At 38.5% G+C, this 72,089-nt stretch overlaps 1 protein-coding gene across 2 annotated transcripts; it reads right to left on the bottom strand.

Annotated features, from left to right (window-relative positions):
• Nucleotides 1-34,196: 34,196 nt before the first annotated feature.
• On the bottom strand, nt 34,197-69,898 carry RASEF (RAS and EF-hand domain containing). 2 transcript variants are annotated; one of them, XM_087742494.1, is made up of 18 exons: nt 69,452-69,898; nt 58,119-58,265; nt 57,234-57,324; nt 54,352-54,447; nt 53,166-53,243; nt 52,601-52,716; nt 51,736-51,804; nt 50,738-50,822; nt 49,249-49,340; nt 46,191-46,425; nt 45,014-45,151; nt 44,780-44,927; nt 43,734-43,815; nt 42,338-42,452; nt 41,360-41,479; nt 40,276-40,352; nt 37,958-37,996; nt 34,197-37,461 (listed from the first exon to the last, which is right to left on the bottom strand). In XM_087742494.1, the coding sequence occupies exons 1-18, from the start codon at nt 69,808-69,810 to the stop codon at nt 37,377-37,379; spliced, it is 2,172 nt and encodes a 723-aa protein (XP_087598620.1). In that variant the 5' UTR covers nt 69,811-69,898; the 3' UTR covers nt 34,197-37,376. The 2 variants fall into 2 exon arrangements, with proteins under 2 accessions (XP_087598620.1, XP_087598619.1); XM_087742493.1 differs by having other exon boundaries at nt 34,197-37,996.
• Nucleotides 69,899-72,089: the final 2,191 nt, after the last annotated feature.

The raw sequence follows: 72,089 nt of genomic DNA, 5'->3' as shown, positions 1-72,089 counted from the left end.
TCAGCATTAGCAACAAGAAAGTCACTAAAGGCTTGAAGGCTCAGTTCAAATAAGCATTCTAAAGTTCAATTGTTTATCAAAATCATTTCCACTTCTAGAGCAGACTGGAAATCATATAAAAATAAACTGGTGAGCTTAGGCCATGACATGCAGAGGACCCTGAAAAGGAGATACAAATACATTAAGCAAATATTCTCAGTAGGCCTAGAAGGAACTTTGGCAATTTCTAATCAGTAGTCCCTGTCTTAAAAAGAAAGATGCTGATGTTTAGAGGCAAAACTGAGAACAGAAGGAGTAAGGGTGGACAGAACTCAAAGCCCAAACTGAAGCGTCGCTTAGGAGAACACTGAAAAGCAGTTTAGCAGGGATCAGTCTGCAGGGTCATTCTCACACAGCTCCTTCTCACCTGTCCTATTACAAGAGTACCTAAGTAAGAACGGACTAATATCAGCTCCCTGCAGCTCAACCCTGACTCCCTTACCAAGCTGCTATTCCAGTCAGCCAGTTCCCATTCCTTCTGGCCTAAGGAGTCTGCATTTTGAGAAGACATAACATAAGTTAATTTGAAAGATGGATGGACAAGAAAAAAAAGGGGTGCAAATTTGGCTAGACAGCGGGAGAGAGTTAACGTGCGGTCCTTCAGCATGCTCTCTCATAGACAGCCTGCTATGAAGCCAAGCATAAAAACAAGCAAACTCTACACATAAATCTGCAGGTTATTAAAAAGGAAAACACACACTGTCCTTGGGAATATCTCTACATGTTGGTAACTATGCAGTCAAAAAGTATGTTTTCCCACCTCCTGATGACTCCGACTGATTGAAGGGACTGGGTTTCAACTTCTTTCCCAAAAATGTATCTTTGGGGAAAGTCTATAGATGGAAAATTTCAGGTCAAATAAGAAATATTTGTGACAACAGTTGTAATGGAAACTTCTGAGCAACCTTCCCAGAATTTCAGTGTGAAAAAGTGTCAGAGGTGTTTGCTTAATTTTCTAATTATTACAATACTGATTAATGTACAAGGAGAAAGGCTTGGACAGGAAATCACTACATTGGACTAAAAGATGAAAATCAGAGGATAGTGAGGTGTGGAGAAGTGTTCCTGTATTTGATGAAGGTGGGTTGAAGATATTTAAGTGAAATGTGCAGGTTTTTATTCATGAATGCTAAAGGACTGACAATGCAAAAGTTGTTGGCTTTGATTTTGCACAACAGCACTAACACAATATTCATAATGCACAACCTCATTGCATTAGCCAGCTAGTGAGTGTCACCGCTGCTGCAAAGGAAAAGTCTGGTTGTGCGAAATCATTCTGAATCAGAGCAAGCAAAAGAGTGGCCTTTTCCTCCCCCTTCTTCAAGGAGCTGCCAAGCATGTCAGATCATTCATGTTAAATTATGCTGGATGGCATTGAGATGTGCACTACTGTCATCTAACGGCTGAGTTGCAACTGTCAAATCCTTTGCACTGTGAGCCTCCTGTAGCAATCCAACAGTGGTCCAAAACAGGGGAGCAGGCCTTTATCTGCTAATTTACGGCTGGTTTGAACCTGACAAAATAAACAATGCACATGACAATCAGAGAAGAAAAATCATCTAATCAACTCTAACACCTTCTGCTGACCTGCAGACAAACTAGTTCATTAAAATCCCATGGCAAAATTGAGTTCTGGCACAAAGTGCAATAATCTTGTTGATTTAGTCAGTAGCTTATTTGGCTATATATTTTAAACCCTCACAGCAGGCAGAAAGAGGGAAATTAACTGAAAATTAAAAAGAATATTCGTACAAGCAAAATCTTTGTCTGCATATCTGTATCTTGAATAGTGTTGTAGCTTTAACAATTTAACTCAAATTAAATTAGAATTACTGACTGAGTCTCCGTAATAATTAAGCTTGTACCTTTTACATATTTATTGCCCTTACTGACCCCACTGTTTACTTAGCAAACAATCTTTCTTCAGCTTTCCTGTGGTTCAGTCCATGCTAGGAAAACACTAATCTCTCCCAGGTTTTAGCTTTCTCAGTTCCCCTGCATGATGGTTTGACCTGCAGGCAAATGAAGCCATTCAAATATTTGCTTATCTTGTCATCTGTTCTCATCAGACCTTGCAATTCCTGTCATGCCCCACATGTCAGTTTAAAGCATAACGTCATTAATACCTCCAGTGCACTAATGGATGCTTCACACATGAACGCATTAATGAAATGTGTTATTGTTTTCCCTCACAGGACATTAACAATCTCGCTCATGCTGAGCCCCTGAAGCCCTGCAGTGCCGCTGAAAACCACTAGCTATCAAATGAACCCTCAGTTACGCCTCAGTAACTTTAAGTTCAAGTTTATCACTGAAGTGTCACTCATGTGAAGAGACGATACAAGCCTCTAAGGTCTTTTGGGCCCAGCTTCAATTACCATAAAGAGTAACAGGAGGCAATTGCTGCAAGGGAAAAATACACCATCGTATAAATGAAACCCTGTCAACATAAAATAGGAAAGATCTGGGTGTCAATGCAGTCATTTGTTTCTTGTTTCTCCCCTTTGTCTGTGGACTGATGGCTTGGATAATGAAGACAGGATTGGTTTTCTAGAGGGTAGAAACACAAATAGTCTAGTTTCCTGATAGAGACGTTAAATATAAGAGGTGATAAAGATTCCTTACGCAAACCATATTTAAAATTGCTTTTCTGGATCTTGAAGAATTATTTCCAGAGGAGTCATGAAATGGCCACAGCAAGTTATGCAGCTTTTACATACAGGTTAGCTAAATAAGACTGCTTGTCTTCTGTTAGGCTGGTCTGGCAAGAGCACTTTGGCAGCAGAAATAGGGTAGTAGTTTTTTCACATCACAAATAATGTCACTACCTTTTCTATAGGTCAAAGGAGAATATAAATCAAGCTTTTCCCTACATTGACATCCACTATGGGAATCAGCGTCTAAGCCTGCATTTTAAGTTTTTATTTCACAAAGCCAATGAGTGAAGTTGTTCACTGTATGGTTAGCCTTAAAAAGCAAAGTTCAGAGTAGCTGATAACTTTGAATTTTCCAGTGAGTGTAATATATATTACCAAAGCTCTGAACAGGAAAAATACAGCAAAATACTGGAATTTCACGTAGTGTTTCAGGTATGAAATCAGGAAATTCTCTTATACTACAGTCATCCTTTGGCTCTCACTTTGTTCTCAAGCAGTGACACTCCTGTACGATGGCCACAGGCACAGCTAGCAGTGACACCATGCTGGGAACAGGCAACAGAGATCCCTAGCTGTAGAGGAAACGAGTCAGCAAGTCCTGCAAAGGCCATTCATGGCTTATTCTCGGAGCTGTGACACTCCAGGGAACCGCTAGCACCCCCCTCCCGTGAACTATCCTGAAAGCCCTATTTTTCGTCGTCAGTCCAAGACATGGTATGAATCTCAGAGCTCTCAAGCACATGAAGGTTCTGATGAAACATACAAGGTCAGGAAGGTCAGCCACCCCTATTTCAGTTTATTGCCTATTAACCTCTGAAGACAAGTCCCTGAATGCCTTCGCAATGATATAGCGTAAGTCCCATATACATTCTGCGTATTGTGTCGGATAAGTCCCACAGAAATAAAACATAAACAGGGAGAATGTGTCTTGTAATCAAAATCAACAAACTAGCCCAGGAAATCAGGAACTTCCAGTGCCATCGACGCACAGCTGTCTTCTGTAGAATAAAGTGGATTGCCATGAAATGTTTCACTCTGCCCAGGGTACCAATGAATAGTTGTTGTTTCTTGTTTCTATTAGACAAGTGGAAACATTATTTCAGAATTTCTAATACATACAATGCAGAACCATTTCTGAGACTCCTCCCCTTGTTCACACAGCCAGTCTTCTTGTGCAAAACATTTTGTTTTCTCCAGCATATATTTTCATAGAGAGAGAGTGGTAAAATTGGTGTCAGCACATGAGAGCTTTTTCCTCCCTGTGGATTTATTAGTGTACCATGTCCTCCTTCTCGGGATCTCACAAATCAGCAATGGATCACAGTGTCTCTGGCTCAGATATCACAGACAGTCTGCAACATCCTGATCTTTTCCTTTTATTGCCATTAGCTAATCAATATGTCCCATAAACCTATGACCACCTAATGCTGTTACATGTGTTACTGAACTTCATTTCTGAACATTTCCAACCAAGCATTTTTCATTACCTACCCATTTCTTCCTCTTAATTTGCTAATGGGAAGGCTTACGCAGGAATGAAGAATTTTTATCCCATTTGCTGCTGAACAAGCTAAAATAAGGCATGCACCACAGCCAGCAAGGATTTCTTAATTACTTCCCCTTCCTTTTTTAAATGTGTATTCATATATACACAGAAGTGAGGTGTGTTCTAGCACCAGAAATGTCGATTGTTAACAAATGGAAAGAATGAATTGCCTGCTCTTTGGAGATGCCATACAGCATAGTGTTAAGTACATGGTCACACACTTCCCACATGGCTATGAGGACACTCAAGTTGAGCAACTCAACCGTTTCTTTGGCAACATGCACAGTAGTAAACTGAAGTGCCAGGGGATGTTCCTAGACATTGAAATCCAGTCACTTCTAGTACTAAGTTTTCATAATGGCCCCTATTGCTGTCCTAAACAACTTCCAGGTGCAGCTCAGGAGTTGGGAAAGGCCTCTTGTCTATGCTAATTGCCAGTTTAGGAGCAAACTTTGTGTTTCAGATGTCAGCAGTTTACAAGAATTTGGACACAGGCTGCTCTGTGCCAGGTGGTTGCAGCATCAGAAAGGTTCTAACCTCATTTAGCCTACTAGGGTAAATTACAGCCTTTAATACCACTCCAGATATATATATATGTGTGTATATATTTAATTATATATAGACACATATATATCTTTCCTCATTAAGTTGTTACTGATTTCCTATTTAATCTCTGCATATTTGTGTACAGGAGAATAAATACATGAAACATTGTGGTGTGTTCAGACACTAGCATGCTACTTGGCATACCAAATGGGGGAGAAAGTACCTACCTATGTCTACATTAACAAGTAATTCAATCCATTTAGAATGGATCTGTACATTTAAAGGATGGTTGCTGAGGCCCCTTCATCTATACCTCTCCACAGCATGCAACAGAAGGGGGTGCTACTTCAGTTTAGCGTGCAACCCAGGACTGAGCATTCACAACACATATGAAGCTTGAAACTATCCCATTCTCTAATGTGTACAGAAATGAACTTCTTGTAAAGCTGGGCACTGACAAGTTATTCTTCTTTCTCTGTTTTACTACTCTGGATTCTTTCTAGCTCCTCTTGCCCAGGAAAGAGTCCCAAGAGCAACAAGGCCTGCCCAACCAATAATGAGAAAGGTCTTGCAAAGGCAGACCCCTCAGTTTTTGGAGGTGCATTTCAAAAGCAATTTTTAAAAAATATATATTCAAGTGTCTTAATAAATTACAAATTAACTCCAGCTCTGGTAAAAAAGTGACTTGATCACAGTTGCTGCTGTATTATTCTTTCATCTGTTTCACTTTATACACATTTTCTTAGTGCCACTTTGATTGAAATGAAATCTAGTGCAAGGTATAAAATTTGGACAATCTATCATACGTATGTGGAACTAAACCTAAAACTAGTCTAATTAACAGCTATCTTTTCTCTTTGTTTATTATTTTCTTTCCACAATCTGGGGGCAGTTGCTGATTTTACTACTTCCTTCCCCATCAAAGCACGCACAAAGCATCTCCTCAGGCTGAGAAGAAGCTCTGACCAGTTAGTACTGCCTGCTTGAAGTTATTCATTCCCTGTATCTTTAGCCAGAGTAGCATCTAGCCAACATTTTCATTGGAACAATGCCCAGATATGCTACATTAATTCAGGAAACTACCTTTTGTCAGTGAGCATTAGGGATTATTACCCAAGAGCTATACATATATATATATCTGCAGAAAAGTAGCCAACTTTCTATTAAAAGTGCCCAAGGGCCAAATTTTCAGAGGTGTTCAGGTGTTTAAAGATTCAGTGCCAGCTGGGCCTGTAGGTTGTTTTGAAACCCTCCCCCTTGATATCTTAAGATCAATTTTTTAAATGTTTACAGATGCCTAAAGTTCTTCACAGCTATACATAATGGGAGAAGACAGGGGAAGGCAAACCTAGCCCATAGGGAGAAAAAAACTTTTTCCTACAGAGCAGAGCAATGCCAACTCTTACTGGTTATTCCTGCATTTCTTCTAGTGAGCAGTCCTCAGAGCAGCTGTGATCACAGCATGCCTCCTGTCCATGTGGCAGCCTGCTCTGAAGTGTCTCCCTGTACACTACACCACCAAACAGGCACACACAGCTTCATGCACTTTATAGGATGCCCTCTGGCTATACTCCAGGCTATGTTTGCAGGCTTATTTTCTGTATGGGCAGCAAGTTCAGTCTTAATGTCACAATGTACACCATCGCCAGCAACAGAGAGAAAGGCTACATGTGTGTAATAGTGGTGACCAGATGCGTCAGAGTTTGGCTTGTATTTATCTGAAATAATAAGATTTAGTGAGTTGTAAGACTTCATTTTCACTGAGTAATTTTTCTGGGAAAGATAGGTACAGAAATAGAAAGTAGTACAGCTAGCAAATGGTGACAGCAAGGGAGGACGGCAGATGAAGATCTCAGTGTACCCATGTGTAGCAAGTAAGGTTACTCTTCCTATGAACCTCTAAGCAAGACCCATGCTGTTATAGTATCCCATACTCTGCTGCTTCTCTCTCATCCCTAACCCAGGTTACGTTGCCGAAAATACGCCAGGGTGACAGGACTTCTGGAATGTAGCACAGAAGCCCAACAGGAAGCAAGTCACAGATGATATGATCTAGCTTATGGTTTTATTCCAACAAGGGAAGCCATTGAACTTTTTAACCATTGGAAGATGATGATTTTTCTTTTGAACCTGGACTATCCACATTATTTCAGAGTTTTTAATGCATTTTCATTACCTGTCCAATTTCAACTCTCCAAAATACATAGGGATACTAAAGAAATTTATTGCTAAGGACACAGGGTAAGTCTATCCTTTACAGTGTTAGTAAACTACGCTTTAAATCTCTAGTATCTCTACAAGCAGCATTTGTGGATGACATCAAATACTGCGTAGGCAAGGATGATACAGCTGATGCACATGAAAGCACAGCTTACTATTTTCAAGGACAACAATCAGATTTACACAAGACTTCTAACAAAGGAAGTTACTTAATCTTTCCAGGAATAAGTATCAATTGTAGGATATTATCTAGAGAGCTTCATGTTTTCTGAATGTTGATAGACATTTCATAGGAAGTCCTCTATCCAATCTAATATCATTAGCACAAGAAAACAGAATTAATAACTTAGTTGTAAAAATACTTTAAAAACTTTCATAGATGTCATTTCATTGACAAATTATACAAAAATTCTACACTGGTTCTCTGATAAAATTAGAAATTTAAAGTACTTTGCACTACTGAGTCTCACTTCAGAAAATCACTTTCAAGAGTGGTTTAATCTGTCCATGATATATCAATGAAATTTTTTTGTGAATAAAAGGCATTCATTTGATTCAGTTGTATTCATCTTTCACTTTTCTGTTTGTACTGAATTAGATTCTGATCCTAAGACAAGGGGTTAATAAAACAAAACAACTCTCTTTCTTGTACTAATAATTTCACTAGAATCATCTGCCTCAGAAGCCACAAAGTCATGCAGTCAGGATGAGGAGTCATACCACACTGCCTGGGAAAGCAAGCACTACAAGTATGCAGCGAACCATAACCAAGAATTTCATGCACTGTATTTCAAAATACTGTAATTGCCTAGCTTCAGATTTTGAAAAGCACTATCAAGAAGTTATGACTGAGCATCACAATGAATAAAACATTCCCTGGTTAAAACCAGTGTTTTTTGATTAGAGAAATTATTGCATTTAGATTTTGCATAGATTCTGGAGCAGCTGCAATTCACATTTTTAGGACTATGGCAATATGCTGCTGCATAGAGGTCTGAGAACACAACCATTATTCAGATAGGTATAATCTGAGTCAATATAAATCACCATCTTTGCTCATGGTAGTGGAAAAGAATGAACAAATAACATCACCTGAACCTTAACAAAAAGCATCCTGTATTTGCTCCTCCACAGATTGTGCATCATTAATGGATGTTGAATCAGAGACCAGCTGACCTTATTATTATTGCCATCATAATGGTAATATTTAATCATATCACCAAAGCTAAAATTCAGTTAGAAAGACTGGAACATTGAATGTTTATCATCTAAGAAATCAGCAGTAACATTTTCAAGGACAATGGAAAACAAGGAAATATGTAACATCCACATGTCTATCCTTGTTTGGAAGTGAATTTGTTTGAATAGTCATAGAGATCTTCAGAAAAAAAAGCAACAGCACAAGAGAAATATTTAAGATTACATTCATTGGTTCCTCATGTGCACTTAAGCTGTAAAAGGTTCATCGTTATAGAATATGTATGCAATAGTGAAGGGAAGATTAAATTGCAAGAACATGGTAGCACATGGAAAGACTTAAATTAGATTTCTTAACATCAACTGCCTTTACATGTATAAAAATAAATGCCTTAGTCTCAATGATGCTACCTAGGCTTCTGGAAAAATCTCAATTTTGTTAGCCTGTCTACTTCTAACTCTACTTCAGTCCAAGTAGGCTGCAGCATTGCTCTTCCTGTGGCCTCTGAGGCAAAACAGGCAATTCATTATACCTTTGTGAAGATTAAACCTTTCAGCCAGACACAATAGGCATCAATTCTGACCTATCCCACACCTGCCTTGAACTTGAAAAAATCCCGTCCCTTAATATCCCATTTATCTGTGTCCTGGATTTAAACTGAACAGCTTGGTGCACTTTGTAGGCCTTGCATACACCACACAGGAAAAGTGTCTTTATAGGATGCAGAACTGTGTTAAAGAAAAAGAAAAATCAGGAAAAACAGGAAGGATAATGTCTCCAAAACAATGTCTGATTTTCCCAGTTGTATTATTTGGTCTGACATATTACTTCTACCAACAGTCTCCTGTCATAAAATAGGACAGCTTGTATACATTAGGTCCTCTTCTAATTTCATGCAAGACTTTGGAAATTAAGTGTGGGGAATTCACAAGACCCCTCTTGGTGACATGATCTGGATAGTAACAGCTGACATGATATGTAACTGTCAAGATCATATACACAAATGTCCTACCCAAAACTGGCACAAAGCCTTTGCCAAAAACCTGGTAACAGTACAAGGCATTTAATGAAGACAAAGCTTGCATGAGGCTACTGTAGTCAGATCAAACACTAACAAAGAGATTACCAAAAGACTTTTGAGAACGTGGAAACAGCTTGAAGATTTTTTGGTTTTAATAGCGATTGAGGGAAAAGATCTTGGTAACAGAGCAGAAAAGTGGGTTTGACACAGACTCACCAGTCACCTCACCAGTGTTGCAACTTCTGTCTAGACCTGAGGAAGCAGCCTCCCTGTCAGAGATGTAGCCTGCACCACTTAGTGGGGTGATGGTGCAGGGCGCAGCAAGCAGGGCCCCCCACCTCCAGTAGGCCTGCGTGACCTCATAGCAGAGGGTCCTTACCAGCATGTGGTCAGCAAGTTGTGGAGGTTTACGTGGGTGCAGGTGGAGCTGAAGCACCTGGACCTCTCCCAGAAGGGGTGGGGAAATAGGCGAACCTGCCTGACCAGGAACGGGGATGAGCCTGTGATCTACAGGGCCTGTGATGGTGGGATTAGGACTTTGGAGAATTACTGGTTTTGAGGATTAAAGAAGCACGTTTAGAAATTTGTAGGTGCTTATGAACATTTTGTAAGTGTCCAGCGTTGTGGTTTCTGTTGTACTGCTGATACTGACCTTGAGCGTGTAGTTCACAGATTACCAGACAATTACATCTTGTTAATAAATCAATAAACAATTATCATCTGATTTAAACAACATGAGTTAAACAGTTTTTTACCCAGTCATGCTAACTATGACCATATTTATTGCCCTCATCTGGTGCCTGTAACTGTACCCTCCCAGAAGGTCAAAAAGGTTAAAGACAGTAGAGAGCTTCTTGGATTCCTTTTGAAATGAGGACTTTCCTCTCTCCCATTTCTCTTTTGCTCTAGGCCAGTTAACTCTGAAATGGAAGTGGTCCCACAGCTAAACAAATTCTTCTCCCTTCCCAAAGAACATGCTTCATACCTCCTTCTTTCACAAACTGTTCTAAAAATTGAGATTTTCAGGAGCTCTACCCCACTACCTAACCAGCCAAGCTATTGCCTGTTTTGCTGGGACCCATTTTCTCCTTCCATTTAAATCAGTTTCCTACAAAGAAGTTCAGTGAAACCTGCCCATTCAGACACTACCCAGGGGCTTGACAGAGCTACAAAACAGTGAAATTATGGCACTGAGGAGTCTACAGTCACTGTCCCAAACAGCAACTACACTTAATTACACAGCATAAGCCAGAATTCAGGCATGGTGCATCTTTCTTAAAATCACCACAGAATATAAATAGGCTAACTAGCCCCAAATTATTCAATCCTAAACTTGTACAGAAAGAGCAAAGTGGTTTATGTTAATTAGCAATTTCTTTATAAATATAAAGCCCAAAGCAGTCCTTTCTTACACTAGAATATTGCTTATCACTAGCCTATCAGAACAGCCCTGTGGATAATTGCCTTATTTGTTTACTAAAATTGCATCAATCAGTTCCTTTCAGTCCTTTCTCCCCAGTTAAACAGGGTTCAGGCAGAAAACCGTCTTATTGGTATTTTACCCCATCAATTCTGGGACAATGATTCTGCTATAATCATTTTTTCTGGTTTCCATGTATGTTATATCCGATCTCATTCATCACTTAACTTTAGATCAGCATTATTCGGTCTGTTACCTTCTCACATAATTTTCACAGAAAGTTTTATAATTAAGAGATTCTTAATTATAGTTTAATCATAACTTTCGTCAGGTAGAACAACTAAAAAACAATTGTGATGCACATTGGACGGCATTCCAGGGCCTAGGAAATTAAATGTTAGAGCACTACCTTTCCTTTTTTTATTGAAAGAGCAACAAAGAACAGTCTTGATTTTTCACACTAGGAATGTACAAGGAATACCCATTCTTCATATTTTGTTGTTAAAAAATTGCCCTATTTAGACCGTGCCAAGAATTCTCCAACAACATGCCTACCACCTCTATAGTAAGCTTTTTTGTAGGCTAAGAATTTCTGGGTACATAAATTCAGAAAGAGCTGAAGTTTTGAGTATTAACATAAAGCTGGACATGATGATAAGTAATACCAGAATTTGGAAGAGGAATATTTATTTTCATAGAAAAGGTAATGTGAAGCACAAAACAAGGTAGTAGCAAGCATTTAGGAAAACATCTAGTTGGTGACCCAGAACAATTGGTCCTTAAAATAAAGGCCTTAGGTAAAAGAAAGTTGCTTATTCATCTCAGCAGGCAAAACTCCAGGAGAATCATTGGTATCAATACTGTAAAAGAACTTCAACAACTGACAGTTTCATATCTTAAATAAAAGAAAGATAACCTTTTACTTCAGAAGATTAGCTTCCCATTGCGATCTAAGGAAAGACCTCATAGGTGTTTTGTTGTTTGATAGCATAATTAAAAGCTTCTGTTACAGAAATCTTCATGAGGAGTAACAACTGTTTTGGTTCTAATGATGTGGTAGAGCTATAAAGCACTGGGCTTCACTTTAAAAAAAATCTCTCGATTATAAACAAAAGTTCCTATGTTTTTTAAAAATGCAAAAGGACCAGTCCCTTATCCTTATAGACTTCAAGTCTACAAGTTCATTAAAGCAAACTAACTGCTACAAAGTAATGAAACATGTGAAAGACAATAAAACAGAAAAAAAAAAAATCAACTCTGCCCATGCTGCTGGGGAAGAAACGAAAAACCCCAAAGACAAAAAATAACCAGTCAATTATCATTTCTCATCATCAATGTAAACAATATTTTATAGACCAACACCTTGCAAAGCAGATGAAATATAATGGATCTAACTTAATCTAGATTAGGTAAATACAGCTAGATAGGAATTGCAAAACTCTTTGAACTCAAGACCAAAGTTAAGCAACCAACTCACATAGTCATTGAGAATTCAGTGCCAATATATCCATGTGGAACAGCCTCAGCAAACTTAAAGCAACACGAGTTCTTTACATGCAGTGTGCCTGCAAGACAATGTCAGAGATGTTTACACAAACATCCAGTACAACCATTAGTTTTCCCCATATTAATGCAATGAGTTAGTGGAGTGTCATTACAAACTTCTGTTTTAGACAGCACTGCTGCAACTGTGCACATGTTGGGAATGGGGAGAATACCAAGTACATGCCACGCACATATTCATCTTCCTGGTATAAACTAATTGGAGTGAAGACAAACAGCAAGCAGACTACTTCTAGTCTTGGAAACAACACAGCTTCTATAAGAAGTAAAGTCACTGTAGAATGAAAAACACTTGTTCACTTTTAACAGTATTCATAGTATTATAACGGACCAGAGATAGTGATTCTCATGTAGATTTAAAACACTAATAAGTGCTTAGAAGTTGTGACAGCTGTCAATCATATGAAAGGATTTCTTGTCCTAAAGGACACCAAACAGTCCTTACAGAAAAGGAGGAAAAGCCCATTGCTCTACTTAGTGGGTCCCCAAGAAATCCAGATGGAGGGCACGTGTAGCTGCATTTCAGCTCCATCATTTTTACCAGAGGAACGGTGCAAGCAGAGTCTGTCTCTGGAGCCAGTCACAAAATCCCAGTGGAAAACATGATCTTCACATGTCCCATCATTTGGATCTGCAATAGATGTATGACACTTGAATTGCTGAATTTTAAAACAAATTACTTTTATTTCTCTCTAATATTCAAGGTAATTAAAAGTTATATTTATGATGCAAACTGTAAGCTTTGTAATACTTTTATTAATATTTCCACACTCTGAAGCTGTAAAGTTGAAGGGAGAATTAATTATATGTATTTATTTACATTGCTGAAACTATCATCATCTATTTGTTTATTTAGTACTAGCTTTTATATATGACAACCTCTCAATGAATCAGTAGTGCTAAAACTAGTACCCACTGAAAACATTTCAGCTAAATTTGTGGTCAGTTTGCTAGAATCTGATGCACAGTCAAATGCAATAAATTAAGTGTTGTATAGGTTTATGTTAAGTGATATGTGAGTATTGAAACATATACTGAAAAATCACATGATGCTTATAGATGACCACCAAATGAAAGTATGAAAAAGACAGTGAGGCTGTATTACCTAAAGTGGAAAATTAGAGGATGATAGAAAATAACAGTAATGGGTTGAGAGGTGAATGGTGGAGCAGATGGGGAGGATGGCAAGGTGTTGAAAAATTAATTAATGATTGAAGCATCTTGAAGAGGAAAATTACTTTATAATCGGTAAGTACCATCATTAATCAGCTTAAGTTGATTTTCTTTTTTCAAACAGCCTGTTACACTGGAAGATGCCCCTACATGTTGTAGAAGGATGTGGTACCTTCAGCATTTCTTTGAGCTGAAGGGCTTGTCAACTTATTGACTATTTTGTACATGAAGTTCATATGCAGAAGCACTGTAAGAGCTCTTACGTTCAACTGAGATGGCCACAGCAAAGCCATTATGAAAAAGAAGACAGTCTAGTGAGAGACGAATGGATTTTGTGCACACTTGTGCATACATGCACACAAAAAGCCTATACAAAGGAGTCTCCAAGTGTACCAGTACAAGTCTAAATGCTGGATGAAATAGAAGCAAAGTAATTACTGGTCTCTATTGTTGTGTTAAATATGAAAAGACATAGAGGCTATGGAGGGGCAGCAGTCAAGGTTTTGACCAAGCAAGTGTTTGCACATAAAACTTACAATCTGACAAGGAGGACGGTGTTACAAATAATCCATGTTTCCCAAATTATGATCACAGATAATTTGCTGATCTCTTAAGACCTGACTGGTTACGTATTCTGTTATTTTCCTGTAGTTGTCATCAGCTATCACCACATTACACATTCTCTGAAAGATTACTCTTCTCTGTAATGAGAGAAATGAGAGTAATGAGAGAGACAGTAATGAGCTGGTCTCAATTAAATGTGCATCTATGCAATGGAGGCTACAGTCTAGCATTATTTATCACATGAGACATATACTTCATAGCTGTAAGTGAATCAATGCTTTGACATGCAATCAGTTTTCCAACAAGCAAAAATTACTATTTTCAAACACTACTTAATTCCTTCTTTCACATTTGCAGGAGATAATCCACCAACATGGAACTTCTTCTCTAGTGACTGCCCCAACATGTGTTCTGCTGCCACTGATAGCAGCACTGCCCTATTTGCTAAAACATGAATCAGAATATTTACCTCATGCCCAGGTATTACAGGACCTTTCCTTTTTCATTCATTTATTTATTTGTTGGGTCTTGCCTTTTAATAAATATCTGAACTGCTGAATACTGACACAATTGTTTGTGTAGTTTAAGGTGTGATACTCTAGGCCTTAGTTATCAGGTATTTGTAAATCCAGGTCAACAGACATGCTCACACTTGATCCAAAAGGCTAAATCCCATCTCTTCAACCAACAGATCTGAGCAAAAAAGCCACAAAGAAGGATTATCTTGGCAAGAGTACGTAAAGGTTATTCTTATAGCTGCTGTAGTAGAACACAAATACTTAAAAGCCCTATCTGTTAGCAACCTCCTTGTCAAAAAAAAAAAAAACCTGAAAAAAATCAACTCAGACCCATACCTTTTATACCTTAGTAGAAAAGAATTGCACACATCAGCCTGAGCTTTGTCTGTCAAAGAACTTCGATGCCAGACATGTTTCAACCTTGGCCACAAAATAATCTTTTCTTCGTGATGAAAATAGACCAAAAAAAGGCAGAAAAATGAAACAAAATTTGATGGCAAGTCAGTAGTCATATAATTCTTTGGCTAGACCCTCGTATATCTCTTTTTGGGGAAAAAATAAGAATAGTCAGGGATTAAACGACATCATTGCCATATTCTTCTCAGGAAAAAAAAAAATATTTGCCATCATTTGCATCATATCCTTCTCTGGTCTGAAGGATACTCTGGTCTGAAGGGTACTCTATATGTGTCAGTTACAAGCATACTTCAAGAGTAGCTAAGGTCCTTACCATATGTACAGTAAATTGAAGAATTATTTACTCAGAACCAAAACAAGTGGAAAAGAAAGATAAACTGATTTAACTTCAATTGACTACTCATCCCCTTCTGTACATTCCTTAGTACTATACCTAGCTTAATTTTAAATGCATTAGTTACCTTGTTCAGTTTTGGTCCTTTATAATCTATAGGATAGAAAAGAAGGTCTAGTTTTAATCGGATGTTCCATAAAATGATACAACTCTGACTGCAATGATCTCAACAATTCTTTTCAAATTCTCATTCCACAATCATAATAAAGCCCATCTGCAAACATAAATAATTTCTCTTTGACTGTTTTTACCCTTTGACGAATTGCGAATTAATGCATCTCAAGCCAAAATTGCATTCTTCACGTAAGCATTTATAAGCACTACCCATTTATAAGTTTGAGTGATTCCTCACATACTATAAATCTCAAGTATTACTTTAAGTTTTAACTAGTCTTTCTGCTAAGAAGATATCAAAACTAAGTAACGTGACTGAATCAAAACATAAGGGAGACTGAGAAGGATCATTTCACTATCAATAACAAAAAAAAACAACCCTCTACTGGATCACATGGAAGGTCCCTCTAGACTGAGTTCCTCCCTCAAATAGCATCTAGTAGTTAGTTTCTTCCCAGCTTCCTTTTCTTTAGTCCCTGCTGGTCAGGGAGAACTCTAAGGTTTTGAAAGGGAGAGGTGACACCCATATCCGGGGAGAAGAACTTTTTTTAAATGTATCTTGTAACAGATGAGCAGGTGTGGTGGGTTGAACCCAGGCAATAGCCAAACACTCAGACAGCTGCTTGCTCACTCACCTCTCCCATAGGATGGGAAGAAAATAGGAGAAAGGTGAGAAGACCATAAAGTCCATGGAGTTTATTCAGTCCACAACTTGGTCTCCATCTGTTACAGTGGTTCCTCAGAACAGAAGACATGGTTTGTTGTGTTGTCAAGAAGTAAAGCCAGCTTGGGCTGAGTCACCACTGCATTTGCTCAGTTTCTTGTGAGTTTCATCCTCCATTCATTTAGGTGGTTCCTGCTATAGCACTTCCTATAACATACAACTCAAACCATGGGTTACAACAGGTTAAATGTATATCCATTACAATCTCCACCCCTTATTCCTTTGGACCAGACTATAGAGTTAGTACTGCAACAACAACCACCCATTGCACCTATAGCAGCATGGATCCTCCATGGGCTGCAGTCCCTCTGAAGGTGTACCTGCTCCAGTAAGACCTTATTTACAGGCCTAGTGCCTTCAGGGGTGTCCCTGCTACAGTTCATATTTGACTTCCTGCATGTGTGGTACAGTAATACAGGAACGGCAGTAATGCCAGGGTCATACACCAGCCCAGGCACATGGGCACATACTGTTACCAAAATGTTACCAGGCACAGCAAAGTAAGATGATAAGCAGCACATCAAACAGAAAAACCCAAAAACAGCCACTAACAAGCCATAGGCTCTAATATACAACAAAGTAAATGAGACCCATAGCAAGCATGGGAGCCTGCCAATTAACGGCTAAGAAGTTATAGCAGCTGTAAATTCAGTCTAGCACACTACAATCAAATCTGTTGCTATGTTGAACCCTTTAAGTCCTATGCTGTGCAACAAAAAGATCTGTGGTGGATTGACCCAGGCCAATAGTCAAAAACCTACACAGCCACTCAGTCACTCCCCTATCCCTTGGGAAGGGGAGAAAACAGAAGGGAGGCAAGAAGACTTGTGGATCGAGACAGGCAGTTTAACAGGTGAAGCAAAAGCTGCATGTGCAAGCAAAACAAAGGAGGGATTTATTCACTGTTTCCCATGGGCCAGCACATGTTTAGCGACTTCCTGGAAAGCAGGGCCTTAGCAGGCATAATGATTACTTGGGAAGACACAAACCATAACCAGAAATGTGCCTACTCTCTCCTCCTTTCCTTCAGTTTTTATTGCTGACCATGATGTTAAACGGCATGCAATATCCCTTTGGTCAGTTTGGGTCGGCTGTCCTGGCTCTGTCCTCTCCCAGCTTCTTGCCTATCCCCAGCCTACTCACTGAGGGAGGAAGGGGCAGGAGGAAAGTGAGAAAAAGAGAAAGCCTTGATGCTGGGCAAGCACTACTCAGCAATAGCCAAAACATTGGTGTGTCGTCAACACTGCTTTGGTTGGAAATTCAAAACATAGCACCATGCAGGCTGCTATTAAAAACAAATTAACTCAGTCTCAAACAGACAGGATACAGTAGGGAAGAAAAGACTGATGAATTAAGGATAGTGATAATTCTCTTGTGAACTTCCTTAACTTTCAATAGTCTGCAGCTTAGGGACTTCCTGAGGTGGTGGCATTGTTTGATTGGATAGCTTGTGCTATTACTAGATTTTTAGCTAGAATTTAGAAAATTCACCAAATAAATAAAAACCTACTAATCTTTTTTGAATATGAGTACTGGAATACACATTCTGTATGATGGACAGTGTTACTGTAACTTCAATTCACAAGTGAAAAACGTATTTCATCTCTACTGGAATGGTTCTGTCCAGGGAATTACATACGGAAATAAGATTTTGTGCCACATAATGCATGCTCAGGAAAAAAAAAAACCAAGTTATTTTCACTGCACAGACAGTCTGCATGCATGCCACTAGGTCAGGTGATGACCTGAGGTTAGGTCACCACACCCCAGGTTATCAGACCTTATCAGGCCTTTGGAAAACTTGGAGGAGTGGTCAGAATCCTAATATTCTGCACAAAAGAGCTCAAGGAGGACTCAAAAAAAACCCAAAAACCCCAAAGCAAAAAAACCACAAAACTGGCCAAGCATCCAGATTTTCCCAAATACACGGCAATCAGAACCACTGCTCTTAGGTCTTTTCTGGCCACATGCTTGCATCGCCCCACTAATTACTTGCATGACTAGTTATTTCTTTTTCTTTTGATCTTTTATCGTATTCTGGGAAGCTCATCTTTCCTATGATGATTTGTCTTACTATATTTTTCACTGTTTTATCTGTCCTCACACATGCTACCAGTTTAGCAAATCCTATGTACTTTGCGTCTTGCACACTCAGCATGGAAGCACATGTTCATATCATCAGTGTCTACATGACTCAGGTACCCCTCAAATAATCAATGCACAGATCAATTGCTCTCCATCAAATTATAAGATCTGTATCCACAGCAATTTGAATGGAAAAGTTCACAGAAAACTATCAAATAGCTCCATAAAAGCCATTTTCCATATTCCATGTTGGATATTGATGCAGTAACAGATCACACAAGAGCATGATTTTACATATTTTTCACCATTTATAGAAGCAATGATTTTGATATATATTCTTCTTCTCTCCCTCTACAACAACTTGCACTTCAGTTCTACTGACATTTACTTTCATTTGTATTGCAAGAAAAATGAAGGTTGCATTATGCTTGTTATAATTCTATCCCTTGCTTATAACTTCAGCAAATTTTACTAGTTAAGAGTGAAATTTTCATGCTTCTCTCTGCTTAAGGCTATATTAAATTTATTTAAATGTACCAGCAGAAACAGCTCAACCATTTCCCAGAAAGAGGTCAATGGAAAAAAGAAAAAAGAAAATTGGTGAAACTATCTATTTAAGTCACACAATTTGTTTAACACTACTAGCCACTTCATGATTGGTGTTCTGCAGAGGATGAGCGAACAATCAAAAAGTTACATTTACTATCTTGATAAACATATACAGATTTGAAAAAGCATTTGGAAAACCTAGAAATCTTCTTTTCTCCAAGCTTTAAGTGAGATTTGTATCTTAATTCTTTGAAAGGTCTAGCTTTCCTTGACATTCCCAAATCACTTCAACTAGGCACCTTGGCAGTCTGTTACTGACATTGGGATCTTATGAAAAATACACTTTTATTTACCAGAGATAATACTATCCCTATTGCAATACCTTCTGGTGCAACCAAAACAGAGCTAAGTCTTCTGCCACACAGAGCTGTACCATCTAGGATGAGCAGACCACGTCTACACTTGACTGTTCTATCTTCCAGAGAATTTTCCCAGTAATGTTATACTCTTATGCCAGAGTCAAGGGTCAACCACAGGAACTTCAGGTATCAGCATGCTCCTGGTTTCCAGCTTGCACACACTACCCATTCAAGTAACACTGTATCTCTAGTTACTTATTGTTGTGGTTTAACCCCAGCCAGCAACTAAGCACCACACAGCCCCTCGCTCTCTCCTGGTGGGACGGGGGAGAGAATCAGAAGGGTAAAAGCGAGAAAACTCGTCAGTTGAGATAAAGACAGTTTAATACATAAAGCAAAAGCCACCCATGCAAGCAAAGCAAAGCAAAGAATTCATTCACTACTTCCCATCACGCAGGGCTCCATCACGCGTAACAGTTACTTGGGAAGACAAAAGCCATCACTCTGAACGTCCCCCCCTTCCTTCTTCTTTCCCCAGCTTTATATGCTGAGCATGATGTCATATGGCATGGAATATCCCTCTGGTCAGTTGGGGTCAGCTGTCCCAGCCGTGTCCCCTCCCAACTTCTTGTGCATCCCCAGCCCACTCACTGGTGGGTGAGAAGCAGAAAAGGCCTTGGCTCTGTGTAAGCACTGCTCAGCAATAACAAAAACATCCCTGTGTTATCAACACTGTTTTCAGCACAAATCCAAAATATAGTCCCATACTAGCTACTATGAAGAAAATTAACTCTATCCCAGCCAAACCCAGCACACTTATGTTAAGAACACAAGCAATAGAATGTAAGAATACCTTTCTGTGTAAGACAAACCCAAGGCTGAGATGCAAACAATGAGTATTACATGGCCTTTGTCCCTTTTGGGTTCCCTTGATCCCCTAAAACAAGGGAAGAGAAACAATTAGCCAAATCATTCAAACTATAAAACCCAGACCACTGCTCTGGTAGTCTAAATGGATCACAACATATACTTGCAGTACGACAAGATTTAACCATTTTTTTCTTTCCAGACAGATGGTGTTCACCATTGAGGAGGGGTTGTTATTCAGAATAATTTATTTTAGGCAATTTATTTTAGACCTCGTGCTCTTCCATTTTACATATTTCCAGTAGATAGTAGAGACCAACTCCACAACCCACATGCTTCTCCCTCCTCACTGCTGGCAATTCAGCTGTCTCTCCCTGAGGGTAATTATGCTGTAATTAAGAAACCCTTAGCTTGAGCAGCTGTTTTATGAGCTTGGTTGTTGGGAAGTCAGCCTCACCAACACCTGACTTACCCAGACAACAGGAAAAACAGCTTAGACAAAGATCATCAAGTGCACAACCTAGAGTTTTCTCAAAATAAACTTGAGTTTTACAATACCGACAGTGGTCATGCTCTATCCTGCACTCAGCAGTGTAGTTCTATACTGAATCTGTAAAGGATGGGCGGGGGGGGGCTGAAAAAATGGTCACATAAATTATACATGGAGTTTAGACTTTCAACATTCCAGTTAAAGCTGTCTTGCAGCAACTATCGAAGGGCTAGAATAGCTTTACCTTATTGCACATGCTTAAAAAGAAAATCCACAAGACCAAAATAATTTGTCTCCAGAGTTAAGTGACAGAACAGGAAGTTCTCTTTTCCAAGTGTTTAAAGTTCTTGCTCTGAGGTTAGAGGTGGTTTACCTTCTCATGGTAAATAGGCAACAGATTCATATCCATAGGTCAAGTAGATTCTGCATGCACTTCTTGGGGAGAAGTTCCTGAACCACGAACAGAAGAGTCCTTGAAACTGTGGTCCCAAGATAACCACTAAAAAAGGAATAGCAAGCATCTGATGTCAACAATTCCTGCTACTTAAAAAAGGATGAAGCAAGTCTTCAATCTAGATTTCCAGCCATTTTTGGCAGACAGCTACATCTTATAGGCTGGACTCTGGAGAGTACTCTGGAGACAGTATAATAACCTCGATTTGTCATGTTTCTCCTGATAGCATCTCTAACTGATAGTCATTTCCTTGCTAGGGAGAAACCCTCCTAGACACTACTAGTCTCTTATTTGCTAAACTTTGAGTGGGTAAACTGAGTGATTGTAATAAGCCTGTAGATATTATCTAATAGATTCTACTCACTCTAACAGTCACAACCAGTCCATGAGAAGTGAGTTGCCCAAATACTTGTCACGTCCCTTCTATCCTAGGTGCAATCAGTTGCTTTCAAGCCTGGACTGAATTCAACATTTGAGGTTGAATTATGCTTCTTATGTTTAGAACTCATTTAAAAGGCAACCCTTCTCCCTTGCCGTACTCATAGAATTACTAATACCAGAGTCTGAGCTGGAACTTCAGTGACATATGAGAAGGCACAGCTGGTAAGATTTCAGCTTCAAAAGTCCACTTTCTTGTTTGTTCCAGAACAACCCTTATCTGTCTCTGGGGCAAACTGAAAGTAACTGTGGAACTGGAGCTGCAAGAAAGTGGCTGGAGATGCATATGACTACTGAGTTAGTTGAGATGTGAAGACTAACATTCTATATCTGCTACTCCTGGATTAACTTTTTATCTGATTGAGTTTCACTCATCTGCTAGGACAGCCAATTCAGCTCAATGAGATTAATTATTTTGGAGTACTGGCAATATTATGGTTATGCCTGCTTTTGTAGGCTAGTCTAGATCAGCATCACATGTGCCCTGTAATGATTGTTTCACTATTGTCTTGTGAAGACTCTTTTAAGGTCAGATAGATATTTGCCTACTGGAAAAAAACTTTCATAATCAGTCCCTAAAATACACTGCCAATTAGGATTTTTTATTTACACAAGGAATTAATATCTCTTCATTTACAAAAACTATATTTGCCAATAATTCATATTTCAGTTCTACCACAACACACAGCAACATTCACATCAATTATAAACAAGTTGTTCAGTCACATATTTTAATGTATATGTTGAAACCTAATTAGCCTCTTAAGTCAAACCGATTATGTCTTTTTAAAATGTTTGCTTTTCTTATTTGCTGTAAGTAAGCTTTTAAACACAAAATACACTAAGCAGCATTTCATCTGAATCCTATCAAACAAAGTTATTGAAGCATGAGGTCTATATAACTAGTGAAGCAGAAGACCATGCTATTACATGGATAAATGCTCCAGAGTTACTGGAGCAACACAAAAACAATCACAGAAACATGGCTTCTGAAACCTCATAAGCAACTAATTTTGGAAAATGTGTGTGTGTGTATAGATTTATATATACATATTTATATGAATGTACACACACACACACAAAAATATAAGCCATTTGACATCAAAACTCCAAAATACATACACATGGCTTTGATTAAAAAAAAAAATATTATTTCCCACTCACCTCCTCCCAAAAACAACAGAAAATAAGTCAGAAATCAAAGCTGTCTATCTATAACACTGGGGGAAAAAAAAAAAAAGAATTCTTATTTCCTTATGGTTTATTGTTCTTTTTCACATGTTCAGACAATGGAGAAATAACAGTTCTCAACCCATTTTGTCTCTGGAAACACCATCACCTCACAATAGCTTAAGCACCCACCATCTTACGAAGTCCTCCGGGGCTCCAAGGGGGCTCTGCTCAGGCTCTAACACAACCCATATTCACTTACCATTTGGAATTAGACCCTACCTCCTGGCCTACCTTTTAGACAGCCAAACTTATGCCCCTGTATGTAGGGTGTCAGGGCATTTGCTCCCCAGGGTGGCTGGAGAGGGCTATTAGGTACTTAGGCCTGGATGCCCCGGTTCCCAACTCCTCGGCAGCTGCAACCACCACCAAGTCAATAGGGGAGGCGGATGATGCCAGGGCTGGGGCTCTCCCAGGTAGCAGATGTGACCAACTGATCTTGAAATCCTCTGTTTAAAAAAAAACAAAAACAAAACAAGCTTATGTAAACCAATGTGTGTTTATAAAAAGCAGTATAGCAGGGTCACATGGGGGACTGCACCCTGCTCCCCATGCAGCATGTGGGAGCGCAAGGCAGCACCAACACCCAGAGCAGGGCAAGGCTGAATGCCACAGAGAGGCGGGCTGAACACGAAATTTTACTCTTCTTTATGAAATTCACCTGGCGATGCGGAAGAGCACGCTTAGCAGCCTGCAGCCCAGACATCCTCTCGAAAATAAGTGCTGCTATAGGCTGCCCATATAAATAGCACTCTCTAAGGGCCTCCATTTACCCACTTTGTGCTTTCTGTCCCCATCTCTCCCCAGCCCTCTGATCCTATTCCCCTTCATAAACATTAATTTCCTCACCACCCTCCTGGGCAGCCTGCAAGAGAGCAATGTTTGCTTTCCTCCCACGCGCAGGGCCTCCACACACAATATGGGAGGAGTTTGGCTCCAAAATCCCACCCTGGGGCATATACCCAACAGCAGATATCATCACCCACCATGCCACTCCTCCCCGGGGGATGCCATTTTACACCACCACCTCTGGCAGAGGGGGCCCTGCGGATCCACCCTCACACCCCCACTCAGCAGCCCCACTGCTATGGGGGGAAACCTTCGGGTCAACCCCTGGGGCCAGGGTCCCACTTCACCCTTGCCCACTCACCAGCTCCCAAGAAACCCCAGCCTCCTTAGCCATCCCCCACCAGCACTGGCTGACACCTTGCAGGGTTGGGACCTCACAGGAGGCGAGCAGCAACTGGTTCGGGCAGATCCATTTTCTCCTGTTTGTGCAGCACCTGTAAGTTTTTATTTCAAGCCTCCTGTGATCCTGGGGGCAGGAAACTCTCCACAGCAGCAGGCAGCTAGCCCAGGCCTCAGCGACAGGGGCACTGGACTGTAGGGGCGATGGCGGGCCAGCTCTCACCTCAGCCCACAGCCTCCTCAGTGAAGGCAAAGGCTATCGTAGCACCAGGCCAGCATCTTTGATGGAGGATCAGAGGCTCGCCACTTAATGAGTATTTTTTTCCACATTTGCAAGTGTTTTCCATGACACACAGCAAGACTAGCATGGAGCTCATTTGTTTCCAAATGCAAACATTTGTTCATTACCCTAGGCTGATCAGCAGAGTAAAGAACAAACATTTGCTGCATTGATAAAATGGGGCAATGAATAAATACCTTGGGACTAGCCAGTCTTAACATTTACAGTTGTTTTAGTTAACTTGAGTTAATTGCCAATTAATGCATGCCACTACACAACCAAAAGTTCTAATCAGGATAGTCCCAAAGTGAAGGCCTTCTATTTCTTATATTTTAATTATTTATTTACTCAAAATTAACAAATTCAGCCTATCAAGATACATGTGTAAAGGGACTCTTAAAAGAAGTAATCTCTTCAGCCCATGAGATACTACAGGACACAAAACATGGTGCACATTCTTCATTCTGTGTAACACTGTCAGTCAGAGAAGCTGGAATGGTTTTTTTTTTCCTCCATTCAAAGACCATAATGAAATGTTTTTCATTACAGAAAACTACCCTACAGCAATTTGTTTTCATAATAATAATAACCTAAAAGACGAATGAAAGCAATCAAAGAATGAAACTAATCTGAGCATTTTTGCAAGACAGCAGCTCGCACCCATAGCCACAGACATATCTGCTACACCACTAACTGCAACATGCAAACAGCCAAACCGATGTACGGCAAAAGAAATGTACTGTGGGAGTGGAAGGGTGGTAAGATTTTCGAATGTGATGCTCAGCCTTGGGGTAATTTTCACAAGTAAGTAATAAACCACTCAGAAGGGTTGTTTTATTGAAAACAGTATTGAATTTAACTAATACAGTACGAATGTTCTGCTATACTAACCTACTTTTTGACTGTATGTATTTGCAGTGTGGGTTTTTTGTGTTTGGTTTTGCAACAGGAGCCTAACCTGAGGGATTAATGGTTAGAATAAAGTGTTATATTGGACATTGCTGCCCTCTAGTGACGACACAGACGCAATTGGAAGAGAGTATTTGCTGCAAAGGTTTCTTTGCTCTCAAGATACAAGTGATCAGTTGGGTATCATTGAACTATGACAGAATTTTATGAGAGTGAAATCTTAGTTAATCTTAGCCTTAGAATATTATTTGAATAAACAAAGTACTTGAATGTAAATAAATAAATAAACATTTCTGTAAATGGAAAGAAATAAATAAACATTTCTGTAAATGGAATGTGTAGTGCAGTAAATGATCACAGATTACAATCAGCGAGACTTCTGTGTTGCATTAAAATACTGCATGACAAGTAATTCAGAAAAGTTACAGCTGCAAGCAAGAAATCTATATTACATGACAACTAGTTCAATGAACAAATTGGTCCAATTTATCTAGGAAACACTTTATGTATGTGACAGTGTTTACACTACTGGGGATTTTCACAATAAACAGTGTCAGACATATCAACAAAAACCAGCATAAATCATAAATGTGAATCATTGTCTTCATTCCATAAACTGCACATGTGCAGAATTGCCCGTCATTTCAGTAGCAGTAAATGAGCACTGTAAAGATTTGTTAAAAATTCAAATTTATTTTTTTACAAAATCTGTATTTTACAGTAGACAAGTTGTTTCATCATCCTTAATACTATAGTTCCAAATTTCCAATATTTTGTGACCATGTTTTTTTGTTTAGCTTATAGGTGTTAACTCTAATGGGACCTTGCCCATACTACGAACAATGCCAAAAATCATACCCTTTGATAAAGTTTCTTGATGCAAAATCTTAAACCTGTTTGTTTTACCAGCATAAATACCAGTTAACTGGACTAAATTATAGCAAACTGAAACATCACAGAAACCACTTCAGTGAAAACCCTATTCTTCATCTTTGTATATAGCAAGCTGGTGGAGAACATCTGAATTCTACAGACATAAACCTCCAGTTAGACTTCACAGTCATTTGTAACAATATAATCAAATTACCACAGCTAGCAACATAATCACATAACTAGTATAGGTTTATTGGTGGGAAAGGAGTTTGGAAAGGGTTGATGCACCATTAATGTTTCCTAGTGTAATCATTCTTGAGAAACTTAACCATTGTTTTTCAAAAGTAAGTTCTGGAGTATGAGATGGTTGCTTTATGAAATTACTGCTGATTTTTCAAATTTAACATCCTTAAACTGGCATTTCCTCCCAATAAAGAAAGCTATTGCCACTCAAGTACAGTTACAAATTGGGCAAATGAATAGTCTGTTCAAAAATTACTATTTATGGTGTCGTTCTCTGTATTAAGGCATTACCTAGGCCTATGTTTGACACTATCAGGACATTAAAAGTCAGTCTCTGACCCAATGAGATTATAAACTAAATAGATGGTGCATTTCTGTAAACCAGACTATTTCCTTTTCCACGTTCTCAGGCTATATCTAAACAGCATGCACCACAGATGCTCCTTGGATGCTCCAGAGAAGCTTCCTCTGGACCTCACTCCCATTTCCTTTCTGCTAAAAACCAAGATGAATGTGCAAAGGGAGGAGGAAAGGAAACAAGCATGTTGTGAATGGGGAACACGATCAGAGCACATACCCAGGCCTAACAGATCAAAGTGAGTCCGGAGGGTTTTTTTTTGATAGTACAAACTTGTCTTCTGTAGCTAGCTTCAGTAAAATTCTCTTTTGAATCAGATTAATACTGAAAATAAACCCCCGCTTGTTCATGCCACCTTTGCAGTCTTTCAGTTTGCCAGCACCTTTTGGTTTCTTATGCACTTGTGCTCTGATTAGCAGAACACATTCCAGTTTTTGGTTAACCCAGGACTACAATGCTCCAGATGAATGCAGCAAAACTATTTCTGTCATTAGCAATCTTTTATCTCTGTAATGAACCTGGCAGAATGGTGTTAAATACTAAACAGCTACCTATCTAATAATCAACCCCTGGGACACACACGTGCACTCTTAGATTCCTGCATTGCATTTTTCCACTCCACCAATAAGCTCTTATCTGAAAAGAATCAGTGATAAAAACAGCTGCCCACATTTTCCTATCTGAAGTCAGACCAATGCCAACCACTTTCAGAGTGATTGTCTACCACCTGGGCTCTTCTGTAGTAAGTTGGCAAAGAAACTATCACATGATTATCTGAGAAAGTTTTCCCTGAGGCGGAGCAGAGACAGGCCCAGGTGTGTCAGAAGACAGAGCCCTTGTACTGGGATCACAGTGAAGCAGAAGGGGTGGAAGTTTGCAAAGGAACAGCTATGTGTGAAAGACAAATAGAAAAGACATGACTAATTGGAAGCAGATGAATGAGAGGGGTGTGGAAAAGCACAGAAGGAGGATAGTGAGTATTGGATGGATAGACAGGTAGAAATACAGGACAAAGTTAAAAATAAAAAGACTAAAATAAGAACTAGAAAACTCCAGGACTTGAGAGAAGACCAGTAGGCATTTCTGGGTGTGCTGTGCAGGTTGACTTTTGGCTTTCAAATATTTGGTTACATTTTTTGGATATATGACTTTCCTTCAAGAAGAAAATATTTTAAGTGTCTTGATGTATAAAGTACTCGGTTGCCTAAATCCTAAATCTCAAATTTAAGATAAATGGAAGAAGAAGATTGGATTTAATAAAATATTATGACTTAACCAAATGTTTACAGAACTTGTCTTTAAAGAAAAAGACCCAGGTTAAACCTGCTTATACCTCTTTCATTCACAGTTATGTAGGCGCTTACGTGCTTCGGTGGTTGGGATTTTAAAGTTTCTCATTTAGTTTCAAATGTATTCTTTGGAAGTATAATTTTACCACTTTTATTCAGCAAAATCCTATCAGTAGCTAATCACCAAAGATATTTCACACTCCACCTCACCTATTTGTTCCATTCTCTGCAAGTGTCATATTCTATTTTGAACTCACTTAAAAGCTTGATTTGTCATCACGCTCTCTGGGAAAGCTACTACACGCCGGCTGCATGACTCCCATCCTCCCCAGTACTTCATTACTTGTAAATACACTTAAAAAAAAAAAAAAAAAGAGACAAGTCTTTTTTTAACAGGCAGAAAAAACTATCTCTCTGTTACACACATGAAATGATCCGTGTATGTTCCTCATTTAAGAAGGACAGATTTTACACCCATCACAGCACTTCACTGCTCCAATTATTCACGTTCCTCTTCAAAAAGCACAGCTATTCTGTGAGAACCGTAGTGCTCAAATGGTCCATGAAGTCTTTAGGAAAGACACTATTTATTCCTTGGGACCACCTTGCAACCTAAATCATTCATGCAAATCTTGGAAGAGGATCATTATGAGACACTTCTGTACTCAAGTGTTAGTGCACATTCTCAAGTAATTACAGAATAGAATGCAAAAAATGTTATACTACCTTTGCCCAGGGAAGTGGTTGAGTCCCTGTACCCCCTGGAGGTATTTGAAAAACATGTAGACATGGCCCTTAAGGACATGGTTTAGTGGTGGACTTGCAGTGCTAGGTTTATGGTTGGACTCAATGATCTCAAGGATCTTTTCCAACCTAAATGATTCTGTGATTCTATGATTCTATGTACAAGGTAGCCCAAAGCACTTTGCAATAAAACACTAAAAATACTCTGTGGGTTTCAAAAGCAAAAGTAGTTGCCAGTATGTGCTTAGCAAGATACAACCTTGGATTCTGAGCAGACTTACACTAAGAGGAAAGATTACAAGAACACTGGTGTCACTGTTACCTTTTATGAAAACCACTATGGGAAAGTTCCTGTGATCTAGGATTTTAATTTTTTAGGGGAAAGACAGTAGTCATTGCTTCACATACATACATGCATGCATAATACATATGTACACATGCATGTGTGTATATAAAAGAAAACTAAAGACTATATATACTCTAATGTGTATGTGTATCTGTATATCAGCATATATATATGTATATATCTCCCTAAGCCGATTTTCCAGAATCGGAATATTGCTGTGCAAAAAGGGGTTACTAGTCACTGCTTGGCCTTACTCTGTTACTCATGTTTGGTCACTTCAAGTGACTTGAAAATAAATGTGGAAAAAGTATATGTATTTTTGTGTATTTGCCGAAATCTCTTAAGAGTAGAATTTATTTCATCTACACAGCTTTGTTCAGATTCCCACCAGTTTAACCACGGATAATGGTTAAGAATGGGAAGAGTTACAGAGTTGGCAAAGGTTGTGTATGGTTCAGTTAGGATGCTTGTCGCCCACAGCTCTGGTAGGCAAGGTTAATGTTACAGCTCTGATAGAGCCAGAAAAATGTCGTCAGTTTTGGGTACAATAAAGACTAGCAGAAGTATTTTAGAAAATACCAACTACTTTACAAACTATTACTATAACTCACAATTTGGGGTTTAGGTTAGATTTATTGAAAACATTTCACTGAATTGATAACTTCTTTTTTTATTAGCATCACTTATACACATAGTGTAAATACAGCACCGTCTACTCTCACAGGCCTGGTTTAATTTGACATCTTTCACACAGTTAATTTGCTCCATTATTTTATCTTAGAATGTGCATCTATTTGGTATACAGAGGTTAAGTAAGTTTGTTTAGTGGAATCAATCCAAATCTCAGGCACGTTGACTTATTCAATTGATAAAGGGAACTTTTCTCATAAATTTACTGCAAAATGCCTGAAGCTTTTCTCTGACAACTGCAATAACAGTTACCTCTGTAAAGATATGTTTGTGACATGAACAGAACGATTCCCTAAGAACTACAAAAGGAAACACTCTACAGGAATGGATACAGACTAAAGCAGAAAGCTACTTTCAGAAAAAAAAAGCCATGAGGCAGTCAGTATTCTGTTCTAAATATAGTGGCTTTGGCCTTTTTTTCTGTTTTCCTATATCTTAAAGGTTTCCATCGGTCTTTTACTCTGGTACAAACACTTTAACATTTTTCCTCATGGAAATTCACAGTTGGAGCTGGGGAGCATTAAAAATAAGCAACTCATAAGGAGGATTTTCTCCATTCTTTTAAGGATTCTATCCTTGATTCTGCCTTTGATTTTTTTTCCTATTTTTAAATAAGATCAAAAAAAGACCTTTTCCAAAAGGAAAACAATAGCAAGTTCTTAGCAAAGTCAGTGATTATTTGCATAAAGTAACAGAAAAGTGTAATAGAAAACTACCAGGTGAGTATTTTTAGTTGCAGAAAGATCAACTTTTGTTGTTGCACATCTCACTTTCATTGGATTACAACACTAGCTTACAAACCAGAATTCCCCACTGACCACAATATCAGTAAGAAGATACAGCCTCTTAATGTAGGACTACAGAAATTGTTTCTGATTATATGCTGATAGTATCAGGTATTAAATATGGCTAAATGTTTCCGTTTCAACAATAATTTTTAATTTGTGCAAATTATAAGGAAGGCAAAACTACATTTTAATTCTTATTACTTTTATGGCCACAGGAAGAATTGGTTACAGAAATAAGGGATGAAAATTCCTAAAGAGAAAAATTAATATGAAAATTAAATTTGATGTCTTACTTACTAGCTTTGTGTTCTAAAAGAAGGGAATTCAGGCTTTGAAAAGAGCATTTTGGTAGTGACATACACCCCACCCTCCCCCCATCCTTCCAGGGCTTATTGCTCTGAGGCAGAAAGGAGCACACATTCATGCTTTAGCTCCAGATCCAATCACTAGTGAAGCTGCATGTGAGCTTAGAGTAGGACTTGCTCTCACACTATGCCTGCTGTCCCAAGCCATGCTTTTTCTGTTGATCTAACTCCAATTAAATTGGATGTTGATATGCAGGAGAACATAATGCCATTATGGACTTCAGAGTAGCTACAAAAAACAACTCAAGCAAATCTAAAATTCCTTGAGAACTGCCAAAGAGAAAGTCACCGTTTCGCTCCAACCTAGAAACAAAAAGATATACAGTGTACTGCTAGCCAATGCCATTCTAAACTCATGTCATCAAGGAGCTCAAGGTGACAAAACTTTGCAAGGGCAGATGTCAGTAGTAGTCAGGAAAGCAGCAGCTGTTCTGAAGCCTAGCAACATACACCACAGCAGTTCTGTCAGTAAATCTAAGGACTAACTTTAAAATCTATGATACCTCTCTTAGGTTGTTCTCAACTATCTTACTTTTTATTAAAATGGAGTATACTTGGTATTTTGAGTATTGTACTTATTAAGAATACATTTGTAAGAAGATACCAGACAACAAAGTGCTTTTACGTTCCTATTGGATCAACATGGATGGCTGGACTCAGAGTTGTGAATGGAGTTAAACCCAACTGGCAGCCCGTCACAGGGGTGTTCCCCAGGGCTCAGTATCTATGATCTGGAAGAGGGGATCGCGTTTGCAGATGACACCAGGTTGGGTGGAAGTGTTGATCTGCTGGAAGGTAGAAAGGCTCTACAGAGGGATCTGGACAGGCTGGATCAATGGGCTGAGGCCACTTGTATGAGGTTCAACAAGGCTCAGTGCCGGGTCCTGCTCTTAGGTCACAACAACCCCATGCAACGCTACAGGCTTGGGGAAGAGCAGCTGGAGAGCTGCCTGGAGGAAAAGGACCTGGGGGTGTCAGTCAACAGCCACTGAATATGAGCCAGCAGTGTGCCCAGGTGGTCAAGAAGGCCAATAGCATCCTGGCTTGTATCAGAAATAGTGTGGCCAGCAGGACCAGGGAAGTGATCGTCCCCCTGTACTTGGCACTGGTGAGGCTGCACCTCAAGTACTGTGTTCAGTTTTGGGCCCTTCACTACACAAAGGACATTGAGGTGCTGGAGCGTGTCCAGAGAAGAGCAACAAAGCTGGTGAAGGGTCCAGAGCACATGTCTTACGAGGAGCAGCTGAGGGAGCTGGGGTTGTTTAGCCTGGAGGAAAGGAGGCTGAGAGGAGACCTTATCACTCTCTAAAACTACCTGAAAGGAGGTTGCAGCAAGGTGGGGGTCGGTCTCTTCTCCCAAGTAACAAGTGATAGGACAGGAAGAAAAGGCCTCAAGTTGAGCCAGGGAAGGTTTAGATTGCATATTAGGAAAAATTTCTTCACTGAAAGGGTTGTCAAGCATTGGAACAGGCTGCCCAGGGAAGTGGCTGAGTCCCCGTCCCTGGAGATATTTAGAAGATGTGTAAATGTGGTGCTTAGGGACATGGTTTGGTGGTGGACTTGGTAGTGTGAGGTTAATGGTTGGACTCAATGATCTTAAGGGTCTTTTCCCACCCAAATGATGCTCTGATTCTATGATAACATTTAAACTTGCCAATTTTACCTGAAGCCGCTTTTAATTTGGGTTTCGGGGCAGTTTTTTCTTTGACATATGGACCTCCAAGTATTTTCTATTTGAGCTCTAGAGCCCTATAGAGAGTATACCTGCAATAGGCTTATTACTTTTAGCTATTTTTTTTTCTTTTCTTTCTTACATTACCAATATCACATTTTAGTGGTTAGAGACAGAGTGGCTAAAGCATCTTTGTAAACAGATAGAGCAACATAATTTCAAGCCTTATTTGGGCCTCACAGTGAGGGACATCTCTCAGCTCAGATGTAAATTGATGACTGTTCATTGAGGCTAAGAAGTTGGAGGCAGCCAGATACCAGTGGCTGCATCACTCTTGTATGCTGCTGGACACAGAAACTGGTAAACCCTAATGACACTAAGCTGACCAACCACAGATGCTATGCCAGACTGCTGCACATGAGCACTGACAAAAAAAAATACACTGAAGAAAAATGGCTATTGAAGCATATTTTATTATACTGCAATTTGTAATACAGAAAATGTGTAGTTCTTTTTAAACATATATATGTACAAAATTACAGTGAATGCAGTGATCTGTAGTTTTGAGGAGGAACAAACTGCATGAACACCACAGTTTTACTTGTAAACAGCATAAATTAAAGTTTCAAAAGTTTTCACAATTTAGAGCCTTATTTATATAATATACAGACTTTTATTAAAAGTTGGCACATGAAATTGGCACTGAATTTCTTTTTCATACTAGTATGAAAATGCACTTCTATCTTAAATACTTCACTTTATATTCAAGTGGGAAATCTTCACAGCTTGGGTTTATTTGTTACTCAGCCATGTAATGACTAACTTCCTATAGACCCAGCTATCTATAGTCATAACTTAAAGAGCAGAAATTGTAGAAAAAGGACTTCTTTTTACAAACTGAGTAACACATTTGAACCTGCATTCCACATATCTGAATCAAATTTTCTTTTACCATAAGAAGACTTTTCTCACAAAACGAGATAGGTGAAAAAAAAAAAAAAAAAAGAATAATGATGAATATTGATGTTACCAGGCCTAAGGATATCAATAAGAAAGGATTAGTCCTGATAGTAATACAGTGGGAGAGAAATACTAAAATAACTGGTGCTGTAAAAGTAGCCTGGACAGGGTCAGAGGGATAGCATTACATGCTATATCAAATCTGGCAGGGGTAGTGGTAAAGGGCATTTGAACAGCACATGAGAAATTGGTCCATTTTTTTAATTACCTAATACGCTCAGAAACATCTTGGAAGTAGGTTTCTTTGTAATATGATAAAGTGCCTTGACTATATGAATAAATATCCCCCTTTGGTTTATGAATTAGGGATCTTTCACTGAAATCTTTTCCCCTAAAAAGTTACCTAGCATTGTTGTGCAGCAGTGGATTGGGGAAAAAAGAAAATCTCTTTAAAAGGATCTATATATGAACAGATTGCCTGCACTAGCACAGAACCTATTAGCTTAATTGGGGATCTGCATGGGTGCACATCTACATGATGCTCCTTGCAGGAGTGGCCTGTAGATATTTTCCTTGGAATATATTTTAACAGGCTACACAGACTTAAAAATGTAATTTATTTTTCCTAAAATAATAGAGGATTTAGTAGTCAATACAAAAATAGTTACACAGAAAAATACTTAAACCATGTTAGGCCATAACTGTACTCCTAAGAACAATTAAAAGAAGCTGCAGCTTGTCTTACTAAGCCACTAATGTATGCTACCAGGCATAAAGTGCTTACAAGGACTTCTGTGATCAAAACATTTTCAGAGTGTCTCGCAGAAATTACTGCCTCAGAAATGTGTACACCACCACAATTAAAAAGGGTCAAAAACAATACAGGATAAAATAATACTTCCGTGTCAACTGAATAAAAAGAATTTATTTACAGATCATAAGGAAAAACACGAAAGGCCTTTCCTATTCAAATAAATACATGTATTAAGGGAACACATCCACTAACTAAAAAAATAACTTTGTGCGATTAAATGAATAGTTCTTATGTACTAAACAAAATCACAAAAACATTCAAAGTACAATAGTGCAACCATGTCAGAGCATAAAGCTGATGTTGCCATTTTACATTTTAGGTAGAAGGCAATGTAACCGTTCAAAGCAAAACAACAGAAAACTTCATATATTAATTACTTCTATGTATAAATACATGCTTTAATTTCTAAATTTAAATAATTTTTTCCAAGTTCTTTTTCTTTAACATGAATTCTACATGGTATTATGTGAATATTTAGACTTGATGGAGCTGATCATAGAATTTCTAAAACCAGTTCCAACTAAGCTATAGCTATATCCCCATTTGTTAGTGCTTTTTTCAGTACTTTAGACACTGATCATAGAACTACTCCAAGGTAAAACTTTGTTAACAGTTTCCAACCCTGAATCTTATTCAAAAAACAATACTGTTTCAAATAAAAGTTGGTTTACATGACACATGAAAATTTACAGAGCTTAAAAAAAAGGGATTCAGTTTATAGAGTTTGGCCAAGTAACACAAGAGAGATTTTGGTCATTAAAATAAACAAAAAAAAAGTACCCAAAATATCAATGGCCCAGTCCTGCAGAGAGAGAAAAATAGGTGTCAAGGCAGGTCCCTAAACTCACATCCTTCAACCAGGCTCTCTACAGGCATGGACATTCACATGGCACTCTCTGTATGATAAGAATCTTCGATATGAAAGCAATTACTGCACATGAATGCATGCTGATAACTCTGGGATGCAGAACCCATATTTGCAAGAGGTACCTCATGATGTTATTATACTGGTGAAGAGAAGGCCAAGGGGGATCTAATAGCCTACAGATACTGAAAGGGGAGTTATCAAGATCACAGCCAAACTCTTCTTGGTAGCAGGTGATGATATAGCGAGGGGAAATGGCTACAAATTTGTAGCCAATTGGGAAACTGAAGTTGGACATGGAAAGAAATTTTTATCTAGAAGGGGAGTGAAAGCACAGGAACAGGTTGCCCAGAACAGTCGTGGCATATCTGTCTTTGGTGCTTTTCACAGCCTGGATAGCCAAACCCACAACTAACCTGATCTAGGGCTGGCAACAGTCCATCTCTGCTTGGGTGCTCTGGAGGTTGGACAAATCCACTTCCAGAAATCCTTCTTGCAAACAACTTTATGTGATTCTCTGTATCCAACCAAAATGGTTTGCTCCTGCAGGTGTGTCAACAAGGTTTAGGTAAACACATTTCACCTCATTTACTGCAGGCCAAGACCACAGAGCTGGTCAAACACTGTGGTTCAGGAGACACACATAGAACACTGAGCCTCAGTCTAAGCTCTGTGAGTTAACAGAAGTTAATAGCACTGAAGGAGCAACATTTTGGAATGTAACAGCTTATAATCATGACCTTCTCATCCTGAGAAAATGCAAACACCTATGTACTGTAAGCTTACACTTCAGAAACCAAGCACTGGATCATCTCCCTCTCTCCTCCCTACTGCTGCAGGAAGAACTATCTGCAAGTACGACCCACATTGATTCTACTTCCATTTCACTCCTTTGAAGAGAGAGAAGCTTTTACACACAAAGAAGAGGCCCTCATCGATGCACTCAGTTAGTGTGGTTTTCTCCTCAGAGAAGCTAATTACAGCTGTAAATTTCTTGTTTAAATAATACAAGGTTAATAATACAGGTTAAACAATACACATGTGACCAGGCATATTCCTGGTACACCTGCATCTCCTTCACTCTCTGCCACCTGCTCTAAGTAAGTCTCAGGACTACAGTGAGGCCTCTTGTACTGCTGGGTGGGAAGATGCTATAACCCTAAAGTCTCCTGCATGGAATAAGGAAGTGTGTGAAGATTCCCTCAGTACTTCAAAAAGGACACCAAACATGCTTTCTCTTCTGGGGCTGAAGTACAATACAGTGAAATAAAATGTCTTACTCCTTCTGGCATTAGATTTCTCTGTCTTGTTAAGAACAAGCTTTCAGAAAGTTACCTGAGGATTAGCCGCTCTGACCTATAAGTTTGAAAGGATGCTTAAAAACACTGGTCTTCCTACTTTAAAAGTGTATTTTTTTTTTTAAATGATGAACCATCCTGTTTCTGAGAACTCCATATTTTATAAAACTGATAACACAGCACAGGCTATACAGTGTTCAAATATAGTGCTGATAAAATGCAGTAACACCTGCTAGTCATATGGGTTTCCAATCAGTCCATAAAACTTTATCCAAGGTTAATTTACGGAGCTAGGTTTCAGCCTGGAGATGTTTTATTAATATATACAGAAAAGACTAAAATAGGTTGCTGACTCTGAAGGGGCCCTATCCCATTCCCATCAAAACCAGTGAAAGCTGACAAGAATTGGATCAAGATTGTTAACTGTAGAAATACCTACAATTGTTACTACACTATAGGACTGTTGGGAACTATTATAAGCAATAACAACTCAGTTTTTAGAGATGCTGACACCTAAAGCTACAACCCACTGGTGAGTTTCTCAGTATTTTCCTAAAATCAGGCAAAGGAATTCTCATCAAGGTAAGTGGTTGCTGTTCATTTCAGGAACTTCTTTTAATGAACAGGTTATACAGATGCTTATGCATGTGCAGTAATTCTTTTACCTGCAGGTTTAAAACTTCAAAAATGCATAAAGAATATCCATTAAAATAGACTCCTCTGTACTACTACAACCCCTCAATTAGTGTCTGAATAGAAGACATTTGAAAAATAAGGGAAAAATTACAACCCATATCTCTGTAATACTAATAATGATCTAGTCTAAACAAACAGGCAGGTATTGGATCATTAATTCATCTTAGTAATCCTACATATCACAGGTATTATGGTCTCTCTGGAATTTTTAATGGTAATGGTCCATGCAAATGTTCCTTTCACTTCTGAGCTGTGTAGGATCAGATGTAAAGTCTACTTCTCAGTTCTGAATCAAAGCCCAACTCCCAAATCCTAACTCACCAACTTTTGCAAAATTACACATGAACCCCATGCACCTGCCACTGTCTTCTCCCAACAGAGACTATTCTGCTTCATGCCCTGAACTTGGGGTTTACCTGGATCTAGGCAACCTTTTAATGGTTTGTGGTTTTCTTGGAAATTGTTTCATCAACATATATCTTAAGGCCTTCAAAAAACTAGATAAGCAGACATGCGCAAGAAGAGATTGAATTAATTGAAGCCGTAATTTTTTTTCTTTTCCTATGAGTGATAAATTATATTATCATGTTCTGTATGTAAGAAATATTGAGCCCATAAAGAAACAAGCAGGTAAAGAAGATAAAATATATTACTATACTGTATGCAGTGATTACTGTAGCATTGATTCTGAGCTCACTTCATTGACTTATATTACTTAAGAAAACTGAAAACAGAGCCCCTGGGGCAAAGCAAGTGCACAAACATGAACGAATAGAAAGTAGAGTCTGGATTTTTAACATGATCTGCAATTTCTAAATACACAAATGTATAAATCCACAATAAAAAGAATACATTATTGAAATCCTTCATTTTTTTTTTTTTTAAATATACAAGTTATTTAGGTCAGGAAAAGTATCGGTGCCTTAAACATTGCAACAGTTTTTCGTGAGTGCTGATTTTTTGACAGGTGTCCCAGCCAGGCTGGTTACTGACCTCGTATCATCTTGATTATCACTTCGCTTTCGCACTTCGCTGTAAAAAACCCAACCAAACAAACAAAAAAATGCACTCAATTAATACATTTCTATTCATGTTCACTGTTCCGTTTCTTCCAGTATATCTTACAGAGCTCACCATCATCTATTGTGTGGTTAAAACTATGTTTTTTTTGTGCACACAATCAACATGTCTCGTAAGTTTCCACTTTGGGCATCATATCAATATTTCTACACAAATCATAGTTAGTGATAGAAATATAATAATTTCTGATATGTAATAACTCCACAATGTTCTGTTTTCCCTTTCCTTTTGATAATTTTTCTTTAATTTGTTTGCTTCAGTATATTACCATAGAAACAGAATATATTCATAGCTGAAAGTATAAAACTAAATAACTGCAATTTCAAGTATAATCTACCCTCAGAGAAAAAACACACATTGTTGGATGTTTTATTATAAATGCAGCCTTAAAAAGGTTGTGTACATATGAGCCATTATTGATCTGTATTCTTACTATGGGGCCCCTAGAATGTGAAAAGCCAGCTGTAAAGTTTCTTTATATATATATATATATATATATATATACACACACACAAAAAAATTTAAGTCCTCCTCATATTAGTAAAATAAATTTATGAAGTTCCTCTCAGAACACTGTATTATTCAACATAATGGTAATGAAATGTTCATTTAGAAATTTTTATTTCAGAATGAAATGCTTCTTTCAAAGAATACAAATTACTAAGCCTTAAGTAAAGAAATTGCAGCCAAGCATTCCAGATCAAAGTTCCAGGTAATGTCTAGACCATTTGAGGATCAATGAACTTTGTGAAGAAACTACTACTTTTTTTTTTTTTTTTTTTTTTTTTGAGATTCTGAAAAGAGAGGCTCCAACTGCCAAAACATTTTTTTATCCTTGAAACAGTCAAACAAACTTATCATGTTTAAAGATTAGAGATAATTTTCCAACAGTGATTAATGTTATATAACTGTGCTATGTATGTTCTCTAGTTTCATAATCCACTGCTGCGTTCATGGCCAGGTCCTTGGAAATGAGTCATTTAAATCAGCAATTAACTTCACATTGACACTGACAGACAAATAAATGCCTACATTCTTGCTGCATCTCTGACGGACTCATTTTCCTGGAAATAAAGGTGCTCTTGAAAGTCCCATGTGAAGACACAATGACCCTCTCTAGAAAGCCAGTATTTTGTAATCAAGCCATGTTAATCAGTAGTATTTCAACAATGAATAATCAAATACTGACCAAATGTCAAAAAGTTTGATTACTGCATTAGGCTGCTGCGAAAAATCACATGAGTATGGTTTGTAATTCTGGCCTTGAGCTCCATGTATTGAACTGAAAAATCAGAGGCTGAGGATTCATTACATACTGTCAGCCCTTGAAAATTATATTGTAACTAATAATGGTTTGGAAAGGTAGTAGAAGTATAATGTTTGGCTTACACATTATCACAGAAATACCAGGTTGCTAAATGGATATAATCAGAATTTCTACCTTCTAAATAATTTAGAGAAAGGGACATCAAAGAAAACATGTGGGATTAGAATGGTCAGTAATAAAACCGAATACCTATTAACATATGTGAAAGAATTAAGAATTAATTATACATAGAATTATACACATTTGAAATTAATGTAAGAAAGAATTAAGAAAGTAAATCCATGTACCATTAATAAATGTAATTAATTCACCAAACAGGTTTTAAAATTGTTAGGTCTATAACTGAGCTCTAATTTAAAAATTAACTATTGTGACAGCTTTGTAACATTTGCAAGCAAAAATGTTACTTGATTAAACTGAGAATAAATCCTGTCTTGCATTTATCTATAAAGATTTAACATGGTATTCTTTTTTAAATTTTGTTTGTTGAATTTCATGTTGGTAAATTTTAAATGTATGTGTGTCTTTGAAAGGGACTTTTCACAAGGGAGCATAGTGATAGGACAAGGGGTAACGGCTTTAAACTGAAAGAGGGTAGATTCAAATTAGATGTAAGGAAGAAGTTCTTTAGTATGAGGGTGGTGAGGCACTGAAACAGGTTGCCCAGAGAAGTTGTGGATGGCCCATCCCTGCAAGTGTTCAAGGCCAGGCTGGATGGGGCTTTGAGCAATCTGGTCTAGTGAAAGGTGTCCCTGCCCAGGGACAGGGGGGTTGAAACCAGATGATCTTTAAGGTCCCTTCCAAACCAAACCATTCTATGATTCTGTGATTCTATATTCACCAATAACGTCCTTTTTATAAAATACACTCAGATGTGTTTGAGAATAGAAACATGGCTACTTACCGAGCAAGATGAAGAACTGCTTCTACAATATTAGATCCATCTTTAGCACTTGTTTCACAGAATAGCGCATTATAAGTCTGTGAGTAAAAATAAAATGTTAAGCCAACTAATCTGAAATGGTTCCCATGTGAATACGTATATTCAATTACAAATGGTTTCTTCAATAACACAAAGAAAGATGACACACATTTAAATGAACAGGATTTCTTCTGGTACTCTTCATTCTCCAATATATTCATTTTAGTACTGTGAAAAAACCCAGTAATTGCTTTTTAATTGTTTTTTTTTTTTATATTCACTATATTCTGAATTAACAAACTGAATAAAAAACACATTATAGGCTTAATGTCCAAACTCAATCTTCTTGTCCAGCAGACTGCAAAATAGGAAGAGAGTTGATAGGACAGGTTACTGAATCGAGCTTGTTGGCTAATCATAAGCTACAGCATCTGGTATTCTAGATTAACCACAAATATCTAAGTAACAGACATGATATCTGCCCCGGTATAATCAATCAATTGCGCGAGCACTCAGCAGCTCAAAACTCTACAGATTCTACATTTTTTTCTCCAAAATATGGAATGTGTGTACCCGTTATCCCCCATACAAATGCATTCAAAAAACTTGTCCACACTCTATTTATAGCAGAGAGTTCCTTTTTTCCTTCTGCAGATGTGGCAGGAATACAAGATATCCTCTTGAAGATGAAAATATTCCACTCAAAAGCTGGAGAGACATAAGCCAGGCAAAAAGCCTCATATGCCCACTAGTGTGCTTCATATTTGCACTGGCAACTTCTCTTTGGCAGCAGAAAAACTCAAGTCTCCTAGTCCATCCACTTTTTCACCATAAAGTCTGAAAAGGCTGTCCCAGCCAATAATGAAGTTCAGCTCAGTGGACACTGAGATGTGACTTAGCCCAGCAAACACCATCAAAATAAGACAGTTTTCATTAAAAGTATCCATGAATCCCAGACTTGAACAAATGACCAGAAAATTACTTTTGTTTACTAGTTTCTCACATGGTTTTCAGTTTAAAGTTCTTAAAACCATCTTAGACTTAAAGAGGTAGACTTGGACCTTACCATAGCCAGCTTTTCTCCATAGTTCATATGCACACATTTTTGCCCTTGTTCTGTAACAGCTTGACGGAGATCTGCTTTGTTTCCCACCATCATAATTGGAATATTCTCATGAGTTGCATCCTGTAAAGAGGATTTTATTTCCTTATTGCTATAACACTCAGAATACAAAAAAGTAACTACCACCATCATGTCATACTGATTTCCTTCCCACAAAAAAGTCTTGCACGCTATCTCAAAAAATGACAAATTATGAAAGTCATGCTGAGAACTTTTCATGAGCTAGTCAATATTTAAGCAGCCAGCTTAAATATCAGCCTGCAAAGATGTGCTTTCATTCCCATAATCCCTGTTTCCCAACAAGGAATTTCACGTGTTCAATGAACCTAATGGAAATGGTTACCGTATCCAAATGCTATACAACAAAACTACTATGGGAAAAGCAACCAACTCCTATATCATGATTAAAAGAAATGGCTTTCAGAAGATGAATTAAAAGATTTTGCTTATCACTTTCCCTCCTATTAAATGCCTCTGGTACAAGAGAAAAACCCTTTTCATTAAACAAAAATTTGTATTCAAATAAACAAACAAGCCATAACAGTAGAAAGAAACACTGAAAATTTCACTTGAACTATAGCTAATTTACAGAATCTAACATATTGGTTTAAAATGTGAAGACTCCAAGGAATACTCAAGCCATCCACAACAGGGTATGTCAAATGGGCTCTCATGTTCATTTCAAAAGAAAGTGAATGGGAAGAGTGCGGTTACATGATACCTTTTTAAACAAAAAGATGTACCAGTTTTAACACTAACTGAATGTATCAGGATACATTTACGACTTCCACGTAGCTTTTACTTCTATGAGAGACTGCAGTCTGGCTAATGCCAGTATACAGATATTCCAATTTTACAAATAATAAGGTTAACAATGCAGTGAAACATAGTTTCTCAGTTGTATATACTTAAGGGTCTTACCTCGATCATATCTACCCATTCTCGCACATTAAGAAAGCTTTTTTCACACGTTACGTCATATAGCAGTAAGACACCATCTGCTCTTCTGAAGTACGATTTAGCAATACTCCGGAATCTTTCAGGAAAAAAAGATTCGCATAAGGCCACATTATCAAAAAAGAATTCAATTTAACATCATTAAGAACACATCATTACTTTATTGCACTACTGAGTAAGATTCTCTCGACATTACAGGGTGAGTATTCTCATAGCTTCTTTCAGAAGTAGTTCTTGAAAACTGCTGATGCAGGTCTACAAATGCTCAGTAAGGATCCACAGGATTCTGTCCTAAACAGCAATCAACATTTTTTGTATCAAAACAATCTACAGTGTATCTATTACAAATAATCTGCTTTGTACTTGACTTTTGATTAGGTGGCAAGGCTTTTTCACTTACATATAACGTCATAAATTGAGTGGGTTACTCTGCTACATTTGAAAAAATATGAAACCAATAAACTCATTCCAGGAATGAATTCATCAGTTTGCCATTAACATAACTCAATCTACTTAACAACCAAGTACAGCAACTAGGTATTTAAATTATATATTAAAATATTCTCCACAAATTTATTATGTGGGAGGACAATGATCAGGCCTCTGACTACCTACTCCACATAATCACTCATTCAGGCAAAAGTAAACACATACAGCCCAATACAAATCCTGGTCAATGAACAGATTAAACTGACTTCCAAGGTGTTAGATTAACCTCTTAATAAGCCCCATAAGCTGCCAGTAAAGAAGTAATTGCTCTCAAGTAAGGATGTCATAGGATTTTGAGGAAACTCTACACAATAATTTGAAGAACCTTCATATATATTGAGCAATCTGTACAACTTTGCTGTATGTTTCTTTAAAGTCTTTGGGAAGAAGTTTTCATACACGAATACAATGCAAATCAGGATCAAGACTTTCAAGGAAAGAAGAGGAGAGGAGGATGAAGGGAAGGGAATCTCTAAGATAAAGCCTGCTCAGAAATACAGGTCTGTAAGGACAAAGGAAGCTAAAGACTAAAAATGGAAGAAACAATGTACATCTACTCCATCTTTTTGTATTGCAAGAGAGGGACACAAAGATTTAATTAGTTAATGCTGTAGTGAACCTCAGCTATTTATCTCTGCAGAGAGAAAAGATTACCTCAAGCATCGCCAAAGCTAAAAATTAAACATTCTACCTGTCTTGGGGTCTCAGCAGAGCAAAGTCACATCTGCTTATAGACATTTACATAAGGCCATACTGACTTACTATAGGGCCCTATAATATTTAGCAAAATTTTTTTCACCTAGATGAAAAAAGGCAATTGTCTTTTAGAAACAAAACAACTTAAATTACGTAAGTGCAAAGAATCACTAACCTCTCCTGCCCAGCTGTGTCCCACAGTTGTAGCACTACAGGTTCTCCATCAACAATTAGTCTTTTCATTTGAAAATCCACACCTGAAAAGAATAATGTGTCTAGTCTAATAAAACATCAGTAACCTTAAAAAACCCACAGAAAATGAAAAGTTATGTGCCATATACAACAGTTATTTCAAAATTCATCTCTTTTAATAGATTATGAGGTTTCAGTCGTTCACATAGCCTTGAACTGCAATAATCCCCTGAAGATATTTAAATTGTGTTCAGAAAAACATTTAAAGAAATATTTTACCCACACATTTTCCCAGAAGTACTGATCCAAATTTGGCATTATGACCAGCAAACAAGAAGACCTCTCTCTGCTTTATTTTGCTAAACACTTTTATGATGGAAGAGAAGACAGACTTTTTTACAAAACAGACTTTCTTTCAAATGACAAGGATGAAAAAGATAAATCAGAACAAAAATCCTGACTCAGAGGCAATAAAACAAATATATGATTTGATTGAAAGAAAAAAATTCAGTCTTTGGAATCAGTAAGACAAGTTTGTTAGCTGACAGCTATAATAATATACACAAGTCAGTCAGAAATCACTCCAGATGCATTTAAACCAAAGCTTCAGTAACACTTTGAAGAAATGGAGACAAAAAATAGTATGAAACACATCAAAAGATAGTATGAAATACTAAGGAAAGAGGAAAGAGCTGAGAAGACAAGAAAGCAATGAAAAGTGTAAAAAGGACTGTACGCATATTCTAAGTTCATTACACTGAAACACCCTTTTCTGGTGCTTTGTGTTGTTCATGAACAGGCTTTGTGCTTTGCAAAGAGGAACTAAATTACAGCAGTACTCTATTACCCACTCCAAACAGCAGTTAGGCACTTCTAAGCTTTAGTACTCAATTAGATCTCACAGCCTAAGAAACTACATGTGTATGTATATTCAGGAAACCCTGGCAAGCAATCACAGAAGGTAATCTTTTCACCCACTTCTGCAGAACAGCAATGAAATTCACTTTAGTATTTTAAGAACAACTATACCGAGGGTTGCACTGGTATTGCCTCGAAATTCATTCTTGCAAAGTCTCATAAGGAAACTCGATTTTCCCACCGCTGCGTCTCCAGCAAGAACAATCTTGTAAGCCTTCTCTGAACTGGCATATTTCGGAGTACACTCAGTTGCATCTGACTGAAAATAAAAAGAACTCCTCTATTTCAATTCATATAAAAATATTCTCTATACCAAACACTTTTTTTTGGTAAAGAACTGGTTACCTGAGGGGTGAGAGCGGATATGTATTTCCTTGTTGAAGCAGTTGAGCTGCTTCGACTTACTGGTCGTGAGGGCTTCCAGTCTAATACTGTACTGCTGTTATCAGGACTGTATGCTTCTTCATCCCTGATCTCTGGAACCTAAAAGTACAAGCTAGTGTGTTAGCTCTGGTGAGAAAAGTTTGCTTTTTTGGAAAAGCACAGCTAAGATTCATTAAAACATTTGTTTTAACAGTTTGGATTAAACAGAGATAAATGACCAAACAGAGCTGTGCAATTCTAGTTGAAATACTGTGATTATTCTGTTCTTATTCACATTTACTGTTTACTATAGCCTATATTTGGTCCTTAAACGTGTTTGCTGTTTGGCATACTTGCTTTCATTACAGTTTCCACATAGAGCAAATTAATTTCCAGATGGAAAATTTCAGCTTAAAAGATTAATTACAATAAACAAATACTTTATTTAAAAGCTTATTTTACAAAAGTTAAGAATTTCCCTACAAGACATTACTCTCCATGCTATTACTACTCAACCTAAATTAAATACTGCACAACTGTAATCAGTGCTATTCACAGCATTTTCAACTGCAAACAGAGACTAAATGTCTCTATTAAATGCACAGTAAAGGGCCTGCTCTAAAAAACCCCGTGTTCTGCTGTGCTGGATATTAGTCTTGCTATGTAGTCATCAGTAAAGCTCTCCATTTTACTAACAATAAAAATGACACAATAACACCTTCCTACATTTCTAAATTGTCTGAGACTTACTGTGTAAGTCAATGTATACACTAAGAGTATTCTTTTTCTCATTCAGTGCCACACCATACAAAGAGAAAGTGAATAGAAACCTATTTTACTTCTATAGTATCTGCTTTTTAGTCATTAGAAAATGGGCTCCCGTCTGCATGTTAACAACCTTCAAAAACCACGTGTACTTCAAAAATTAAGTTATTACCTCAAAAACCTATCAAAAAATGTCAAACATTTTATTTTGAAGAGGAGTAACTATTTATGCATTCTCCAAAATATTGTCACTAATATTATTTAAATGTATGTAACCCAAATACTTCATTTTAACTGGCCTATGGGCAAAGATCCATTTAATTTTAAAAACCAGAAACTAATTTGGTCTCCAACCAAAGGTCTTTCTCAGAGAAGGAGTAAGTCTGGCACTTACATCTGTATCAGAAGCATCACCACCAAAGCTTTCTTGCATACACTGTGACCTTTGAAAAATCCTTTGATGCCTGTATTCCACTTCTGAATCATACTCATTTGAATCTCTCAGGGTAGACAAACCACTGTCAAAACAACTCTCAGGCAAGCTGTCAACTTCACAGTTTATCCTTTGCATAGGATCACAAAGGGCTAAAGAATCATAATCTTCATCCACACAAGAAGAATGAGATGATCTAATAAAAAAAATATTGGAGGGGGGGAAAAAATTATTCCACAATTGTTTTTCCCAAAAAAATCTAAGCCATTCTGGAATAGTCAATACTTAGAAATGCTAACTATACAGTTAAAGGCATATGCCAATTTCTAAATAATTTCTTTTTTCAATTATATCTCTTAGGACACTCAGATTAAATTATATAATTCATGTTATTGATGATGACTTCCTGAGTCTCAGTAAGAATGTCTATTTATTCACACACAGAAAAAATAATTGTTTAAAAAAGTTATGTACAATGAAGACATCAAAGGCAGAAAATGATAGCTGATGGTTTAGCTAATTTTGGCCTATCCTAAGACACATAAAATGATCTTGAAGTACTATATCTCATTTAAATGAACGCATTTGCTCACAAAGGCAAACAGGCCAATAAGTAACAGCTATAAATAAGGAAAAGGGGGTAACTGAGTTCAGGAGATCAGTAATGGTGGAAGAAGTCACTGAAAAATGTTTTCTTACAGTTTGGTAGGCTACACAAAACTTAAGGTTTTATACAAAAGTCCTTTATTTGCCCTCACCCTTCCTTCAAAGGCCTTTCTTTATTTTCATTCTGGGTGCTGTAATATATAAAAATACTTAAACAGATGCAGCAATGACAGTATGGCTTACAGAAAAAACAATTTAGTTTCTTATTTATGTAACTGAAACTACAGAAAAGAAAGATTAATAGAGTGAATCTTAAAGAATCAATCTTTTAAGAAAGTTTACTACGGCTACAATCATTATCCTGCTCCTGCAGCAAGAGAGGGACAGGCATAAATTAAAGTGAGGTAGAAAAGGTCTCCAAGTCACAGCAGAGAAGAAAGAACCACTTTGGCTCTGTCCTACTGGGAATGGACGTGAAGCACTAAGCTGCTAGAACAGCCAAGGTCAGCATCAATCCTTGTAAAGATAGTTTGCTGCCAGAGGGGCTGGGAGCTCCCAGTGCAATGGCCCACCACAGAAGAGTACACTGGGGAGAACCACCAAATTATGAAGCTGTTACTGAGTCAAACAGAATTCCTCCCTGCATGTGGCCAAACAGGGGTGACAGAGGCATCATTGTCCCATGCAACACCATCAGTATACATCTTTTCAGGCTAATGAATAATCACATGAATGAGCTGTGAAATATCACAGCATCCATGCTATTTGTATTCATGCACCTACTAGCCTATCCAAATCACTGAAATACAGAGGAAGGGTGCATGCTATAACAAAGTTAAGGTTGTCAGGCATTCCCTGAAACAAAGGTCTTTAGTAGGCAATTTTCAAGCTCACTGAAGCATGAATTCAATGCTGGGAATTTCATATGTGCTTAAAGCAAGTTAGACCAAGATGTATGATACAGCTAAAAAAAAAAAAAAAAGAAAAAGTATACCTACTGATATAAATTGTTCAAAACATGTTAGAATGCAAATCAGTATCTCTTAATGCTGATCTGATGTCAGGAGACAAAGTACTGAAAATGAACAGGTTTTGGGACATTCATACCTCTTTCTGTCTTTTGATACTAGTAAGTCACACTTGTTAAGTGTAAGTTTTATTCCTACCACATAAACTTTCATCTAAAGTAGCTTGCATTTCTCACTTTTGTGGGAATGCAAGAATAGCACCATGTGGCAGGTACTAATAAATATTCACAGGAAAGGACATCACTAAGCCTCCAGAGAGGTTTTAGTTATCCCTTCAGAAAATTACTCAATGTAATATGCAACTTAGTAGTGGATGCCTCTGAAAATTTGCAACAGAGGGGTCCAAGAGAGGGGGATTGGTTTCATCTGCATTCAGCAGAACGAATCAATTTGTGACAAGCAAAACTTTACAGCCAGCAAACACAACTCACATGGAGACAGCAGAATAAGAGTAACACTATTGAATGAATGGGGATATTATTAGTGTGAAGCAGAAGCCAACTTAATCCCTACAAAACATATTCATCTCTCTGGCAAAATGTAAAACACAGACTACTAAGAACTCCAGTGGAAATCTCTCTAGAGTTTGAAGTACGACTGAAAGAAAAATAAGACAAAACAATCTATCAATTGAGTAAGGACACACATTTTTGCTGGCAGTTCCAGCTGTTTAAAAAAAAAAAAGTGTGAAAACATAGCATGAGCTACAGCACTTGAGTTTGGATCCAATGCCCAGTGACTTCAGTGAGAGTCCCTGCAATGATCTGAGGAAGCTCTGATCAATGACCTGCAGCCAGTAAGTACAAAACCAAAGTAGCTCTAACCATCTGATATTTGCGTTTAGATAACTTACTCTTCTCTATGGCTCTTACCCCATTAATATCCAAGTGCATTCACTACTCTTGCATGTCAGTGGGAGATGAGGATGTTTATTCTTCTGAAGAATTAGGCCTACATACCTTTATAATAATTATTACATTGGAAAACCAGATACAGGCTGAAGATATGACCAAAAATGTTTCATTTCCTAAGTATGGAGTAAGCTAGCTAACCAGAGGTCCTCAGTAGATTTTTACAGTTTCTTGGAGACAAGGAGGGGAGACGATTGACAATCAAACTAGAATCAAAACAGTCCAAGACCAAACAAGAGGCTGTCTGAACTCTCCATAAGTTCATGGTTTGCACTGAAAAAAGTTTTCCTGAGCTTTCTGAAGTCATTGAAAAGATTCATATTGACTTCAGTGTACTTTGGATCATATGCTATGGTCACACATCCCTTCTGAATCAGACAGAACTATTCTCTCTGTATTTGACAATACTTGCTCTTCTAAGACAAGTGTGATGCCCTAGTCTTTATAAACTTAATAAAAGCAAACACGGCTTACCTGTCATACCGTGGGTTTAGGGGTGACTGTCCACCATTAAATTTAGGACTGCTTCTAGAAAGGGTACTTCCTGGTGAGGTGTTTGCTAACCGCTGCGACAGATACATAACAAATGAATAATAAGTTTGATGAACACAGTGTAAGCATCTAGATTTGTCATGAAAAAAGTGTGGATCATCAAAATTACTACTGTGTACTTTCATATATATTCAACTACTTATTTTTAATTAAACCTCATGCTTTACACAGGACTGAATGTCAAAAGGCCCATTACATATAGCATTTAGGCTCCACTGTGGCCTTAATACTGAACCTGCTAGCCACACTCAACCTCAAAAGACAACGGAAATTCCAAGAGGATGATTTCGTTAACTACACCTGACGACTTTGAAATGCTAAGCTTTTAAAAGTAATATTTAGAAAAATGGCATGTTGACTACTAAAGTGAAAAGGGAAATGTCACTGGCTGAGCTAGTTTCAGTAGAGATACCTCCTGGTTCTTGAGTGAGATAGCGGAGAGAAGAGATCTTAACCGATAGCACATGACAGAGTATTTCATGCATGCTGCTGTCCCTCTACACATTCATTCACCGGGAACAGTTTCGTCTGTCTTCTCTGTAATCTGCCTCCCTTATCTTTCAGGGCATGGCAGAAGGAAATGGTATCTCTTGTTGCATCCGCAGTGAATCGCTGGTAGCCTGTATCAGCAAAAGCCACTCACGTTCATTGGTATGGTATGCTGGAAACAGGCAATGACCTCTATTTTCCTTCTTCCTGGCCAGTATTGTCTCTGTGGGCCCATTTTTCTGACCCCCTCCTAAAACAGTTAGTTGCTTTCCTGATGATGTAAAGGCTTGCCCAGTCATTAGTTCTGGAGTTTAACAGGTTTCCCAATATTGCAAACTGGCAGAGTAGATTTCTTTGTAACTTTCAGGCCTTCCTTTCTCTAGTTTGGAGGATGCCAGATTACATCTGTTACAACAGATCCCTCTACAGTTGTGAGAGCCCAATAGGGTCTGACTGAGGTCCCTGTTGTCAGCAGTCCCTCCTATTCATTTTCCCATTGACTTGCCTGGACAAAAGTTCAAATTTAGTAGCAAAGACCTTGCTACTAAAAGAAAGCAGTTTTCTGAAAAAGTGTGTTTTCAGTGTTAGGGCACTCCCAGATACACAACACAAACATACTGCCTTTAATGCAAGAGAAACTGCTGAATTATTCACCTCATCAGATGCACTTGGCCATAGCATATTAAAAAGATCACTACCTTCCAAAGCACCTCAGGAAACAGTTGTGCTCTGACAAAACTCCATGATTTCACAAAACATAAGTAAAATCTAACAAAATTCAACTACAGAAGTGTATTCCCAGAGTGAGTCCACTGAATAAAACTCAATTTTCTGACTACCCACTGAAGTACAAACAAATTTGCATTTGGTGTGTTAATTCTTAAACCTTCTAGTACAACAAAACAAAATTACAAATACATACCAATGATCTGTTGTACTTGCTGAAACTGTTTTCAAGTGCACTTCTTAAACCATCATTGCTGTCATGTAGCTTTCTATTAGCTGATCTAATAAGGAAACACAGTTTAACTTGCAGCAGTTAAGAAAACATTAAAAATCATGTAACTTATCACACAGAAAAACTGAAAAAATACATATCAAAAAACTTTTTTGTTTTTCTTTAGATAAACATTAAAAAGTAACATGGAACTAGAAATGTGTTGTCATGTACTCAAACCAATGATCGCACTTGAAAAAAGCACTGTGAAGTTTAGCCTCCAGCAGCCGCCTAGGAAACCCTGTTTCACTTCTGTAGCATGGTCTGTGGTCAGCTGAAGGGAAAAAAGACACCATAGGAATGGCCACAAAAAAACCCAGCTATGGGGTGGTAAACTGGTACAGCCATTTCTGAAATACAAAGTGACTACCCTTTAAGTTTTGCTGAGATGACTCTAAGGACAGATGCAATTAATCTGCTTCAAAGAGAAAATATGTTTAGGGTAAAGAAATTAACTAAACATATAAAAAAACCTATTCATTGTGACCCTCCTTTAAAGGAAAATCTGTGCGTCCCTTGTATAATACTGCACACACTTAGTACTTTCTATATAATGATAAGACAGGGAGTTACTGGAGAAGTTAAGTCAATCAAAAAAGGAGCCAAGTAATAATTTTTGTAACAGTATGGCTAGACTCAAATCTCATTCAGCTTATCATAAAGAAATGAAAGTCAATGAGGCTAAGAAAAAAAAAGAAAAAACAATGAAGAGTTAGTGGCTCAGTAACACAGTAGAGTTAGCAGCACAGTACCTTCTGTAAGAGTTGAGTACAGTACCTTCTATAAGAATTGAGGCCATTGCAGTATTTTTGCTTGGTATTTTTTCCTAAATCTCATCCCAGTCTTTTGCATACAAAAACATTTACCCCCAAATATGCTGGGACAAAGTTTGTTAATAGAAACCTGAATTACTAAGAACTTACTGAAGTATTTCAATTTGTCTTTCCAGATTATCTCTGTCTTCAGTATACTCTCGGATCATTTCTAGGTCTCTGCAAAAAAAACCCCAAGAAGTTATACTTTACAGGATATCCTTTTTTATTTTTATAATATTGCTTTTGGCAGAGGACAAAACTAAACAGTCAACATTTATAAGAGGTGATAAATATATAGTGGGGAAAAGATACCATTTCAAAATACTTCTGAATACAGTTTTTCTGTGTCTACATTTCTGCTGAAATATGTTAAAAGCAGTTTTATACAAAGTAAAATCACTTAGTAATTTCATTGATCTCTGCCATTATATCTAAACAAAGACTGTGAATGAAAAATAAAAGATCTACAAAATAACGGTATGGACTGCCTCCCTTCCCCTTGAAATATCATTTGTGTTATCTGAAGATAGCCACATAATGAAACTGTAATTTACACTTCTTTAAATTAATATCTATTAGCAGCTTTCATTCACTTTAGAAAAAACTGGTTGAGACTGATGTGGGAGGCTTCCAAAACTATGCTCCCTAACATCCATACAGATATTCATCTGAGTGCAAGTCAAGGAGGAAAAAAATTGCCTGATGCTATAAATTTTACTCCTAACTAAAGTCCCAGTAAAATCAATGGGCTCCCTTGCAAGATTATAAGAGTTCACATCATATCCAGAACTTGCTCTTTCAGAAACCTGACAAGAGAACAGTAGTCATGGCATACTTTGCATGGTGTCAAACGTGTACCTTTCATTTATGGCAAATTTAGAAAATAACAGTTACCAACTGCATACGTAATAACTATATCAGACAACAGATTTTTTTCCCCTGGTGAAAATATCATCATGTAGAAATATCTTACCTCTCAGTGTTCAAAGTCTGATCTGCATACTCGCTTTTCAAGCTATCTAATTCACTCTGTAGAAAAGCTATATTTGTCTGTGCTTCTAAAAGATCTTTCTTAAGTTTCTGATTTTCCTTAAAAAAGGAAGATATTAGATGTTAGCTGTCATAGTCACCTGCATAAAATGTTGACATATTATAATGGTAAAATAAAAAGCACAAAAATTAAATAAAAATGAAACACTAGAAAATCTGAGCATAGAGAGGGAAAGAAAATGAAAGAACTCTAAATCAACAGAGAATTCAGTAAATTAGCATGCATTTTTATTCTTCCATTTCAGTTACAGAAAAAGGGGACTATATCATCTCAAGCCATTTCTAAATGTTATACCTAGAATGTGTATGCATTTATACAGAACAGGGTTTTTTCCAAGTTAAAGATCCTCATACACTTATCAACAACTTTAAAAGTTTATTTTGGAGCTTACCAGTACTAAATGTAAACAAACAAACAAAAAAAAAATCTGTATTGCAGAGGCTAAAATTGAGGCTAAATTAATATATTAATGATAATCATCTCTCACCAGCAACATATCATGTATTCTTTTTTTTAATTCAACCACATCTTCCCTGTGATTTACATTTTTTGATTGCTCCTCCAGCTAGAAGGATAAAAAAAATGCACAATTAATGTATGTTATTGATTGTTCTGATTCAAAGTACAAAAAAAGTAATGGAAATCATATTAAATAACGTCTAAAATGGTTTACAGCTATTAAAGTTTTTAAAACCCAGAGTTTTCCCAATGGTGTGAGTAGGCAGCATTACTCTAAAAATCACTAGTTTTCTATACAATTTTTTAAACAATATTTTAAAAATGTTTAATGAGCATTTTGCACACTGCACGTGATGAATATGCATAACTAGTGACAGAGAGGCCAGTTATTGAGAAGATATAAACAGATATATCCCCACTAACATAAAAAACATTATATACTACCTCATCTGTGTAGTATTTGTACTACAAGCTCTCATGTTTCTTATGAGAAATTTCCATTTCTATCAATGCTCTTTTAAGTGCAATTCAATATGAAAAAATGAAAATGCATCCTCATTGGTCACTATAATTCTGGTAAAACTTATAGCAAAAACTAATGTCAAAATTAAACCCAAATTACAAAATAACCCATACCAATATTCATATGTGAGATTTCAGTTTACCTTACGCTTAGGTATCATATGAAAAGATCAGGCTGGAGTTAGGTTCACACTAGTAATAACTAATTCCATTAGTAATATCAATTTACAATTACAGCTTAAACCCACCTTTACTATTAACATTTGAGAGACATGTACTAGCTGCTAAAAGGGACTATATTACTGTAAATTACTATATTTGGGTTGCCAATTTCATCTAAATCTATAAATTACAAATACTTGGAGGCAATATATTAGACTACTTCTAATGTATCAAATACAAGACTAGGTAACTGCAGTGTTAACAATTTGATGGACCTAGAAAATTATTCAGCAACAGAATTTGGCTAGCAGTTGGTCCCTTTCCTAAGTATTTCAGTAAATTACACAGAATGAATACAACAACACAGAATGACAACAACCACCTAAAAAATTATTTGCAGTTGCCATTTACTAATACACATTAAATTCAAAAGCTACAATTATGATCACCCATCTTGGGGAAGGCACTTCGTAAGGTCAGCATCTCTTAAAACACTTTAAAAACTCTCACCATGACTTCAACTCATTTACCTTTTTAAGTTTTTTTATTGTCACCTGAAGATCCCCAACTTCGGTATCATATTGGCGCTTCAGCTCATTTAGTGCTTCTTCAGCTTTTCGCCTCTCCTGCAATATTTTTAATCTCATTAAAAGTTGAGACAGGTTTCAAAAGTTTATTAAAAAATGCATTCATCAGTTTGGAAACCACACACTTTCTCCTTAGATTAATATGTGTAATTCTGTCTTTCCATTACATAAACTTGTGCCTTCCTTAAGATTCACAGATTCTGATTCTGTAATTGCAGTCTGTGTATGAAATATTCATAGAAATAAAATGGTAAGGTGGAAGCAAAGATACAGGTCAATTCAGGGTTTGTTATTTATGTCAGTCTCCTGTGCTTAACATTCTCAATGTCTTAAAATAAAAAACTGAAACAGAAGTGTTCATATTTTATTGGTACATAAATTTAGGTCTGTATTGCATATATAGAAGTATACATACATACCCGCACACAGATCAGGGCATTACATCCTTTTTTTCAAATCAGCCTTCTATGGCTTATTATACAATGTGCTAGTAATAGCATTACTGTGCCACCATCAGTTACATATTTATTTCTGTTTGTTTGGTTGTGGTTTGTTTTTTTTTTTTATTTTTTCACGTGCAAGTGTTGGAATGTTACAGGCCCAAGTTCAGTAAAAGGTACGCTGATGACAGCATCTTTAGTTTCATATGATACTTGGTCTGAATATCAAACCAAGTACACTATTCTGAGTTTTATTTTAATCAAAACAGAGATTTTGAAAGGAAGTTACATCAAGCACAATGATAAGAATGGTATGTTCCACGTGCTACAGATGAGTATGTGTTTAACTCACTCCAGTCACTCCCCAAGGACTTCAGTGCACAGTTTCACAACACAAGAAACCAGAATGCAGTAGTGATACATGGTGCCAATGAGGCAGCTTAAGTTTTCACATGGAAAAGACAGACATGGACATGGCCCACAATTCAGTGCTTTCCTATAGATGATGCTGTCATCCTTGTGTTAAAACGATAAGCAAAGTAATCGGCTTAAGCTGGATTCTCTTACTGTGGACACCTCTATAGGACTCCTAAGTATTGTTTGGTAACTATTTGCTTCCGTTGAAACAAAATATAGGATAGGCTCAACCTGCAGATACTATCATGCAGAGGCAGGTGTCACCGTGGCGTGAGTGAGATCACGCTGACAAACAATAGCCTTGAGTACAGGCATTAAGATTAATGGCTTAGTACAAACCCACAAAGCAAATACCTTACATTTACTCTCAGGGTGTTTTCGTAGGTGGAGTATGTGGAGCTATGAGCTAAAGGGAACATTTAGGAGTGAAAATGAAAAGAACATTGTGAGAAACAAGTTACAGCCCACCTTTCATACCTATAGCTAGGTGTGAACAGAGAAATCGCAATCCATGCAACTCGGTGACAATTTGAGGACTTTTTAGAATGAGAAACGCAAACTAGATGTGGATAATACATACCAGATGTGTTTTTACATAATGCTAGTACATAACTGTGGAGGTTCTCAGAGTGAGAGAATACACACATCCCAGTCACCTTTTTACAGTAGTGAAAAAAAGTCTTCAGGGCTTTTTTTCAGTGATTTATCACTTCTTGCAGAACAGAAATTTTCCAGGGCAAATGTATTTCTTTTGTAAACATAAATGCTTAGTCTCTCTGGAAATGGAAAGTTTACTTCTGCTGAGAGTTGCATTATCATTAATTAAACATACTATGATACACCTTTTTTTCTGGGGTGGTATCTTTAACATTTTTACGTCATTATATTGTGTTTCTAGGAAAGCAACTGACTTACGGTTTGGTAGGAGTGTTTCCTCTTGTATAGAAAAAGATGCGGTTTGAAGCAAATCTGTTAGAATACCATTTACCTTCACAGATCAATTACCATGAACTATTTAAAACCAGCAAGTTGGCAGGCTGCACTTTGTTGCTTCTGATTCTGCAAATGCTTTGGTGAAAGAACCCATACCAAAAGTACAGACATTCAGTATATTGTGTGTCCTATAAAGGAATAATTATGCCCATAGTATATGTTTTAATTAATGCATTTCTTATGTCCACAGTAGAACATTTTCACAAACTGTTATTCGTGTGCACATTAGAAAGTTAGGTTTATCTTACGTGAATTTAGTAACAGTTAAACATGAAGCAGGCAACACAGGTAGGGTGGTTTTACTGTACTGCTTTCTGCTCAGAATTACACAGCCACATGTGGCTCTAATACATCTTTCAATGGGTAAGGGGAAGAAGATTCTGGTACTTTTCCATCAAGACTGCAAGCTGGTTTAAACAACAGCTAAAACTTGAGCACACTGGAACAAAATTTCCCATCAACTTTGGGAGGTCCAGGCCCCCACACGCTGTCATCACAATTACCCTCTGTTATGTCTATAACTCTCTAAAATATAGTTGCAGGATGAGAATGTGGAAAAGAAAGATCACCACTCCAGGCAGATACACAAATTAGGAACAAATGATCTAAGCATTAATTTCTACTTAAATTCATCTACTAGGAGAACTAGATTCCATTCTTTTGTGGTGAAAGGTCATTTTCTCCAATCTGTTTCCAATACTGGTCTCAGAAACAAATTCCTCTAGGCCAGCATATTCTCACAAAAGAGAAAGACTTTTTTTTTGTGGTTTATTACATCTGAGCAGCCATTCCTCTTTGGGAAAGCATTAAGGAGAACACATTTTCAATCTCATGGATAGCTTCTTTTCATCCAGGCCCTGCCTTTGACAGCTTTGAGTCAGCCCATCAGGATCAAAAACACACCTAGCCATCAATCCTGCTTAAGACCACTGAGAGTCTGCTAATTAGGAAATTCTGTAAATATAAAATACTTACTTCCTTTTTAACTTTATGCTCTGCAGCCTGTATCCGTTGTTCCATCTCTTCCTCCAGCTCACTGAGCTGAACTGCCGCTTTATCCTGAGCTCTAAAATTTAAAAGTAAATACTCTCTTAGGAGTTGCCCTCTGGCTTGAGAGAAACGTGTAAAACATATCTGCCTACCTCAGTTGAAACCAATTAAACAGACAGACACGGAAACAGTTTAACACTGCCCAGACTTTGAAACTGGTATTGTTGGGAACGAAAATCATGAACTAATTTGAAGATACAGGCAAATTAGATTTTAAATAATAGCTGACAGCTGATGATTAGTATGAAATACATCACAGCTGCATTTTGAAAATCAAGTTACAGAGATAAAAGGCCCCTCTGGTTATCCTATGAAAAGACTTCAAACGAATAACTACAGCAACTTCCATCACCCACACATACAAGATCTCTGTCCTCAGCTAATCTGTTTGGTTTTGGCAGTAATGATGTGAGATTGCAAATGCCGAGTAGTTACAATAAGTAAATACACCCCTTGAACCTGAAGAAGCAAAAATATGGTTTCTAAAATGGAAGTATAGGGGTCATGTATGCTAAAACTCAAAGTTACAGCCAAGGAAGAGGAGTCAAAATGTTTTAAGACATTAAACATAAGAATAGAGCCTGCAAAAATTTGGTCCAGGACTTATCCAAAATATGAACAGGGAATCATTTGCAAGCTGCTATATATGCTTATGCACATGTGTGTGTATAGAAACTAACCTTTAAACTCAGTTTATGGAAATACTCCACATGACATATTTTGGCAGTAATTCCCAGTAGTTTAACCCAACAAAGTGTGATAGAGGAACAAGTAACTGCATAACTGAACTAGAAACACAACTCACTATACCTTTTTACCGCGATGGCCAAAGTTTCCATCTCTGTGCTTTGAAGCCTGATCTCTCGGATGAAGTTCTTAATGACATGTTCGTACGCCTGGATTAATCTTGGTTCCGCTATGTGTATGTTCTGATACAGAACACTGACCTGCTCTTGTCTGAAAAAGAGAGATACCATTTTAACCCAGCTACTTGGAAACATGTTCTATAATGGGTTTGAAAAATGTATTACACATTAAGGTATTCCCCTTTTTGCATATTTTTAACATTTAGCAAGTTGGATACGGAGTTTGAACATTCAGCATAGTATGCCTGAATTATCCTAAATGATGTTCACCCTTCCTGCTTCTCTACTTTAATATAGTTACTGTAGAAAAAACTTTTTAGCTTAAGTAAATTTTTTGTTCTTCTGTTCATGGTGTACTGAAGAGCATGCCACTGGAGTAACCCATAATGTGTATCAAGTTTGTTGGTTCCTCTAATGTTAATTATAATCTGTGAAGAAGTTTACAACTTTAGGAGGCTGCACAAGAAATGAAAATGGGTATGAATACCAACCACCTAAGTTAAAATGGATGTTTAAAGGGAAGAGAGGGAGGTGATCATATCTCCTTCAAGAAAAAAAAGTTTGATGTTCCTTCAGCTGTTGGACTTCCAGTATTTACATCTCTTGTACCAGTCATGGCAGGGAGGGAGCTGTAGCTCCAAAACATTATTAAACAGGTTACTACATAAAAAGCACTGATTTCTGGTCATACCACTAGTAGCGCCATGTAATCCCTTGCATTATATGCCAGGTAGCTTCCAGTATCTGGATTACCACAAGGCAATACATCAGAGAAAATTCTATAACAGAATTTAGCAGTCCCAAGGAAAACTGAAGCTGGTTGCCACGTAGACTCTATGACAGAACATGAACTTAATGAGAAAAAAAAAGGAAAAGGGAAGATCAGGTCTAGAAAGGTGTAGGAAGCAGGCCAGTAATGAGGAAATACAGCACATCAGTGGCAGAAATGCAAACAAAAATAATGTTTTGCAAGTTCTAGTCTAACACCATATCTAACACATCACAAATACATGACCTCTTTTTGTTGTTAAGGAAAGCTTAAACTCTGATTTAATGATCCTCCTTGTTAGATAGCTGATGTTTCCCTACCTTCTAAGGAGGTAGTGCTCTTTAATACCTTCACCATATGCATGATATCAACAATCAATGTATATTCTCTGCATTTTTTTCCACTTGAAGCAATTATACAGCTTATATTATCAACATTGCAGCACTCCGCTGCTTCTATGTGATTTTCCCACTGAAGGTATAACTTATTTTATTACAACAGTACCATAACTGTTACTATAGCTCAGACTCCCATTTTAAACAAATGAAGTATTTCAGGACACTGTAAAATCTGTTTTTAGCCGAAATGCTGACATTCATTTCAATATACAGAAACATAACAGCAGCACAAAGAGATATGGATTTACTGATGCCAGGGGCATTTCTGTGTACATACATGTTTCTGTCTTGCAAAGGGTTTGCTCTACAAAGGCTAATGCTTTAGCTGTATTCAGTATTTCCAGAAGTTAAGTTAAACTTAAGGTAGTGCTCTGAATCTCTTCCAATGTATGCACACAATTTCTTTTTCAAAATACATTTTAAACAGAGAAATGTCAAGGTTCACAGTCACAATAATGCACAGATTTATCTGATCATCAGATGCTACGAACTATGTATTAATAATATATCATTAAAGAACTCCCCAAATGTATGTTTACTGAATTAATAATTCACATTTAAAAAACTGTTAAGGACATTTTCCTTAACTTTGTGCTAAAACAACACTGACATTATCAGCACCACCAGAAATATTAAAACTAGGAAAAAGCAAAACAAAACAAAAATTTGTAGACTTAAAGTCTGCCCTCCTTTCACTCTGTACATACAGACAAACATGAGTTTTCTGCGCTAAAGGGTTTACTGCACAACAGAGTTTTGGAACGGTGCGGATGATAGCATATATCACAAAATAAGCCTGAGGTTTGGATTCATCAGATCTCAATTAAATGCCAAGTGAACAACAGATTTGTAGCCTTTAGACACTGATTTCCAAGTGCACACAGTTGGACAAACAATAAGTTCAGTGTCTCAAGGTGTTACCGTTTACAGAATTCCTACCACACTTCCATTAACATTGGGTAGGCTTGAAGCTGGAGCCTGGCTGTACTTCAAACATTACAAAATGTAGTCCCTCCGTAGTCTCTCTGGTTGAAATTCCATTTATTTTTGACAGTTGGACTGAGAGCTGGTAACGTATGCTGAATTTCATAAATTCCTAGCACTTCAGCTGTCCTTCAGAGCTGCAAACTGTTCACCAATACAGCCAATAAACTATTCCAGAATAGTTTCAAACTTCAGATAAAAGCAGACATTGGGCATATCCAGAATTAGCTGCTGAAGAACGTGACTTCTTCAAACAGTGTCAATATACACACAGTCCTTTAAATGAGTCATGTGTAAAATAGAAATGGCACTAGGCACAGTGAGATGGACAAAGTTTATCAGTCTTCCAAGGCAGATAAAATCAGCACAATCTAGGTCAACATATATGATTTTTAGAAACATGAAATACAAACATGAAATCTGTGTTCTGAAATTTTCTTTTTTCCTTTAGATTTCCTTTAAAATTCACCAACAAGATGCTTACTAATAACCTTGTTTCCTAGAAAGCAAGCAAACAGTAGGAAAATTAATTAATCAGCTGCTGCCTTTAAATGAAATGAAGCTACATCCATAAAGCTACACTGTACCTCAAAACCATACTGCAAATCCTGTGTTCAAAACTAGCAGATGCATAATGTTAATACCAGAGGCCTCCTACCTTACAGATTATTAATGGAGTAGCAAAATTGAAGGTACAGTGTCTTATACTGATTAGAGAATCAAACAATTAGTCTGGCCTTCGCTTACTGTATTTTGTGCCACGAGCAGAAGACATGTTTAGTGGAATATTGTAATGTATTTCTGCAACTTTTGCTGTGTTTACAAGAATGTCACAGCCACTCCCTCTTGCAGCTTCTTTTCAAAGTGTATGCAAATATACATACCAGAACTGAGGACAGAAATCAGCATCTCTGTGCTGCTGAGCCTCTGCCATACAGCTAAGTCTGCTTTAACATGCAGTAGTCAGAAGCACAAAGTAGTTATTGTGAGAGTTTATTCTCCCTCTGTGATACAAAAACCTCTTTATATTTATTATTCCTCCTTAACCCAGTGACCAGATACCATCCAGATCGATTCAAAATATCTCAGTGACCCAGTTTTATGATGCAGTACTTAGGCTTAAGAAGCAGAACAATACCCATACAACCACAGCTGTGCAGGATCCTGGAAAGGGCCTGGAAGGCTTTTTTAGATTAAAATCGGCCACTGAAATTCTCAGCAACACTTACCTGAGTGCTTCTATGGCAACTTTACAGAAAGTCTTAATTAAAAACATGACTCAACAACTACTGAAGCAACAAAAAAAAGAGGAGAAATTAAAGTCATGCAACAAAATTGATGTGGCTCTGCTTAATCACCTATGCCTTCAGAAAGAAGTAATACACTTTCATGAACTGGGAAGACTGCTATTGATTTAATCACTCCAAGTATCCATGATGAATTAGCAGCAAGCACACTGTGATAATATTTTATAGATGCATAGAAGGATGCAGCTATATATACTCTATATTAACATGCAGTAAGTATTTGATGATTATGAGAGGAATTCTTCTGAATTGTCTCTTTCCGTATTTCAATCACTCCTCTGTTTTCACATGCTTTCGTAAATATCAGTGATACCACTGCAGCAGGACAGATTAGTTGCAATGAATATTGCCCAGTTTGTTTGTCTCCATCTCCCCTTGAATATATGCCTATTTCCTTCTGCAAATTCAAAATTATTATCAATTATTATTATTCAAAATTATTTATCAAGGAAGATTTCACAAATGGATTTCACCAAGCTGACTCCTGAACTCTGAATAGTCTGTCCTTTTGCTGGGCAAAAAGGCAACTAGAATGTTTACTTCAGTCTCAGCAAAATTCATCAGAAATGCTCATGTTTGCCCCTTAAAATTGATCTTCCTTGAAATCTTGAAATCACTTTTAAATGGATTTATTAAGTTCCACACTAACACAACCATAGACATTCACAAATATTAATGCATAGAAAGAGCACTTTTTGATAAACAACATGTAAGAATGTGTCCCTTTGGACCATCTAGCACTATGGTTACGTTACCTACCATGCATGCCTTTCTGCTGCTTCTACAAAGTACAGACACAAAACACTAGTACCCAAACAAGTATAGTATTCTGACCAAGTACTCTTCTGGCTTTACCTTACCTCATCTCAAATGTTTTATAACATAAGCTGTCTGTAAAATTAGTAATTAGTAAGTGTAATTAGTGAATATTTGCACAACTTCACATAAGAGTTAACTTAAGCAAAGTTACTGTATTCACATGGTTTCAGAGCATTCCTGAGAGAATTACAGAAAGAAAATAAAACTGCCCTGATGATAACGTAATTTGTAATATGATAGATTTAAAATACCATGGTAGAATACAGGCGGAGGAGAAGAAAGGGAAAAAAAAAAAAAAAGAATAAAAACAACAGTGGGATTAGAGATATCAGATATTTAGATTATATTAAATGGCATAATTTAATTTAACCCACAGAGCTATGCTAATACATACCAATTCATAGTATTTGTTTGGTTTGCTGAATGTACAGTGACCGTTTGCCTAACGATCCGCACTCTGAATGCAGCTCAGAGGGAGCTGATGGAATTTATCAAAGAACAACTCTACAGCTGCTCAGTATCTTACACGTGTTCCCTATGTAGCTGCCAGAGAGAGGGTGCTATGTTACATGGGCCCCTTAGTCTGACCCCAAGGGTGGTATTTTCTGTACAGTTTTCCACCAAAGATGTACAAAGTGCAATAAGCTAATGGAAAACTGGAGGAAATCAAAGATGTGCTAGTGATGTTATAATACCACCTTCCCTCATTCACATGGTAAAGATTCAGTGTTTCTTCCATTGCTATTTCGCATATGTTTACCTGGGTCTGCTTTAGAAAGGTGCAGACTGACAAGGTGACCAGCACAATCTCGGGGCCCCCTGTGCAGAGCACTCTGGGGAGCACAAGCAGCAAAACAAGGTAAAACCTCACTCAGACGGGAGCTGCGCCTGGGCTGTCAGGCTTAGCTGGGCGAAGGTTATATTGAGAGGTAAGAAAACTAGACAAAAGCATTCTCCAGCAGGACTGTTTTTGTAGGTCCTTCTGTGTACATCCACATCTTTCTCAACACCATCCCTTGCCAATTACTGGCCTCTGTCTTCACGTCTATCTTCTTTCTTATCCATGTTCTTACCTGCAGACTTCAGGTTCCCAAACACTTTCTCTTTGTTTTCTTGACCCAGACACCTTTCAAACACTGGAAAAATACAGTTTCTATTTTTGTAGGTGCAGGTAACAGCAAAGATAATCACCACTACACTTAAACTTGTTTTCATGCTGATAATATGCTCCCATTCCTATGTTTTAGAACACTGTTCTAATGCTCTCTTCCCACTGTAGGTGAGCTTGTAAAATTACTCTCATCACTTGTAGCAGTTCTGTTCTGGTATGGGCATGAAGGGATGAAGTATAAGGTGGTCTGAGCCGGGAAGGTCTGAGCTGGGTGGTCAGAGCAAGAGAAAGAACAAGCATTATACATCTGATGATTGTCCTTACACTGAAGACCAATAGCCTATGTGTGCCACCAAGAGATAAAGAAATACCTTTTTCTGAAAAACAGACACATTGGATATGCTATCATATCAGCCACTAGAAAAGACTGACCAAAGCTGTTTCAAATTGGAAAGGATCTACTTTTGTCACAGCTGAGTGCCTAACACTTCCTCCTAGATTAAGTGCCTTGAGGAAAAACAGATTACATGAAACGTTAACATGGTGTAAAATTCGAGGTATTTCTCAACCTGAAGCACTATGGGTTTTTTTAATACCACGTTTTCTTTTTCTGTAGCTGCCCCTTCAGAAGGAGGCTGCTTTAAAAGAAGACAAACAAATCTGCAACCTCCAGATTGCAGATTGCTCTTGCCTGGCCATGACCTGATTCCCAGGGATGGGATTTTTAATGTTTCTAAGGAATAAATACTGTTCCCTTCCTAAAGACAGAGGTGTGATTTGGAGCCAGTGGAGCAGAAGTGGAAAAAAAGACTGTGGGACAAGGAGGGAAAGATGAAGACTGTGGAAAAGGAGAACGCTCCAAAGGATATGGTTATGACAAATGATCATGTGACACAAAAATACCAGGAAAACAAATGCTACAGCGCTTAAGTTATTTGGCACAGATGCTGTTTTGGCTAAAGTGAAAAACAGAAGAGCAGTAAAACCTAAGACAGCTCAGAAAGTCTTCTAGCTCACAGAGGGCACCCATCACATTTCCAGCAGAGCGCATTTGTCAAACTCCAGTCGTGAGACGTATTAAAAGACAAGACATCATTCTTACACCAGAGATCCCCTCTCTAGCACTGTGACAAAGGGAGACCCAGAATTTGTTTCTCCTCAGGATTTGCCTTTATCCCGTCTCCGGGGAACACACTTCGACTTCCAAGGAAATCTCTCCAGTGCTGATATCATGGCTCATCATCTCTTGGAAGTAAACACAAATTGCTGACAAGAGTTGATGCTGCGCTCTGTATTGACTCTGGCAAAAATCCATCCTGGCTCATGACAGCAAGAGCACAACAGGCTTTGGACCTTTTTTTATGCAGCAGAGCCCCTCTCCTTTGCTGTAGCACAGCAGTATATCCCATGAGCATTGCCTGCCTTCATAGTTTAAGTAGCTCATGTTAAAAACAGCATTCTTTCCTCATTTTATCACGTCCCCCAGATCCACATTTTCTATACAGCTCCAGATGACATGATTGGGAGCAAACGGTTATCATAATCACATTAGGAGACTTTGGAATTGTACGATGCATAAAATCTCACAGTCTGGCAGTGCTGAAACTGGAGTCAGACGAACAGTCAGCTTGGCCCAAAGTACAAGGCACAGAAGTAAAACAGACCCCAAAACTAAAAAGCGAAGCAATGAAGTATGAGGACTCCCAGAAGCAGAAGAATTTAACTCAAAATAGGATACAAACTTTCTTCTCCAGATTCATCCACCCATTCATGCTCAAATCAATTTAGTTAATTTTCCAATCAGATTACCCAATTTGCCAAATATCACACAAAAATTGCCTGGTAGGCAATTAAAAGGATTAAAAGGATTAAATTAAAGATTAAAAGGATTCCACAATACACAAGAACGCACGCACACAGCACACACAGTCCCAAGTCTTTGTTCCTTCTGATTGAAAATCTTTGACATTAAAATTTCAAAATCTGTTTTCCAGGAAGTTTTTTGCCTGTAATTTACAGACACAAATAACTGTCACAGCATTTGTAAGTACAGGTTTTCTCTTGAAGTGTCAGTGGATGTTGGACCATTCTTTGTTTAAGCTGAGGAATGGAAAAGCATTGCCATTAGGAGACTTTCCCACATGCTTAAAGGAGCACATGCCTATTAGGAGCACAGAGGGAACCTTTTAACCTTACCACTGACATCCAAAGAGACCTGAGGTTGGCCAAGTATTAAAAAAGAACACAACACCCAGTATCACAGTCAAGGGCTACACCCTTCCAGTGTGGGCAGTACACTGGAGCACTCACTGCCTGGAGCACCAAATAGGTAAGTTTCTTTTTTTGTCTACTCCTGTATCACTGCAAATACTTCTTAGAGGAACAAACTAACGAACATGCCTGAGTTCTCAATACAATGGATCTCCTATGGCTCACACAGGTATACTCCAGTTGGTAATTCACTACACATAAACCAAAGGCATCGCAATCTTTTGTGTTTAATTACTCTTTATACCTGATTGAATAAAGAACACAGAAGGGTAGCTGCATTTTAGATGAAACGAATGCCAAAAAAAAAACCCAACCCTCTATGCAATTCCACAAAAATCTGACTTCACACATTATATTAGGCCATCAGCCTGGAAAGACTTTCCAGTTTTTTTGTGCTAGAGGCACAATTGCCCACTGAGCATGTGTAAAGACTAAGGCAAACAATACTTTGACTCACAGTGAACACCTTACCAAGAAATCTAACTGAATTTAGTCCCAAAAACCTGTTCAGACAGAGAGGGAAGGAGCAAGGCTGAAAAGAAACTCCTTGATGTTACTTTTCCTCTTTAACTGCAAGCAATACAACCATAGCTCTAGTACAGACTTGGATGTTTTAAAGTATAAGCTAACAGAACTGTGCAACTGATACACCAACTGCAGAGAGGAAGGATCCATCCCATCATAAAACTATCTTTTCTAAAATTAACTAAATTCAAAATACACTTATTATCGTATATGCTTATTTTAGTACCTGGAACGAGGCAGTACCTGGCAGTAAACAATGTTGCTTCTGATGTCTGCTACCACACTGAGGACTGGGTCAGGATATTGATCTGTTACTGGGTTTCACACCTCATTATGGAGGCTTATTTATGGCTTTGAAAAGCTCAGTCGCAGGAACAGAGGCTGAACCATGTGTATTGATATCAGTGAAAAATTTCCCCTTGATTTCCATGGGCACTCAATCAAGCTCAGGAATGATAGTGACCACAGGTGTTTAGTGCGTAATTTTCTCTTGACTTCAGCCCTGGTTTTATCTTACCACCTCCATCTGCTATGCCTTGTTTCTCTCCACATAAGCCACAATAGCATCAAAGCACATGTGCCAGTGTTTTGCTAGACTGGGGCCAGAAGACACAGCATTTTGAGGGACTGACTGAACCCCAAAATGATCGACATAAAATCCACACATGATCAAGATAAAAAATACGGACAACTAACTCCACTCATCTGGGTTTGAGAAGTTTCTTTGTAATTACTTTTCTCATGGTTTTCAATGCCAATGTTACAGCAAACATATGAAGAGTAATAAACCACAGTGTGAAGACACCAACTGCTTTATAGTATTGAAGATACAGGTGTGTTGCAAGCCAGGTCTGTTTTTCAAATTACTGCCTTTCCCTAAAAAAAACTGAACTGATAAGCAACGAAAAAAAATAAATAATTTAAATAAAAAGATAAATAACTTTTTTTAAGTACCAGCTTGTACTTTACATGGTTTTGTTATACTCTGTTGCTTAAAATCTCTCATATGCCCAGAGTCCTCAAATGATTTCAATATATTCATTACTTACACAAGTGGTCCTAATGATTCTAGTGGGACTACTCACATGGAAAAAACTTAACACATACATTTCAACAAAAAAAGACGTGGGCCACAAATGGAAAAAAGTTGAACTGTAACACAGATCTGCTTCTAGCACTTCAGGACAGGAAAGAGAAAGAACAAGAAAACAAAGGGCACACTGTTCTTCAGCTGACGTTGGCACACACCTAATAAATACAGCCAACTGTGAAGGATGTTCAAAGCTATTTGTAAAGCTGAACATGAATAGGAAGCATTTACATCAAATACTGTCCACCTGATACACATGTATTTAACTATCAAAATTCAGTTCTGTTTGCAATTTTGATGTATAAGAATCACAACATGTTAATTGTGTCATCGTGAATTTAAAAAACCTAAAGGACGTGTCTGCACAGTCAAGCCAACGAAAGTCATTCCCCTTTCTTCCTACCATCCTCTTAGACAAACAACTGGACTATATTCAAACTGCTGCTGCAAACATAGTAACCGGGATACTGAGATAGGCCTATTACCAAAATGAGACAGATGCTTTCACAAGCTACCACTGTTCATGAGTCAGATTTTTTCCATCTCCTATCGAGTTTCTGTCTGGCTTTAGGTTATTAATTGCTTCTACAAATTTTCAAACAGCTTTTTTTTTTTTTTGGTCATTCTGTAGAAAGCAAGTATGTAGCAAGGAAGGCATCAGGAACTAGGTAAGAAAGACCTGTATGAAGTTACCGATCTGTCCTAAATGGAGCAGTCCAATAAGACTAACCAATGTTATTTACCCTTCCAGTCCAAAAAGAAAAGAACAATCGACTCCAGTTGTGTGCATGAGCAGCAGGTTAAGTAACTGAAAAATTCTCTGAAGAAACTTTTCATCTCACAATCCGAACATTTTTAAAAGTGGCTAGAACCAAATTATTGGGTGTAGATAAAAATTTAAGGTGTATTATATGCAGACTGGTATGATAAAAATTTGCCAATGATTTGATCCATGCTCTGTAAAACAACAAACAGCACATTTGACTCAATTGTTACAAAAGGTATACAGAAACTAATGTGCTTTTTACTAGCTTCTGTGGACCTCACAGCCAGGACCCGCTGCAACTTGACACAGTCTCTCTGAATAGATCCATGTATGGGGTTTTTTTTAACGGCCTCTTAACTAGCTGCCAAGCCCTTAAACTCAGATTGCTTGTTTTCCAGCTTAAATTACAATTTTTAAATGAAGCAGAATCACTCTGTACGTTTTATAGCCAGTATTTTCGTATTAATGTTTAGCACCTGAGGTTTCAGGCAGATTACTGCGCATCACCAAAATGTGCCTATGTAAACCGGAACCGGCTCGGTACTGACAGACCCGTGGTGATCGGGTTTAATCCCAAACTAAGCTACCATCAGTTGTCTTCATTTCACCGATATCGAGGGCAAAGGCTCTCACGGAGTTCAGCAAGCTCCTCGGCCCGAGAGCCGTACTTAGGAACAGGGTTAACCTGGAGGCAAAGGCGGTGTTGGTCTGCCTTCACCAGGAAAAGGACGACAGGGGTGCAAGAAAGATGCTGGGGGCTGGTCGGGGGGTAGCGGGGGGGAGAAAGTTTCATTTGCGGAGCCGGCAGCGCTTTGCATCCCGTGCGTTTCACCGGCCTCATCTTCCCACGTGGGCCCCTGGCAGAGCAGCGGAGAGGAAGCAAGCAAGCGGCCGCACGCTGGAAAAGCCGAGCTGGAACCCTCGGAACCGGGGAGGTGTGGGGAGGGCTCCATACACCCGCAAGCACAGCGGGCGAGGGGTCAGGCCGGACTCCGGGAGGGCCGGTCCCCAGCAGGGTATTGCATCAGCACCGCCGCAAGCTGCTGCCAGGAGGGACGCTCTCCTGCCGGAGAAGGGCAGGGGCGGTTCGCCGCCGCGATGCTTCCCGCGGACAGGCTCAGCGCCGGCGCCCCCGCGGCGGCAGCCCCGCTCGCACCGGGGCGGCCACCCCTCCCGCCGCCGCCGCCCCGCGGTCGGGGGGGGCGCGGGCGGCGGCGCCGGCGGGCCCGGGCCTTACCTGGGGATGTACCTCGCCTCGTCCCCGAGCCGCAGCTCGAAGTCCCTCCAGGGCTGTTCCAGTCCCGCGGCGGCCCACGCCGCCGCCGCCTCCTCCTCCTCGCCCTCCGGCTCGCCGCCGCCGGGCCGCCGCCGGGTGGCGCCGCGGAAGCCACGGGCGAACTCCGGGAAAGTGATGGCCCCGTCGCGGTCGCTGTCGAGGCGCTGGAAGATGGCCTCGGCCTCGGCCGGCCGCACCCGCAGCTCGGCGCAGAGCGCAGCGAAGTCCTCCCGCTCGATGCGGCCCGAGCCGCTGGCGTCGCAGGCCAGGAAGAGGGCGCGCAGGCGGGACAGTTCGTCCCCCGCCGCCAAGGGATCCATCGGCCGGGGCCGGGGGCGCGGATCTTCTGCCCGCGGCCGGGACGGGACGGGACGGGACGCGGCGGCGGCCAGACCCGGCGACACAACTTTGCCGTGGGCTCGGCGGGGCGGGACGGGCCCTGCTCCGCCCCGGCGCCCCGCGGGGCCGGGCGCGGCCGGGAGGCGGGGGCCGGGCCGCAGGTGGCAGCTCCCGGCTCTGGCAGGCGGAAGGTCCCGACCCGGCGGCCGGCAGGTGCCGGCCCCCCCTTCCCCGGGCTCCCGCCCGCAGCCGGAGCTGCAGGGGCGGGGTGTTCCCTTCGCGCGCCAACCCGCCCGGTGCCTGGCCAGCAGCACAGGTAAGCGCTTACGAACAGCAGGCGTTAAAAACACGTCCTACCCCCCTGCAGCAATCAAATGGGAGTCCCAATGCTATGCGGTCTCCGTAAGGTGTTAAATCTCATTTCTGTTTTCCAGCAGAATAAAAGTACTCCTTACGTTCATGGAAGACGAGGAACCCAGGATGGCCCCAAGTTTCACTAGATAAATTCTTGCTGACCACGTCTTGGAGTTATACATAGCCAAGTACGTGCTCACTGCTATCCCATCACCAGTAATTTAGACATGTACATTGTTACAATACCAGCTTAAGCTGAAAATGCAAAATCTACATTCAAATCAATAAACTAAAGGAGCCAGATTTTCAGTGCTTTTTCTATACAGAAGAACTAGCATCTTTCTTGACCGAAGTCAAGACTGCTCACTTTCTTGAAGTCTGACTCAAAACTCAGATTTCATTGGAAGCAGTTAAATTTTAACTAAGGTGGGTGGTTGGGGGTTTGATTGTTTGTTTGTTTGTTTGTGTCCCTGCAGTTTTTCTTGTTTATGTCTATGGGCAAATGTAGGTTGTGTGTACCAAAGTTGTGATAGAGTTAAAGAGAATACAAATCCAACTTTCAAAACAGTGTTTCCTTACTGACCGAAACACAGCCCAAGGCTAAGTACGTGATCCAGCAAAGTACAAATAGTGCAGCTGAACTCACATTAGAATAAATCACATACTGTAAATGGGAACAATAAAGTGTTCCTCTGCCTAAGAGGTGTGGAATGCCCTCAAAGGAAATTACTATTATTTTACAGGTTTTGATTACTGTTTTCTCAGGCTTAGACAGACTCAGCCTAAAATCCTGCCAGTAATCTCTCTCTAGTCAATAAAATGTTTTGTGAAATGTTCCCTGCACTCTAGAGAAATACAGCTGTTAAGTAATTTGGAATATAAATTTTAGCTTAAAAATATCTAATAACTGAAGGACTTCAGTTTATGATTTTATACATTTTTGTCACTACATTTCCATTACACACCTGTAAAACTACTAAAAGTAGCAAAGCGGTATCATCTTCCGATTCTGAATCTAGCAACATCTAGTGTTTTAGTAAAGCAGAGTTAATTTAACAAGTGTTCTTTCCGTTCCATGGTTTCTCATCTGCCCATCAAATTTTTGTACCCAAAGAGTATCACGAAGCCCTTACGGGGCTGATGAAGGGTTGTTCAGCTGTCAAAAGAGACAAACTTGTCTTGCTTATGCACACCAGCTCCCTGTTCATAGCAGTCAGGACATTTGGCTTTCAGTGTTGACAAGCTCCTGAGCTGAACGGGAACAGCCTCATCCGGGGCTGAACGTGTCTCACTAGGCAGGGAGTTCCCACTCAAATCAATGTGCTCACCTTCTTGTTTGCTTTTGTGGCTGCAGGTTTATGAGTTGACGTTTGTCAGTAGCTCTTATCCTGACCACTCTCTTACTCACTCTGTTCCGTGTACCTCTTGTGGTAGTGACTACCTTTGACTGCTAGGTAAGGGCATAGACTTTGAACATATAGCCCTCATCTTTTGTTTTCTCTGAGATTTCACATCACCTTTTCCCAAACTTTTCTATGTAACCCAGTTTTTATATGACTTGGGATTTGACCCTCCTGCTGCAAAGGTCTGCATCTTTGGTTTTTTTGAAAGCTTTATGTTTCTACCTATGTGATACAAGTAAATAGTAAGTAACATTGAAAACAAATGGAAATCTCCACATTAACATTCAGTTTTGAATCAAGCCATACAAAAGTCTTGCAATATTTGCCAATGTGATGCCTACGTGGGCCGGATTTCTGCCTTCATGTGCAGGTAATCCCTTGTGTATTCAGTGGATGTCATAAAAGAGAATTTGGTCTTTGGTATATCTCCCTTATTTCCACTTTTACAGAAGTTCTGTCACACAAATCTCAGGCACTGGCATGAAGTATGGTGTGTCATTTAG

This window comes from Nipponia nippon, unplaced genomic scaffold (assembly GCF_047370975.1).
Source record: "Nipponia nippon isolate SJK-2023a ecotype South Korea unplaced genomic scaffold, ASM4737097v1 scaffold_8, whole genome shotgun sequence".
Taxonomy (NCBI): Eukaryota; Metazoa; Chordata; class Aves; order Pelecaniformes; family Threskiornithidae; genus Nipponia; species Nipponia nippon.
Note: the sequence above shows the minus strand (reverse complement) of the source record. Positions and strands in the feature narration are given on the sequence as shown.

What these genes read in the sequence shown, in the direction of transcription:
- RASEF (XM_087742494.1), bottom strand. Translation starts at nt 69,810, where the DNA reads ATGGATCCCTTGGCGGCGGGGGACGAACTGTCCCGCCTGCGCGCCCTC. An exon ending in GAGGCGAGGTACATCCCCAG is followed by an intron (nt 58,266 to 69,451) that starts GTAAGGCCCGGG and finishes TCTCTTTTTCAG; the next exon opens with ACAAGAGCAGGTCAGTGTTC. An exon ending in TTGGCCATCGCGGTAAAAAG is followed by an intron (nt 57,325 to 58,118) that starts GTATAGTGAGTT and finishes TTTAAATTTTAG; the next exon opens with AGCTCAGGATAAAGCGGCAG.